We start from the raw sequence: 63,766 nt of genomic DNA, 5'->3' as shown, positions 1-63,766 counted from the left end.
AGTTCAGTAGTCATAATATCTGCTTTGTTTTTATCCTTGCAAACAGTGTTTTGGGACACAATGTATCTTTAGGCCTAGTCCAAAACTAATTTTGCCCTGTTTTAACATTCCAAAGATTTGAGGCATAAGATGTCCAAGGCAGTTCCTCTGGCATGGCAGCTCTGGCTCCATTTTAAAGTGGCTGTGTTTATATTATTTTTAACAACCTATACAATTGCTTAAAGGAGAAGGAACAGAGGAATTAGAATAGGAGGCTACTGCAGAGGGCAGAACTCAGGGATGTAATAAAAGAAATCTTCATTAAAAATATATAATGATAACTCTCAGTAGATAGAATACTCAAGTATTTCTGGAACTTAAAAATATTCTAGCACTTTAAAAAATTCCTAATTTAAAAATTCAGTAGGAGAATTGGACAAGTTAATGGTCACTGTTCAAAACACAAATTCAGCCCCCAAATATATACAAATTTAAACCAGACACTAATCATGTTTCTTTTCCTTGGTTTTGTGCATCTAGGTTAATATACTTTTGAAATACCTCTTTTTCAGACCCCTCCTTCAAAGGCATGACCACCCTCAGGAGAGCACATAATTTTATTAATTATCCTATAATCAAGTCACAGACATTTTACCGCCTTCTTTCTCTCAAGTTCATGTAATCTTCCTTATGTTCCCTCCTTAATTTCAAATGTGAAAATGAAACTGTCACTCTGGGAAGCATTTTTCCCAGTCTATTGAGATCTTTCTTGCTTCCAGGTGTGTTCTCTGTTGGCCTCAAATAACCTCTTGTACTTTTTCCCTACAGGTTTGGATGTTCTTCTGTGTATCTTCCCACCAACAGACTTAGACCTCTCCTGTCCAATCAGAACTGCACAACTTAGATAACTCATTTACATAAATGGGACCTAATTGGGAAACTGGGCGGGAACTGTCACTATAAAACATGGACTCCCCTTTGTCTCGGTGGAACACAATTTAAGTTGCTGCCTGAATCTGTGTCTCCTGAGAGCTGCCAATGCTTTTTATTCTTTATTACAGTCTAACATTAATTTTGTTTTACATTCCCTAGTGCCCTTATACCTTTCTTCTATCTCTCTCCCAGCCAGGCTTCCTCTTCTGAGAAAACTGAAACAATTCAGAGATTTTGTGCAGATTTACTGGACAAAATCTAGCCACTTCTCAGGATCTGCACCCACATGCTCAGGTCTCCTCTGATATTACAAATAGCTCTGATCCTCTCTTGTGCCTTCTCTCTCACTTAAGGATATCACTCGAGCAAGTCTCTCTCTCCATACCTTATCAACTATTCTTTTACCTTCAGTCACTGCTTTTCGTATTCAAATGTATTATTTCTTCCACCTTAAAAACAAATAAACAAAAACAAACTAAACTCCCTCTTAATCTCACTTCCCCTTCCTGTTAACAACCCATTTCTTTGCAGCAAAACTCCTTAGAGATGTCTATCTTTCCTGCCTACAATTCATCTCCTCGTTTTTTCTTTTAAAACCACTCCATTAAGACTCTTGCTTCCTCCATACCGTTGGACCTACTCCTGTCAAGGGACCCACTCTTGTGAAGGCCGCCAATAACTCCACAGAGTAAAAGCAGTCATCAATCTACAGTCCCCACAGCACTTGGCCATCAGCAGAATTATATACAATCCACCTTTTCTTCTCCCTGATATAGTCTCCTCACTTCTGGGACATGACAGTCTGCTGGTTGTCTTCCTATCTCACTAGCAGCTTGTTAAAGATCAAAATCATAGGCCCAAAATGGCATCACTTGTGCTAAAAACCCATGATACCAAACCTAGATTTAATGCCTGATCTATTTGCAATTTCAACCTCTCCCAGAAAAATAATCAACCAGTACGGAATTTTCTCTTCAAGCACCAGTAAGGTAATCCCTCACATAGGCCCTCTCCATCCCTCATAGAGAGAAGAGGCAATCTGCATAATAAAAACCCTTCAACCCTTCCCCCAAAGAAGTCCAAACCCCAAGATAATCTTGCCCCCCTTTTTTTAACCTAATAGCTCCCTTACCTTACCCTTCTTCCTACAAAATCCTTCCATTTCGTACAACCCCTTGCAGCACCCTCTTAGTTGCTAGATGGGATGCTGCCCAATTCATGAATTAATAAAGCCATTTCTATAAATTTACTCACTTGAATTTTGTTTTTTAACAAGCTCCTTCCCCATCTGCTTTTCTGTGCCTCTTCTCCTGACCTGTGTTAATTTGTTCTAAATTAATATTCTTATGCTTTTAAGTGGAGGCTGTTCAACCTCACAGTTAGCCATTCTGAAGGACAATAATTTTTTGTTGATTAAAAGGTATTGAGAAATAGCCTCATAAGCAAATGAAAAAAAGAAAGAAAACAAGAATAAAGTAACTATAAAGTAGCAAAAACTAATAACTTGGTCTGGGAAAAGACCCATTTGCTGGTGACATTGCACTGGTTAAATAAGTCTTCAGTAGGTAGCAGGCACTCTAAAATGTGTTCAAACTCTTTAAAGCAGTAATTCTATTTTGGGAAGACACTCTAAAACAATCCTACAGAGAAAAAAAAATCAGTTGTACAAGTATAAACATAGGTGTTCCATTTATAATGCAAAATATATAAATAAAATGAAATGGGGCAGTGGAAGAGGCCCAGGCAGTGGGACTAGCTGCTGTGGATCGGTTTGAGGGGACCAATCCACAGGTAAATTTTGAAATGTTGTCTAGAGTAAACTCATGAGGTCTATGTAAATATAGAAAATGCCTCAATGGGGGGAGAGGGGGAAGGAGCACAAAATAGTACTTACATACTGACTATATTACTGGACAGAGAGAGTTCCATCACTGTCGCTAGCAGAGCCAAACACTAAACACTGAGAAGTGCCGTGGAGAAAAATTGGCTATTTCATTATGAATGGCGCCACCCAGGAGAACCGAAAGCTAATGCTTAAAAGCCCGGACTCCTGTATGGTTTACAGACAAGGGGTTTTACAGAGCAAAATCACAAGTCATCATGAGTAAGGGTTTTGGGGTCATCGGTCTTGCTGATTGGTCAAGAGTGAGGTAAGAGCAGTAAATCATTTCAGGTGTTGAGGTCAACTTCGGTGTCTTTCAGTCTGGCTTCATGAGGATGTGGCCCCGGGGTCTTTCCGTATTAGGGCTCAAGAGCTGAAACACAACTTAGGCCATGATGATATCTTTAGCTTAACTGAAACCCATACTTTGTGACCCTTAGTCAAGGCATGGCCATTTTTTTCCAGCTGCTTCAGGGGGTTAATGGCTACTAAGCTTATAGAACTGTGGTGAAGAAACTGAAGAGTGCTGGGGCTACATATTAAATCAAAATCCCACATTAAATCAGGACCCTCTGTTTCAACTGCAGCTGTGTAAAAACAATTCAGGCCATAAATATTCATTTGGAAAATACATTATTTACAGCCTTTAATGAACATGGCAACATGCTGGGCACTGACAAACAGGAATAATGCACAATAAAGAAGTCCAAGCTGTGGTGTGGGCTCCATCAAAGTCCCTTGTAAGCCCTGGGTTTGTGCCCCAGTTGGACCAAAGTTGGGGTAGACATCCTGTCTGGGGCCATTGGCGGACCCACAGCCAGGGGGCGCTTCAAGCACGTCTTCACGTCCCTGGGCTCCTGGGGGCCCTGCGCGCTCCCTCAGGAGCCCTCCGCCCTCTTGTTCGCCGCTCCCTCCCCGCCCGCCGCCAGGGGGCGCCGCAGGCCGCTCGGCGCTCTGTCGCCACCAAAGAGCACCAGCGCTGGCGAGCGGCTGGGGTGGGCTTGGCGGCGACCATGGACCGCTTCGTGTGGACCAGCGGCCTCCTGGAGATCAACGAGACCCTAGTGATCCAGCAGCGCGGGGTGCGCATCTACGACGGCGAGGAGAAGGTAGGGCGGTGGCGCGCAGCCCGGCCCCTCCTTGCTCTCCCGGCCCTCGGCGCGCAGTCGGGCCGGCCTTCCGGGCCTCCCCCTCGCCGTGGGCGCCCGCCCAGCGCTGCGCACCGGCTCCAACTTTGGACTGGTTCCCGGCGGGCGCGGACGGTGGCAGCTCCCCTCCGCCCCCCAAATCCTCCTCAGGATGGTGCAGCTGTGGGGGCCACGGCTGCACGCGTTCAGGGCGGCGATAACGACGGCCCACCCCTCGGGGTGGTCTCAGAACCCCCCAGACGCTGATCTTGGCGGAGGCCGGCGCAGGCCAGCCCCGCCTTTGTTAGGAGACTGTCGTGTTCCCTCACCCGGGGGCTTCGGGCTGGGGTCCTCGCGGGAGCCGCAGGGATTGTGGTCTTGGCCAGAGCGGCAGACAGATTGCTTTGAGAGGATTTCTGAAAAGAAGTATCAGTGTCTCGTTGGGACGTCTTTGCTAAAGGCTTTAAAAAAAAATTATTTTAGAAAGGAGTTCTGAGCATTTATTTTATAAAGGGATGTAATAGGCCGTGCCTTGTAATCCTAGCATACACTTTAGGAGATGTGTTTGCAAATTGAGAGGACACATATTAACTGTAAGCATTCTGTGGAGACTTCCATCAAACTATTAAACTATCATCCTGTTCTGGATGAAATGCATAAGCTGGAAATCGAAAAAAATTAAAAACCCATTTATAGTTTCCAGCAGTTTTACTTGCCATTTCTCCTTCCTTGTTCTAATGAAACTTCTTTCTGTGTGTTTGCATACGTTCCTTGCCCCACACGTAGCTTTTCCTGGTCGGTGCTCACTGAAGCTCGAGGCTTCCTTCCGCCTGGAGAATGGGGGCGGGTGCCACGGGATCTAGAGGCACCGCTGACCCCGGTGCTCTCCCTCCCGTCCGCGCATTTTCCGTGTACTGTGTTGTCTCCATTATTGAACCAAGGTCTTTTTCTTAAATAATTTGCTTGGACTTAATACCATTTTACTGCCTCAGCACTTTAACTTGATGTCAAATTGGGTTTGCATCTTTTGATTGGAGTGACAGCTTAATGTTTTTGTTTTTTAAACCCAAATTACACCTTTGGAACTGTTTTAAATGGGAAGCATGATCAACCTCCCCCCCTTCGGCGGGTGTGATGATGCCCCCACTCTCAGAACTGAATGCCTGACAATGGTAGGTTGGTCTTCAGAGACTCCTCCAAAGCCACTCCCTTCTGAAAATCAGAGCACCGCACTCTTGTTCTATGCAGTTTCAGTATGCAAATTAGGAACACCTTGGCTGACACAAACTATAATGTTATATATTTATAACAGAAAAAATTAAAACCATTAGTATCTGTATATGAAAAATGATTAAACCCGCAAATTCTGTTTTTTTCCTTTAAATTTTTTGCTTCTTGTTTTAGTAGACAAGTAGATATAGGTATCAGAAGATTAAGGAAAACTTAGTTGAGACCCTTTGATCTAGTCAAAAATTCTTAACTGTTCTAAACACTTGGAGTGGTGAAGGAGGGGTGTAGGTGTCTTGGAATTGAAACAGCTCTAAGATGGGCCTTTTCACCACTGTGGACCCTGGGCTGGATCTGCTCAGTCACTTGCTGAGCTGCTGCTGTTCCTGGTGTGATTGAGGGTCAGACTGATTCGTGGAGGAAAGTCCTGTGTCGTGGCTTTCTCCATATGCTGGAAGGCTTCCAGACCTTAATTAACATGGTCTGAAGACTCTAGGAAGCTGCACCTCAGGCTCCAGATCTGATCAAGTTCCCTTTGGAAATCTCTCACTGACTCCCTTGATCTAGACACTGCAGTCCAGATTGCTTAGCCTTCATGGCTTTGCATCCCAACTCATTCCCCAGCAGGCGTGCACATGGCAGCCTAATAGGCCAATTGGACACCTAGAGGGCAGGAAGTGTGCCTTATGCATCGGTGTATCTCCTGGCTCATTTTTGGTATGAAATACGTTTTTAAAAACCTGAATAATTAAGAGCACCTATTGTGTGCCAGTAACTATGTATAATCTCATTTACTCCTCTCCATGGGCATGCGGTGAGTATTTTATGAATGAGAAAATAACTCTCAGAAAGTGACTTGCCTAAGATCACAGTTATCTGGAGAGACAGGAGTTAAATCTCTGTTGATGAGACTCCCAAAGCCTGTGCTTTGTTCACTGTGATGCCACACTTCAAAAATACAGCAGTCACCAATGCCAGACTCTTTGTGTAGTGTTTAATATAGGTAATTCTCCCCAAAATGAGGACACCGAAACCCTCAGCTGATAGTTGAGAAAACTGACCTGTCCAAGGTCACACAATTAATAATTGGTGGAGCTGGAGTGGACTATGCTCTTCCCCCTGGCCAAATGCCTCTTGGGAATAAACGCCAGCTTGCTTGTTTATACAGGCATGGTTTTCATGGGCCCATTATGACCGGATAATGTGTTGTTTTCATAAGCAGTGTAGACAGGCCATTTGTTTTAATTCACTGAAGCGTCTATAGCCTTGGCTAATTTAAAAAATAATGTGAGAAGGTTAGTAGCATATAAAGTGGCAAGTTGGTAGCATATGGTAGAAGATTTGGGAAATATTTCTTTTCTTTCATCTAGCTGGTTTCACTTTTGATTTGGGAAATAATCAGAGATGCATAAAAATATAAAAATATAATGAATGAGGATGCTCATCTCAGCATTGTTATATCTGTTATATATTATGTATAAGGAAAAATTGGAAGTATTCTGAATGTCCACCATAGGGTTTGGTTCATTAAATATGACACGCCCTAATCAGCATGAGGAATTGCTAATGATAGGCTGCTGAATGAAAAAAGTAAGTTAGAGTACTAGAAATATCATGACGTCATTTTATTTAAAGATTATACACACACACTATATATATACACACATGTATACTCACATATGTGTATATGTGTGTGTATACACACTGGTATGATTGAGAGATTTCATTTTCTTTTTTAGACTTTTAAAAAATATTTTCCAGATTTTCAACAATATGTTACTTTTTTAAAATTAAATTTATTGGGGTGACAATGGTTAGTAAAATTACATAGATTTCACATCATCTATATATCACATTGTGTGTTCACTACCCAGAGTCAGTTCTATCACCATATATTTCACCTCCTTTATCCTCTTCTACCATCCCCCTCCCCTCTTACCCTCTGAATATATTACTTTTATAACAGAAAAAATACTAAATGAAAAAGAAAACAGGGTAAGAGGTTGTTCATTGAATGCCTAAATTAGATCAACTTTTAAGTAGTTAAAATTATTCTAGCTCTGAGTGGTAGAAGCAAACCAGCCTAAACTTGTCTCAGGTTTAGCTCATAATCCCTTGGAATCCCTGAAGGGAACTGTTACACAATTTCTTGATTTAGAGCAGCAACATTTTACGTTTGCGTTGTTAATTGACATTGCAACAGAACATACTCTGGCTTCAGCTTTAAATTCACATCCTTATGTGTGGATTTCAGTAAGATAAATTGCAGTTTCTTAATCAGAACTATTATTATGCTCTATTGTAGCATCATGTACTCGCAAACTGATGAAATATTTGCTGTTGGAAAAGGGAAATCCTGTTGGCAAAAAAGATTTTTAAAATATCTTAAACTCAATTATTTGGTTTTACATGCATGAGATTACCGAAACATTTGAAGCCAAACTGAATTAAGTGCCAGGAGTATGTATGTTTTACTTCTGATTCAGAGGAAAACATGGAATTTGTAAAGTCTTTTCTCTGAGGTGTTGAATAATCCCTCACAGAGTGTATTTAACCTAGATGGTTCAGTAGGTCTCTTACCATTAAAGTTTATTAACCATATTACTTAATACTTACTAATATTGAGATACCTTACTCTTAGAAACTATGTTTTTTTAAAAATTCATGTCAAACGTGCTGGTTTTTTATTAAAGGACTTTTTTGACAAAAGTGTTTCTGTATATGTTTAACAAAAATAATTTATATACATTTCAGAGTTAACTGAAGTTACATATGGCTGTAGCAAATTTCTTTATCTTTTTTTGTTAGACAGGTAATAAAGTTGTTAAACATGGGTAAGCCAAAAGAAGAAACTTGAAATAATCAGTAATCCTACTAGCAATAAACCATTACTTTTGGCCTCCTCTATGTGTGTGTGGTTGCACGCTTGTGTATGTGCTGTGTGAGTGTGTAATCATACTATGTATACTATTTTGACTCCTACTTTTTTCTATATTAATATGAGTATCGTAATATATTGTATCAACTACATACATCATTAAATTCATGGTTATTTTTACTTATATATAAGTAAAAAAAAGTTATATATAACTTTATTATATATAATAAAGTTTTAATTGGTTATTTACTTGACAAACATTTTAACCACATTATTTTAAACTCAAAAGGATTATTATTTGTAATAAACTGGACACTCACTAAAATGCTTTGAGTTTGTGTTGTAAGACAGCCTTATAAATTGGACCAACCTTGTAACTTTTGAAATAAACAAATTATTCCTCAAAAGGATATAAGCAAGTCCTACCTGAGGGCAATTTCTACTTTCTAGTAATTAGAGTTAATAGACGCTTCCAATATGTCTTGCTTTTAACAGAAATGAAGTGGTTTGATTTATTAATCTCTTGGGTTCCAACTCTAAAATTTGCTTATTTATATTATTTTCAATGCATAGTACCAAATGAGGACTAAAGGTTTGATCCTAAATACCCAGCTGGCTTTTTTATTTTTATTTTTTTGTATTACAGTTTTTTAAAAAACAGTTTTACATTTATATTTTCAGTAGGTGATACAATCCCATGATAAAAATTCAAAACCCACAAAAAGTATAAAGTTAAAAGTCTCCTCCTCTCATTTCTTCGTCACCCAGTTCCCCATTGGAGGCTACCAGTGCATCATTCTAGAGAACTGTGTATACGTAGATATTTGCATAAAATACATTTTTTCCTTTGTAAAATATAAATTTGTAATGTACTTTGCATACAAAGTTCTTATTCTTGTTTTTTTCACTTAATGTGGAGAATTTATCATATTTCATCAATTTTAAATGCACATTTCCCCCCCACAGTTTAACAACTCTGGAATCAGGATGTATCTTAAAATCAATGGCACCTTAGATTTTATCAAATACAATAAGTACATAAAGGGTCTCCTCATTCTTTTTAATGACTGAGTAGTCCCTTCATTGTGTGGATGTACATTTCCCTTTTGGTGGACATTTGAATTGTTTCCTATTTCTTGATTTTAACAAACAGCAGTGAATTACACAGTAGTATATCATTGTGCACACGTGTGAATTCATCTGTGGGTTAAATCCTTAGAAGTGCAATTATTGGATCAAAGGATATGTGTATTTGTATTTTGATAGGTATTAATACACAACCCTCCATAGAAGTTGGCTCTCTAGCAATGTGTACAAATCTTATTTCCCCAACACTTCGCTTGCATAATGTTATCAAACTTTTGGACTTCTGCCAATCTCATGGATGAAAGGGGTATCTTGATGGTCCCTTAATTTGCCTTTTTCTTATTATGGTATCAGTGAGGTTGGGCATCTGTTAATGTGTTTGAGTCACTTGTGGTTCCTTTTCTGTGAACTTTCTAATAGTCTGCCTATTTCCCTAGTGGATTGTAGGATATTTTCTTATTGATTTGTAAGAGTATTTTACATATAAAGGAAATCAGCCCTTTGTGATATGAGTTACAGTTATTTTTCCCAGTCTGCTATCTTTGCTCTTGGTGGTTTTTGCCACAAAGAATTTGTGTGCAAGCATGTATGTGGAGTTGAATTTATTAATCCTTTTCTCTAATGCTAATTAGTTTAACTTTTTTTTAGAAAGACCTTCTCTCTGAAATTATTTTTTAAATTCTCTCATTTTTTTCTAGTGCTTTTACAATTTTTTCTTTTTTTAAACTCAGATATTTGATCCATCTAGAATTTATTTTGGTGCCATGTGTTAGGTATAAATCCAACTTTATGTTTATTGTTTTTTCCTACTGGGCAACCCATTTGTCCCAGTGCCATTGGTTGAATCTCCATTCACACTTATTCTTGTATGTGTTTGTGTCTATTTATGAATTTTCTTACTATATAAAAATTATTTTTAAAAATTATATGAGTGTTATACACGAATTCAGTCTCATGGTAAAAAAATTCAACCAATAGTGAAGTTTTTAAAAAGGGTTCTTTGCTTCTCTTCTTCCTATTCCCTCACGCTTTTTCTGAGATAATTATTGTTAATAGATTACCAAGTATTCCATTTAGAACTCTTTCTATTACTACTACGTGTGTGTGTATACGTATATATATCTCACGTGTAGTTTGGGGGATATGGAGATTCTATATCTATCTATCTATCTATCTATCTATCTATCTATCTATCTATCTATCTGTCATGTGTAATATACTGTAAGTTGCTTTTTTCCCCACTCTATGTCTTAGAATTCCATGATAGTTGGTGTAGCTGTAACTCATTATCCTTTTTACCCTCGATATGGGTTCCATAGTATGAATGTATGATACTTGATTTAACCACTACCTTATTGTTACACATCTAGATTGTTTGCAGTTTCCCCTAATTTTAGCAAGGCTTTATATAAAACTTATGAAGTGTGTAGCGTTGCTTCTCTTTAATTTGTGATAAGCCTAATTCTAAAATGTTTATTTATGATTAGCTTACTATTGTGTAATTTGTGAGGAAGAAAAACTGGACTACATTGAGTGATATGTTATTAATACTTGTGATCTTCTCTTTCTAGATAAAATTTGATGCTGGGACCCTCCTTCTTAGTACACATCGACTAATTTGGAGAGATCAGAAAAATCATGTAAGATACAGTTTTTTATACCTGTCCTAAGTCTTAAATCACTGAAGTTTTTCTTTCTTTTTCCTTTCTGGCCAAGCTATAAATAGATGCCTCAAATTTTTATTTTCAGAATGTTAGCAGAGTATGTCCCATATGATCTCTCTGAATGGAATACAGATAGAGGGGTTGGAGTGTTTTCCCTCATTCAGTTCCAGAAAAGTCTATAGTTTCTGAATAGAGAATCATGGTGACTCCTGTTTTTTAAACACCAGTCAGATCCTGCCCCATACCTGAATGTTCATGTGTAACAGGAATAATTCTCCCATCAGTTGTCAGCGGTCCTTAAAAAAAACCTCATACGTCCTCAAAAGAACCCATTCCGCTGATTATTGTTGAGAATCAGGTGGCTAGGCCTGCTTGGAAGCGCATGCTTTTACCTGCTAAGAACAGCCCCTAAGCCACTGAGCAGGAGGAGAAAAGTCCGTTTCTTCATTTCTCGGAAGAGGAAACGAGTTATGTTTATAGAGCTGTCTTTATTCCAAAGAGCTAACTTGAAAGTGTGTGTATATAAATTTCGGTAAAATAAACAATCTCTTCTACATTATTTTAATGATTGTTGCCCCCCCCCTTTAAATTTTAGTTCCACAGATAAATAATATACTATACTGAGTCTCTTTGAAAGGCCACTAGCCATTGTAAAATCTAAGACTTTTTTTTTTGCTCCTCAGGAACCAATGTTTGCGTCCTTAGTGGTGATATTGCCCTTATTGATAATGCATTGCCTTAGAACTGTTAATGTTGTCCAATTTTTTTAAAAAGAAATACACTGAGGAAAGAAATTGTTTTTGGAGGGATCGCTGTCTTTAAACCATATGTTTATAAATTAATCTTAGTAGAATTTTTTTGATTATCATATAAAGAGGTTAATTTAGAAATCCTTAAGCCATCTATTAAATGCCAGCCATTTATAATAATTTAAAAAATGAAATGTATTAATAAGAGGAAGCTACATTAGTATTTTCTGTTAAAAATTACTTGTGGGCAGGTGAGTGAAGTATAAAAAATTATAAAGAAGAAAAATCAGTAACACACTCCTTAAAGTTGTTTCGATTTACCTGTTCTATTTTTTTTGCTTTCCATATAAGAGTATATTATACGTAAAAGTTTCATATAAATACTACTTTTTAAAAGATGTACCTACTGTAAAAACGAAGGTAGTTATAGCTGCTTTTAAACCTCTTATGTTCTTCCATGCAGTAAAACGCATTATTATCTTTTATTAAGTGCCTTAAAGGTATTTGGCACTCTATTAAATGCTATAAAACAAGGATTTCTGACTAGTCTTATGAATCACGTTTTCTATTGATTTCCTCCCAGGAATGCTGCATGGCCATTCCTCTTTCCCAAATTGTGTTCATTGAAGAACAGTCAGCTGGAATTGGGAAAAGGTAAGGTCTGTATATTACAGTCTTTATTCACTAAAACATTTTCATTCAAGCTGTTATCATTAATTTAGTTGATTTATTGCTGTGCCATGACCATACGTGGAAATGAATCTAATGATTCATAACAATAATTTAAAAAAATACTTTTTTTTAAAATTAAAGTTTATTGGGGTGACATGCAGAGAAAAACTTTAAGTATGTTCTCGGTCATTTGAATTTTCCTCTGCTGTGTCTTCCAAGGAGATCTACACTATAAAAAAAAATATTTAAAATAGTTACCGTCACAATAGTGTCTTATTTTTAAACATCTCCAGTGAGACGGAATTCAGTTATATGCCAGGTTAACTTTTCTCAGGTATTCTCTTTTATTTCCCAGCTCTCCCCGCCACCCCCAACAATTACCATATCTCATTGATTCAAAGATGTATATACATTTTCACCCTTAAACATTGGGGAACAGTGTGTTTTTCCAGGACTCATCAGCTCCAAGTCAAGTCGTTGTGTTTTTCAAATCTAGTTGTGGAGGGCACAGCTCAGCTCCAAGTCAAGTGGTTGTTTTCAATCTAGTTGTGGAGGGCGCAGCTCACTGGCCCATGTGGGAATCGAACTGCAACCTGGGTGTTATGAGCACTGCGCTCTAACCAACTGAGCCAACAGGTCTCCTCCAAGATACTTCTTTGATCTGATAGGTTTTAAACTTGATGAAGTACAATATTGAATGATCCAAGAAGTGAATATGTGAAAAAATTGGCATGGATCTTTTATGCTGACTTTGGGATTTTTAAACTTCATTTTGTGTCGTAATCTCTTAGCTTTTCATTGGGTTTCCTTAGACAAAATCTGATAGCAGGGCTCAGGTTTTTCACTTTTAAAGATTTTTTAATGCTTGCACCCATCCTAATTGTCATAGTTTCTTTGCTCTACTTGGCAGTTCATTTCAAAGAGTCGTGTGATTCTTGCACAGTTTATTTGCTCACCTCACCTAAAGATGTTTACCACAAAGGAATAGATGAAAAGTCCTTACAAATCTGTCCCCAGTTCACTAAACAAAACGTTTGTTACATTGAATAGGCCCCACACATGGTGTTTCAATTTGATGATGATATTTAGGCAACCATATGGGCCTAAATAAAGTAAAATTGAGTAGTAGGTGAATCTGTAATGTGATCATAAAGAAAGCTTTAAGCTAGATATCCAAGATATTTTGGCTAAGATTTTTGGTTTTGCTGATCTTTATAGAAGATTGTTAATTGAGCAGGTTGGGGGGAATAAAGAGGAAAAGAGACATAAAACTGAACAAATATAGTGGTATTTTTGGTAGCATAGAAGATAATGGTAGTCATAAAGATTATGGTAATTTGTGTTCCTAGAGCAGCAGCATTTTGAGAATTGTTTTTGCTATTGGATATCTTTCTAAATCATGCTGTTGATTGAGTGGCATTTTCCAAAAATGACACCGTAGCATGTTAGTTTTGGATGGAGTTTTAATAAAATGTCAGCTGGCCAGTTTTACACAGATAAGTTTTCACATTTTGTTTTCAAATGGGTAAGGTAGTATGCTTTGGCAGAAATTATAGGCTCCTGGTAACCTCTGGGGATGACTCTGTAAATGGAAAACCCTCATCATAAATGAAAATTATAAACCACCCTAAATTTTACAAATTTATTTTGAACTTATTTCCTAAAACCACATTTTGATTTCATCCATAGACCTAGTAACTTGAATTTTTTTGTTCATAGCTTGTAAGTTTTTGGTAGAGATATTTTCAAAAGGTTCATCAATACTGAATTAACACAGACTTTCAAAGGATTCCTTTCAGGATGTTCTTTGTTTCTACCTGAATTTTAAATATGACCTGAAATATATTAAAAGCTATGAAAATAGAATTGATGATTTTAAAAGGCAATTTTATATGTTACATTTGCTTTTTCTTTAGTGCCAAAATAGTGGTTCATCTTCACCCAGCTCCTCCTAACAAAGAGCTCGGTCCATTCCAGAGCTGTAAGAATTCCTACATCAAACTCTCCTTCAAAGAACATGGCCAGATTGAGGTAAGTTTCTGTAAGAATAAAATTGACTAGAAAGGTGTGCTTTATTCTATATGAATAAAATTGGACTAGGAATTTTTGTTGTTTGTTAATATGATGGAAGACAATATTGTTTCCATATTGTTAATATGATAAAGGCAGCATACCAGGTATCACCATATTTTTACAATAAAATTTTTGATATCTTAACCCTTATCAGTGGAGAATATGAAGTGTAGGTTTCAATAGGAACAGGAAGCAGGAGGGTGTGGTCATAAGGAAAGAGTGGACGCTAGAAATATGCCACTAGGAAAGTTTTCAGTGGTATATGTAGTCTGGTTAAAGGGACAGAGTGTAATGCAGTGACATGTTAAACTACCTCAGTATCTGAAAGCTCACCAGCCTTAGATCAGCAGTGTATCTTTACCTTTATTAACTCCATACAAATATAATCACTTACATACTTTTTCTATAATATAATAGTTTAAATGTTCTGATGAATAAGTTGCTGTATATGTATTCTTTAAACATTTATAAGTCTGTGTGTTGATTGCCCCACTGATGTCATAAATGATCTATGTTCTTTTTTTCTACAGCACCTCACCCGGTGCTCTTCACACAGTAGGCACTAAGCAAATATTAGTCACTAACTGAAGTCACTCTCACTGTAGGTGAAAAATACAATTGATTTTTTGTGAACAGAGGCATGTTTTGGCTCTAATTTCTTAAATTAAGGCTCTCTACACATTTTAAGACAAATTATTCTCTGCTTCCTTCATGGATAATGGTTGTATATTTTTCTTGGCACTGTGTCTGCTTCACTATAGATTGAAAACAATCCACATAGGCAGGATTGTTTAAAGTAAGTATATTTATTTCATTGTCACTCATCTCTTTGTTGAGAATAGCTCACTTTATATAGAAGGTCAGTTCCTTCTTTTTTTTTTTCTTTGTTCTTTCTGAAGTTGATCCAAGAAAAGAACTTCCTTTGATTTTCTTTGATGTCTCTGAGAATTCTAGGCTTGTTGCAAATGACTGAACAGACCCTTCAACTAAAGAAATGTTAAGTAATGATTTGTAGGAGGATGCCACAACTTGACTGACTCATTTAAAGTGTATCTGTGTGTATAACAGTTTTACAGGCGTTTATCAGAGGAAATGACACAGAGAAGATGGGAGAACATGCCAGTTTCCCAGTCATTTCAAACAAATAGAGGACCCCAGGTATTTTTAACACTGTTTCTTAATCCAGTGTTTTCAGCTCTGTACTTATCTTCATTAAGAAAAAATATTTCTGTGATTATAGAACTTTCCAGAAGTAAAATAATGATATTTTATTAAAAATTTATTCTCACAGAACCTCATTTAGTGCTCTATAGACAGGAGCCACTTAGTAAAAATAAATGACTACAGAGTAATTTTGGGGATGGTAGAAGTTAGATTCCACTTGCTTCATTCTGTTCTTCATAATCAGTGTGACATCTGAGAGAACAGACAATACCACTGAGTAACATTTTCCAGGCCAGTTTTAAATTAACTACCAACTATGGACAGATACTTAAATGTGTAAAAGTAGTTTGTATAATAACTGTCAAGTACTAAAACTTTTAACTATAATTTTTTGCACATTTGAGACCCTATTAAATATCAGATACATAACAGGTTGCCAAAGAACAAAAATGGATAGGAAATTTAATTTATAGGTAAAATGAAGAGTCAAATATGCCATTTATTGTATGTTGAATGCTTCTTTATGATGATTTGAAGATTGTTATGTATGGCAAGAAACTGACAAATGTTTTGAAAGGAAACTAGATGTAATTGTGTGCTGTTTTTCTTTGTTTTTTTTGTGGGTCCTTTCCCGCCATTGAAAACACAATGTGGTGGGTTACAAAAGATTGTGTCCTTCCTATTTTGTATGTTTTATTTTCTACTTTTGTTTTTCAGCCAGGAAGAATAAGGGCTGTAGGAATTGTAGGCATCGAAAGGAAACTGGAAGAAAAAAGAAAAGAAACTGACAAAAACATTTCTGAGGTAACTCTTACACAAGTTCCGGTCAGCTGTCTTTTTCAGCCATTTGTGGTTATTCTTTTGGATACAGCTGTGACTGATTCCATTCTGTATATTGGAACATATTTAGTTTGTGTGCAGCTACGTAGTATCTTATTCCATTTAACAGCCCTACTTCAGGTTGGCATGGTTTAGCCAAAATGTGTTTTAAAACATTTTTCCAAAAAGGAATAAAAAAATAAAGCTAATTTGTTTTCTGTGATTTTAGAAAATATCTTGGATTGTTGTATATAAATTTAAAAATGTAGATGGAATTTATTGGAGTATACTCCTAATGAATTCAAGGTCTTCTATATAATTACTTTGGACATTTGGTTAACTTAGATAAGGGAAAAATGCTATTCTGTGGCCCTTATCCCTGGTCAGACACCACACAATTTTACACTGATGACCTCTCAGGGACCAGACACAGATACAATAAGAATGGCTCAAACTAACCCATCAGCTAGGAGAACAACCCTAAGCATGTACATTTCAGTGTTTTTGAAACTTCATCATATATGAGGAAATTCAAGCGAAGGGTAAAGAACTCTAGTTAAGAAAACCTGTTATGCATTTTATTCTGCAACTAGTTAATACATCTAAACATATCATTGGTTTTCCCACATTTATATGATAATGGCCATGGATTTTTATGAAATGATTCTATGAAGTAATTGTTTAGTTTTTATAATAATTTGTAAATAAAATTTCATTGAAGAGTGCTGTTCATAGAGTTTCAAAGATGTATATTAATCAAATAAAGTTAAATACAAATAGTTATTGAATACCTGTTGTAGTCAAGGTTCTTCAAAGAAACAGAACCAATAGGAGATATATAGGTATTGACATATAGATATATTGATATCTATGTCTCTGTACATAGAGTTATAGATCTTTTCTATCCATATCTTTTTATATATACACAGTGTATTATTTATACACAGTGGGTTTATTTTATATATACATTGTATATTATATATATACACAGTGGGTTTATTATAAGGAATTGGCTCATGTGATTGTGAGGACTGAGAAGTCCCACAGCCTGAGAAGTCCCAAGCTGGTGACCCAGGAAAGCTGGTGATATAAATTCTACTCTGAATCCAAAGTGCTGATGGTGGTAAGTCCCAGTCCAAGGGCAGAAGACTGATGTCTTTGCTCAGCAGTCAGGCAGAGGAGTTAAGTTCTCGCTTCCTCCAACTTTTTGTTCCTTCACACCCTCAGTGGACTGGATAATGTCTACCCACGCTGAGGAGGGCAGTCTGCTTTACACAGTGTACCATTCAAATGCTAATCTCATGTGGCAACACCCTCACAGACACACATAGAATAATGTTGGATCAAATACCTGGGTATTCCATGATCTAGTCAAATGGACACATCAAATTAATCATATAATAGTACCTATTCTGGGCCTACGAATTGAAAATACAGATCATTGTTGAGGAACCAGGGTATTTGTCCTATTAAGTGCCCATGATATAGGTTTTGTTGATCGCATGTTAATGGTAAAGTTGTACCTGTTCCTCAGCCCTACGAGTTTCCTGCAAATTGGTAGCTAGATCCAGAGGCTTGATCAGACTCCTGTTTGATCCCTTTAGTAAGACTAGAAGTCTGTGTGCTTTCATCAGGAGGTACATGTCTCTTTTTATGACGTTAGTAGCTGTTAATGTTCAGTGCGTAGGTCTGTTGATTCATTTTTGGTTGCAAATGATGATATTTTATGATTTATTTTTCACTTATTGGAATACTTTTTAAAGAGATGTTTGCCTTCATCTACTGTTTGGCTACTCAGTGATAGGGAAGGTAGGAAAAGTGCCTTTTCCTTTATCATCATGATAATAAATTGGTTGCTTATCCTCCAAAGGTGACTAATTAGGTTTTTTTTTTTTACATATTATTATGAATTTATAAATTTGAACATTTTTGATAAGTTTCAATCATTTGCAATTATTATTCTATTTAACGCTCAAATTGTCCCATCTTTGGCCAGTGGGAACCTCTTCAGGTTAGCTATTGATGTGACCTGGTAGATTTGAATAAGCTTCCTTACAGTCTGGTGTGAAAAAAGTTCGAGGACCGTTTTGTACATTTCCTGCCCCATCTTGTACATTTCCCACCCCAGATCTAGAATCAACCATACCTGAGAAACGGGTTTCTTTTAGTGGGAAATAGTATTTCAAAACCACAGTCTACCTCTCAGGAATATTCATCTCTGTCGGATTGATCTTTATTTCTAGGCCTTTTCAGTGGAAAGAGCTACAATTTTTTTTTGTTTTGGAAAAAAGTGCCTCAATAAGGTCATAGTGATAACTTCCTATTCAAATTCAGGAGTATGCTAACAAATAATTACTAAACCTGTTAAAAAGAATTTTTTTGTATGTGTTCTCCCTATTCCTCCCGCATTTTAAAAATAGGCGTGCTGCATCTACACTGTCCAGTCAGCCACTGCATATACTGTTTCCCCTCTAGCTCTCATTTAGTCTCAGTTTTATAAGTAACTATACGTGTAATACCACCAGTCCTTTTGCTGATCTCCCTTTATTCATTTTGGTTGTCTGAAGTTCATCCTCTAGTAGATTTTTCAGAAAGTATTCATGGGAACAGTATCCCTTGAGTTCTGGCATACTTGTATTCCTTATATGTGAAAGTCAGTTGTGGTGGTTTTAAAATCCTTGGCTCACATTTCCTTTTCCTCGAGTACCTTCAATATGTTACTTTCAATTTTTTGTCTGGCATGAAGTGTTGCTGCCGAAGAGTGATGAGAATCTAATTTTTTTCTTCCCTTAAAAGCCACTTGCTGTTTTGCCTAGGTCCCCAAAGGATTTATTTATTTATGTATGTATTTATTTATTTAAATAAAGTCCAATAATTTAACTGGAATGTGTCTGTGTGTTTACTAGAATGTGTTAGTCATTCTGGGTTGTTAATATGCTTTCAGTGTTTGGTTTCAGAAGGTTTTTCCTTTAATGTCGGGGAAGTTTTTCTATATTATAATTTTCAATAATTGTTTTGATTTTTTTATTCTGAGATGTCTGTGAGCTGTATGTTGTAGCTTTACTGCCTGTCTTCACTATTAGTGACTTTCTTTCAAATCCTTTTTATCTCTTTCTTTTTTATTGAGAAAATTTTCCTCTTTTCACTTGTTTCTCTTAAGATATTAACTATTGTGTTTATTCATTCTTGTGTTCTGTCTAGTGTAGTCTTTATTTCAGAAATGATTTTTAAAAAATCTTTTCCTGAATCTTGTCACTTCATTTCTGATTCATGTTGTCCTTTCTCAGCATGTATCATTTTTAAAACATATTTTAGCTCATTTTGAAGTAAAAGGTTATATTTTTATCTGATCTATGAACATGTCTTTCTGGCATGCTTCATTGTGTGTGATGTTATTCTACTGATTTTTAAAAAAAATTTTTCTTGGAGAATGTTGGGGAACTGTGTTTTTCAAGGGCCTATCAACTACAAGTCTTTATCCTTCAATATAGTTGTGGAGAGCACAGCTCAGCTCCAAGTCCAGTCGCCATTTTCAATCTTTAGTTGTAGGGGTCACAGCCCACCATCCCATGCGGGAATTGAACCAGCAACCTTGTTGAGAGCCCGCGCTCTAACCAACTGAGCCATCCGGCTGCCCCTCCAGAAGTTCAGTGGCAGCTCGTTGTCTTCAATCTAGTTGTAGAGGGCGCAGTTCACTGGCCCATGTAGGAATCGAACTGGTAACCCTGTTGTTGAGAGCTTGCACTTTAACCAGCTGAACCATCCGGTCGCCCCTCATTTTTTTCTTATAATAATTTTGAGTGGGATTTGACCTTAATACTTGCTGTTGCTAATTTTCATATGAAATTAGTTTTCCTGAACTTTTAGAGGAAGATGTAGTTCAAGGTAGCTTTTCTTACTGCACAGAGCTCTCTTCTGCTGGTTAAAAAGGTGGTGACTTGCTTTCTGTGATTTCCTACCCCTGTTTCCATCCCATTTTTATCAGAACCTTTTTTCTCTTCCCCTCTGTTATCTCTACCTTGCTCCGTTTTTTATTCCTCTCTCAGTAGTTTCTCCCCAGTGGGGATTCTGTCCTGGAAGAGAAGGCTAAAGGGTCATTTTCATGAGTTCATAGACTACTTCAGCCCTTCCTGAGGACACTTTGTACCCACCCAGTATTGAAGTGGGCAAACCCTCCCAGTTTGAGTTACTGTCCTCAAGTTGGCCCATCTCACTTTTCCAGTAACCACCTATTGGGCTTTTGGGGGTTGTCTTATTCCAGACCTGTAAGTTGCCCTGGTGCCTCCATTTTCTTTCTCCTGCTTGGATGCTAATATTATGCAGATCTTGTGGCTCTTGGGGTTTGTCCACACCTGCTTGTATCTTGTGGTTTTTGTGAATCTTGTCACTTAGTTTTGTAGTGTAAGCTGTCTGTGGGTTTTGGTTTTGAGATCTAGTTGCCCTGTCTGTTTTTATGTTGGGAATTGGAGAGATTTAGAAACTGTGCTGCCATAGCCACCATCTTCCCAGAATCCTTTATTCCCATACAATTCTAGCACTTTAGCATTAGAGGGGTTCTTACTATCCAGAGAAGTGATTGTCTCAGAGCTAGTGACTAGATTTGGAACCGGGATGATGAGAACTCAGGTCTCCTGATTTGCAGCAAGTGTAGTCTAATATATCATGGCTATTCTCTTTGCCACCACCCAGAAGGTGCTATCACGGTCCTCTTTCAGTGACATTTGTTGTCTTCCTTTTTGTGTGACACTTTTGGAGATGGCATCAGACAGTGAACTAATTTTGCATTATTAGTGTTCCTTTTTCTGAATGCTGCCATGCTAATTTAGTGTTCACAGTATTGTTTTTCTGACTTTATGGAATGTTACTCTGTTTCAGTCTAATTTCCCAGAGTTACATGCTCAAAGGGTGCTACACAAGCATTGTGCTCTCTTGTGCAGGTCACAGTCCTTGCTCTCTACTTTGTGGGAGCCCTGTATCATGTTTGAGATGTGGTGATATGCCAGGTAGGCAGGCACATAAGCAAACAGACTTTCTCTGCAGTGTGAGAAACTCCATGTTAGGAGAAAACAGTGGCAGCAACAGGAACAAGGCCTGTTACTTCAGTTGGGGTCAGGGAAGACTTGTTAGCAGAAGGAATTCAAGGCCTGGAAGTTGAGCAGGTGCTAGTAGATGACCAGTAGGGATAAGAGGATCCATGTGGAGGGAATGCAATATGCAAAGGTACAGAATCAAGATTATTGAAACAGAAAATTCAAGAATGTATTAACAGTTATTGAAGCTAATAACCAAAGTAATGACTGAGAGTCAGTAAGAAATAATGCTACAGATCAGCTTAAGACAGTATTCTCTGGTTAATTTTAAGGCAGATGCCACTTTTTTCAAAATCGGAGTGGAAATTTACGGATATGGAAGAGAGAGAAGGTTCTGTAAACTGGCAATTGAAATAATAGAATGGGCATGTGCATCAATTTTGCATTTGTACGTATGTTACTTCAATTTTACTGTAGATAGTTTCTCCACCCATTTTTTGGATAGTTGGCTAATTCCAAATTTTAGAATAATAGAAATAGAAGTGAGGAAGCTTTTGTTTGTGTTTTATAATTACTCAAAATATAGGAAATTCTTCTAAGGCACTAAAATATTTATATTTATTTTTATGAACCATAAGGAATAATGACTAATTTATGTGAACTCTTACTTTTAGCATATTTTTAATGAAAATACAATAAAGTGATTTACCATATAAAATTTAAAAGTATTGTCTTCCTAGTTTTCCTTAAACTTCTTTTTGTCTTTTCAAACTAAAAATCTAAGTGTATAAAGTGTTGTGTGTGTTTCATTTTTGAAAACTAGGTTGTTGGGTGATTTGCCCTCCATTTAAATGGTAGAATTGACTTTGTTTCAGAGCTGGTGCCCAGAGTTTCCCACAAAAGGTTTCCTGCATCTGCTGGCTGTTGCTGATAAGAATCCAGTGTTTAAGCCTTTTGTTTATCTGAGGAAATTCCTGTTAGGTGTGTGCACATTCCCCTTTGTTTTCAGTATTAGCCTTAGTGAGTCGGCCATAAGAATCCTGCACAACACTCTATTCTTTAGCAAAGTCCATTTGCAGGTGGGGGGTACTTTCCTGCATGTAATTAAGATGGGCATGAGCTCCTCAGAACCTATTGATCACAAGTCTGTGTGGACGAAAGGTTTTCAATTAATGATAAATTGCTTAATCGGTTTAAAAAAATGACATCTGTGCACATCAATTAGACAGCAGGTAGTCTGCACAGGAAGTGTATTTTTGGTAATTTGAAACAAATTTATATAAATGTGTCAGATTAAATTGGAAGAGACCTTGGAAGTGGATGTTCATTATAGCAAATTAAACAGTCGATGGGTTTTATTTAGATATGTTTTAGTGGTATTTGAATGTGTTCCTTTTGTCATAGTGACTGTATCCAAAGCCACAGGTGTAATCTGTTCAGTATTGAAGAGGCTGAGACATACGGTTTCAGTTAAATTATACCTGGTATTGAAGCTAACATTGTTGTGTGCAAAGAAGTATTTCTGCAGCTACATGTTGCCATTTTCAACCAGGAAAGCTTTCCAATGCCTTTGATTCTTGACCTCTCATCAGGAAATGATTTGGGGAAAAGCCAGTGACAAATTTTCTTACTTATGTCAAAGAACAGTGAATAATATTTTCTGAACTATTACATATATCACTTTTTGTTTGTTTAATCAATAGTAACTATTTTCTCTTTGAAACTTGTTTTTTGCAGTTTATTTTGGAAAAAGTATGCTTTCTTAGCTAAACTAATTCTTAGAATAAGAATTTAGTAATAGATTTATTACTTGTATAAATATTTGTATAAACTGACATCTGTAAGAAAATTTTGTAAATTTTTGTCGTAGGGAAGAAAACAAGAGTGCTTCATTGTTGTGAAACACTTTAATTCTTTAGACAGATTCCAACAAAAACTCATTTCTCATTTCAGGCCTTTGAAGACCTCAGCAAGCTAATGGTCAAAGTATGTATCATTTACACCTCGTAACGTCATACCGGTTATGATACAGTTTTGAAAATACCTTGTTAGCAGATACTTCGGGGACATTATTTCTTTTCAGTCTTTCACTGTTCTGTTGACAGGCTAAGGAAATGGTGGAGTTATCAAAATCAATTGCTAATAAGATAAAAGACAAGCAAGGTGACATCACAGAAGATGAGGTAAATAGGTTGCTTTTTAAGGCATTAGAAACTACACAGATAATGCATTGATGTATGGGGGATTTACTCGTTTGCTTTCTTAATGTAGTGTTTCCTTTCTTTTAGGATTTGAGGATATATGAAAGTGCTAAAGAAAAAGTTAGCCATAAAAACTTTTTTGATTCTAGTAGGATTAAAGGATATTTCACTAACTTTTCTTGGAATGTAGAAAACAGATATTGAAATATGTAAGGAGTGACTGTCTTATACATATCCCTGTTTGACATCTGTTTCATTAAATTTGTCTACAATCTGGTCACAGCCATGTTTCTGAGTTTTCGGTTGTATCATTGGATTGACATTAAATATAGCATAGTTATCTAAATCTCCTCTCACACCAAACTTGTGAGATAAATGGAGTATGAGATACCAAGATAGAAGGAAGAATAATTAGATTTATGCAGGGAACTGCTAGAAAAAGAGTAGAATTGAATTTATAATGGAAGGATTTCAAATGTCAGGATGGAGAGACTAATTCTGAATTCTCTTTTTGTACATTTTCTCCTCATTGTAGACCATCAGGTTTAAATCCTATTTGCTGAGCATGGGAATAGCTAACCCAGTTACCAGGGAAACCTATGGCTCAGGCACACAGTACCACATGCAGCTGGCCAAACAGCTGGCTGGAATACTGCAGGCACCTTTAGAGGTAAAAATAAAACTTAAATGGTCTTTTTAAATTGTCTTAAATTACTTCCATGCCATCAGAAATCTTAACAAGAGCATAACTCCTTCTGTGATGTGGTTACTATTCAAATGACATGTTATTTTTTCTTTCAGTAATATTAAATTAGTTCAGTGTACTTGTGAATGGAGTCTTTGTCAGTAATCTTCTAAATTGTTTTCAGTTTTCATTTTAGAAATCTGTAACTTTGTAAATCTAAGTGATATGTTTTTCTTATCTCTTATTTTCAAAAGGAAATATATGATCTCTATATTTAGATATATTTCCATATGTCTTAAAATATGTACTATTAATAATTTCATAAGATTCATCTTCAACTCTAACATTAGTTTGGCAATCAAAACTTTCTTTATTAAAGCACTTGTATTAAGAAATATTTCAAACATGACGAAGTAGGATAGCGTAATGAATCCCTATGTGCCCATCATCTAGCTTTTAATGTAGGCCAACCTCCACACAGAATTACTGTAAAGCAAATCCCAGACATCACATCATTTTATCTGTAAATATTTCTGTATGTAATTATAATAATAAAGATGTCTTTAAATGTAATTTATAATCCCATTCTACAACTAAAAAGTTAAAAATAATTTTTTAATATCAAATATCTAGTTAGTGTTTTCATTTTCTCTTACATTTGGTGTGTTCAAATCAAGATCCATTGCAATTGATTGATTTGTCTCTCAAGTTCTTGGGTTTTTGTTTTTTTTTAATTCCATGGGTTTTTCCCTTCTCCCATCTTCCTCCCCACCACACACAATTTATTTATTGCAGAAACTAGTAGTTTATCTGATAGTGTCTCAGACTCTGGATTTTGTTGACTTGTATGTTAACATGCTTCCCTATCCTGTGTATTCCCTGCAAATGGGTAGTTATATCTAGAAGATTCTTTTTTTCTTGACAATATTTCATAGAGGTCTTGTGCATTTTCATCAGGAGGTACTTAATGTCTGATTGTGATGTTAGCAGCATTGACAGTTATTACCTAGATTATTAAATCATTAGGTTTTGCAAAATGGTGATATTCTTAATTAGTTCTGTAATTTAATCTTAATTTCTTAGCTGGAATAACTTAAAACATTTAAATATACTTTTAAAACATGGTAGAGAGCCCCTCCTTTCATTTAGTAAATGGTGAAAGAGTGATAATGACCTTAAAGTCCAAATACTGGATTTGAAATACATTATGGTATCTTAGTTCTCCTGTGTGGTGTGTTTAAAAGTTTCTTAAGAAATTTTATAATTTCTGATTTCACTGTGATTATGATGTCTAAGAAATGCTAACTGGTGCTGGTTATAACAATACTTTTAAAATTTTCATATTTTAACAGGAACGAGGGGGAATAATGTCACTTACGGAGGTGTACTGTTTAGTAAACCGAGCCCGAGGAATGGAAGTAAGCATAGAATATTTAGATATTCTTTTTTTTTTTTAAATTAAATATAGACTTTCTTTATACAAATTCCCCTGCAGTGAATACAATGTGAGGAAGGGTTGTGAATATCAAAACTATTTTGAGAAGAAGTACAGTGCAGGGAAGAGAACACTGCTCTGGGATCCATGAGGTGGGTTCTGATCCTGGCTTTGCCAAGTGACCTTGAATAGCTTACTTAACCTCTCAGACTCAGTTTTCCTACATTTAAAATAAGGGTTTAAACTGACTGATACCTTTCCGTTTGTACAGTCTGTGTTTGTATTGTGATTAATAAGATTGTACATGATGCCCTGTCTCTGTGATAGTGTTTTGACTTAACTGGGTGGGACACAGAGGGCCTGCAAATACTGAGGGAAAGCTGCCCCGCTCCTTTGCTGTGACTCAGCGGCTGTCCTGCAACTCTCATTGCCGCTTCACGCCCAGGTATCCTTAGCCTGCAAGTTTCTGTCCCTGAACTCTTGGTGCCCTCGTAGGCAAACACAGTTTTGTGGTGTCAGCAGTTACCTCCATGCAAATGACTCACACACCAGTGCTCACCCCAGTGCCCCGAGTTGGGCCTGTGCTTGGTGTTTTTATTTGAATAGTCATCATAACTGCCATGGGTGGGCCCTTACTGTCCACCAGGCACTCTGCACGTATTACCTCATCTGTCCTCCTGGTAACTCAGTGAGGCAGCTACTGTTTTTACTCTCCCCATCTGGGGGGAACTGGGATGAGGATATTGAGGCTTAGAAAGAGAAAATAATTTGACCTATGGTGTACCTGCAGACAGTGGTTTGACAGGGACTTGGGCCCAAGCTGGGCTGGCTCCAGAACCATTGTATGTGACTGGAAGCTGTGCTCGTCACCCACCACACCGAATGGATCCTTTAAGGCTGCATGGTCCAGAAGGGGAGGGAGTAACTAGCTACATGTGACAGTTGTCAACTTGGTATGTAGTTGACCCAACTTGATATGTGTTGTAAGTGTAAATTACACACCAGATTTAGAAGACTTAGTACAGAACAAAGAAATGTTAACTATCTCATTAATAGTTTTTCATATCAATAATATGTTGCATTTTTTGATCTATTGGGGGTGTGTGTGTGTGTGTATATATATATATGTATGTATATATATATATACAAATTTCATCTGTTTTAATTTTTTTAATATGGCTACAAGAAAACTTTAAATTACATATATGACTTACATTCTGTTTCTATTGGCTAGCACTGCTTTAATGAATAGAGAAGTCTTTGCTTCTTTGTTAATCTTTCTGCCTTGTAGTGATTAAGCCACCTAAAATCCTTGATAAATGATAATTTTTTAATTTCCTCTTCTGTTTTAGTGATCATTATAATTACATAGCGTCACTCTATTAATTTGCAGTGTAAACTGGATTTTTTTCCCCATTAGTTGCTCTCACCGGAAGATTTAGTGAACGCATGCAAGATGCTGGAAGCTCTGAAATTACCTCTCAGGTAAAAGAACCTATATAGGAAGTTTAAATGTTGTTTTGTGTTAATATTGCCCTCATACCTGGGCATAAAAGAAAGTGAAAAATATTTGTGCCTTCTTAGTGGTTGAAGATCCTATATATTCATGGCATTATTCTCTCATCTACGTTGTTTTAGGCTCCGAGTTTTTGACAGTGGCGTCATGGTAATTGAGCTTCAGTCCCACAAGGAAGAGGAAATGGTGGCCTCAGCCTTGGAGACAGTATGTGAACCGGTTTCCTCCAGTCATTAGGGCTCGCTGAGAGGACCTGAATGCCTAGCAAGTTGAGAAACAGGATTTCCTTTTGAATTTCACTTTACTAAAGAGTAACGTTTGCAGACCCAGTTAAAAATGGTTTATCATTAACAATGAATAAGTGTTAATCAAAATTATACTTTGAAAACTTTTCGAAGCTTGCTAACACTCAAACATCTTAATAAAGAATTAGAATTAGTGAGGTGCTCTCTTTTTGTTTGAAGCTTAGTCTTGAGAATGTGTTTAACTTTGTTAATCAGAATGTTACTGATGATTGAACTTTTCCTTTCAGCAACACTTACATAAAGCAGCCTTACAAAACATCACAAGCTGTTTTATGAAATTGTTGCTTCAGAAAATATGAAAAGTAACGGTAGTCTAGATGGATTTTTATGGCCAAACTGCTGTTACTCATTAGGATACTTGAAATATTACTGCTTTCATAGCTGCTACAATGAGCCTTATAATTTTGAATAACTCACATTTATACTTTTTATTTTCAACTAGATGAAAAACCCAAGACTATAGATATTTCAAACACAGTTTTAAAACTAACCCTATACATAGCAGTCCTTCACTGGAGCATATAATGTGCACTCAGTTAGAATTTGTTATATGTTCCTTTTCAGAATATTGAAGTTTTTTTTGTGTTTTTATTTTTGGAATTAGTACAGTGCCTTTGTTACATTACAGAGGGTTTCATAGTATGTTTTCATCCACTTTATTTGGTCTGGGTCCTTCAGCTTTTAGAGAATTAAACATTAGTGAAGAAGACTTACTTCTATAATGAATATTCTTTGTATTTAAGTAGAAAATTCAGTAAATTATTTCCTGAGTATACCGGTAGACATTCTTTCTAGGTACCTAAGTGGTGTAAATTGTGACATATTTTTCTGCTGTGTGTTTCTGTTAGGTTTCTGAAAAAGGATCCCTGACATCAGAAGAGTTTGCCAAGCTTGTGGGAATGTCTGTCCTCCTGGCTAAAGAAAGGTAAGTACGGTCCTTGCCCTTCACTACAGCTTGTGATTCTGAATGGACAGATGATTGTGGTTTTCTCCCCTTGATTCCTAGGTTGCTTCTTGCAGAGAAGATGGGCCATCTTTGCCGAGACGACTCAGTGGAAGGCTTGCGGTTTTACCCCAATTTATTTATGACACAGAGCTAAGGGTTTTGTATTTAAAATACTTTTTATCCATATACTTGTGTCATGTGGAGATTGTATGACGTTGAGCAAAGAGTAAACCCTGAGAATAAATTGAGAATTTACTGGAACTTCACAGTATAAAACCCTTTTAATTTTTCCCTAAATATTATTGTCCAGGAATTTTATTTAGGATAAAATATTGGAAAATACAGGAAAATGAATACAAATGTGAATTTGAAATCTTGCTACAGTTATCTAGAACCCTCAGAGTTTAACTTGAAATATGGTGTATTTTTAACTTGATCTTTAAAACTGACCATTTTTTGAAGAAAGGAATTTAGTTCCTGGAGGGAAAAAAAGAAGTCGCATGTTTTGACAGGTTAGGTCATTATTTTAATGTGACTAAACTTCACTGAATTACAAATAAGGAACGTTTTTTTCTGTTTCTAATGTGCCCATTTTGGGGATTTTCATGAAACAAGGTCATACCACACAGTGTAGTTTAAGAACCTGAAAACACTGGAACAAAATTTTAAACCGCAGAATGCCATGGGCAGCTCCTCTTAAGGGCTTTTCTTTAGAAGCAGTCATAAGCATGTCTTAAAGACCAAATAAAACGTCTTACAAAAGGAGAGAATTTTATTTGACTTACATACATATTATCTGACTAGTTTCTTTTTCTTTTTTTTTTTTAAGTGATGATTTCATGGCTGGCATTTAAAGAATGCAATTATGTCATTTTGTTTAAAAAATGCTGTGGATTTTGAAACTGAATTAAAAGCTGTATAGACATGCCCAGAGATACGATTACTAATTTGGGAAGTAGATGGCTCAGGAATTCCCTAGGATTGTGTGTGGGTGAGGGGCTGAGAGAACCTTTAACTAGCTTAGGGACCTTGGTGCTTTTTACCTCAAATCCACAGGAACATAGACATGAAAACGTAATACGTCCCCTTTTTCTTCCCCCAAGGAGTTTGAACACTGAACTTTTAAAAATATTTTCTGTCATATTTTAGCAATTTTTTTTCTTTTCCCCACCCATTGTAAGTTGTGTGGAGAAACTTTCCTGCTAAAAATTATTACTGAGGTCACAACAACCAGCTAATACTGAATTTAGATTGATTGATTGTTAAAGTAGGCGCTCTGACTTCACGTGTTCCTGCTGTACAGCATACAGTATGTGGACATTACCTCAAACTCAGGGACCCCACAGGCACAGAGGAGACCCTTGTTCTGAGACTGAATTAGAAGTGGAAGGTAGTGATGGGTTTTGGCCAAGCTTCCGGAAGTGGTAGTATCTGTATTGAGAGAACCGTTGCGATCAGGAGGCGGCCATGCCCAGGTTCACTCTCTGGGGTCCCTAAGGCATTCTCACTGAGAGGTGAGCGCCGCGCCAGAGGCTGCTACAGGGGCCCTTTGGGAAAGGTGCAGGGATCCTCAGCTGCAGACCCAGGGAATCTCTCCAAGTGCAGCCAGAGTCAGTCCCTGATCCCTGTCCGAAAAGTGGCTGGCCCTGCTTTGCATCCTCCAGTGTCCGGGGAATGTGCCTGTGGCATCCTGCCTTAGTCTTCGTTTTCCAAACCTGTCACTGATTCCACGTTGTGATGACAGGTCCCCTAATTCCCTCATTGCTCAGCCCCAGGTTTGTTTGGGGGTAAGCTAGAGTGTCTGGCTGCCGAAGTCTTTTGGGCCATTGTGTAACCTTGTTTATACCGTGTTTCCCCGAAAATAAGACCTAGCCAGACAATCAGCTAATGCGTCTTTTGTTGGAGCAAAAATTAATATAAGACCCAGTATTATATTATATTATATATTATACTATACTATACTGTATTATACTATATTATATAAGACTTGGTCTTATAGTAAAATAAGACCGGGTCTTATATTAATTTTTGCTCCAAAAGACACATTACAGCTGATTGTCTGGCTAGGTCTTTTTTTCAGGGATGTCACTCCTCTCTCTGGGCTGCACTCATTTTCTTTTTCTTTTTTTTTAATTTATTGGGGTGACAATTGTTAGTAAAATTACATAGATTTCAGGTGTACAATTCTGTATTACATCATCTAAATCCCATTGTGTGTTCACCACCCAGAGTCAGTTCTCCTTCCATCACCATATATTTGATCCCCCTTACCCTCATCTCACAGCCCCCACCCCCCTGCACTCATTTTCTCATAGTGCTGTGGCAAACTTGTACATGCATGTGTGCACACACGTGTACTGACACAATATCTCATCTGCCTAAGGTTTTTAAAAATTACAAAAATAAATAATTTGTTTCACCAGTTGGAATGAATTGCAGCTAAGATGGTTTGAGATACTGGGATGTAGCTCTAATGTTTGGATTCATTACAGCAAACTCCCATAAATCAACATATTTATTTATATTAATGTGACAACACATTAACAAAAAAGGAGCAATCTGAATTGTATGACGTGAACTAAAGAAGCAGTAAAGTGACATATGAATATATTTTGCGAACATCACATTAATTAAAAACAAGTATGATTGCTTTTATTGTTTTATTTTTAAAGTGGGCATTCTTCATTGTTTCCAGACCTCTGGATGTATATTTTTTATCTTTTATTTTTTTCTTCTTTTTTTCAAATAAGGTGTTATTTTGGTCCTCTATTGGTAGAGGTTATCTTTAAATACAACCAACCAGGCCATAAGTGCAAAAAAGTTCTGTCTTGGTGCTTATCATTGGTATAATTATTATTTTTGCTTTCCTAACTTTGCTCTTAAGAGCATGAATCTGTTTGTAGCTTTATTAATGGAATATTCCTAGTCACATACTGTCAACAGTTTTTACATTGTACAAGTGAACATTGTTTTCTGGGTTAAATGCTTGGTATTAATGTACATAAAGTTATTGGAAAATTTAAAAATGATTTTTCTTAACTTGGTGTCTTTTTAAATACTCTGGAAAATGACAAACATTTAGTTAGAATAAGTCAGTATGTTACAATTTGTTCTTTTAGATTTTATAATCAAGGTTTGATTATAAATATTTATGACCTCAAGCTCGTAGTATGTTAGTTGTTTTTAAAAGAATGACAAATGGCTCATGAACTGGTTTTTTTTGTGTTTTTTTTTTTTTTTTTTTAATTTTTGATGTGAATTTCACTGTTGATTGACCATGTATATTCACGTGAATGTACTATCTCTTGTTCCCTGTTACCGGACTAATGTAACTAGATGTGGATTCATCATATCAAATACTTAAATGGTTCTCCTTTGCCCAACAATCTCAAAGTCTTCATTTTGATACAGTAGAGTCACAGCTTACAAGGTGGTTAGGTTTTGAAGACTGTGCCTAAGGTTGAAATTGAGCATGCTCAAAATGATGCTTGAAAATCTCTTAAATTGCCAATAAAGTTCTACATATAGTCTTTCAATTAGAATCCCTGTCAAGTGATACATGGGTATGAATATTTTATGAATATAGTAAGTACAATATGTAATAAAAACAACATATCAACAGTAGACTTTTATTGCACCAATAATTAAACTATTTAAATGTGTGTCTTTTTTTTTTCCAACAGATATGGTTGAATTTAAGTAAATTTATTGCTAATCCCATCCCTTATGATAGCTCTAGAGTATAAGCTCTACAAGGGCAGAGAGTTTTATCTAGTTTGTTCATGGATATGTCCTCAGAGCCTAGAACAGGGCCTGGCACACAGGAAGCACTCAATAAACATTTACTGAATAAATGAACTCTGATATATGTATCCCTATTTATAATTTGGCTCAACTTTATCCTGCTTTATTTCACATTCACTTCAGTTTACAAAAAACATTTTTTTGAATACACACCAACTTAGTGTGAAGAACTTTTTGGGCAACTGGTGGGTGGGCATACCAAAGTGAGTAAGACATAGCCCTTGCCCTTAAGAAGGTGGCGTAGTTGGGGAAATGGACATGTGAGCAACCTTAACTGAGGATGGAATGAAGTGTTTGCCATGGAAGGGGTACAAGTACCATGCTGTGGAAGACAGGGAAGAGCCCTTAATTCTGATGGAGGGATCTAGGAAGGCCTGTGGGAGCTGAAGAGCTTAGTAAACTTGGCTCATAAGGACCGTGAGGTCCGCATACATGGCAGAAGGCACTGGGGTCAAAGGGACTGCACGAGGTGCGCTTCCTGGGACACACTTCCCTTATCTGTCCTGACTTCTTTTGTTACTTCCTCCCACTCATTTCCCACCTGCTCTAGAAAAATTTTGTTTTCAGTGCACAACTCGACTCCGTAAGAGTTACTGTCTGCCCAATATACTTGACTATATTTTGTATTCTCCAATTGGTGTCTTGATGCCTTAAGAAAGTGAATAAGTTATGTTTCTTTAAGTTCAAGGACTGTTCATATAACACTTCTTTTGAATTCCCACTGGCCTAGGTCAGTGATTGCACATGGTAGATTCCTAGAAGTATTAACTGAATTGAGTGATTTTTGGATTACAATGTGTTGTGAGTGGACTTGCAAACCTAAATCGGTGTTCTTGACCCTCTTTCCATGAGGCTTCTCAACCAGACTTGTCAGGGCTCAGCCCGTCTGAGATACACTGTCTTATCCAAATTCCATGACATATCCATGATGTGGGAAGCACCCCAGGAAAGTCAGTTAACACACACGTAAGATCTTATTACAGTGTGAAAATTGGGTCATTCATGTTCTTCCTTGTGTTCTGACAATCATGAGTCAATTAAAGCTTTTCTCTCAGAGTATTATTTAGGGAAATAAAAGATCTCACCATTTGTATAAAGGATGTTACTGAGACTGAATACATTTTATACAATTTGTGCAAGATCATTAGAGCAGCTGCTGACTGAGAAAGAATTGAAGATCTTAACAGCCAGCTTGTTATAGTTCAATACTGACAAGACCATACCACTGTTCTTTTGAAAGCTTTTTTTTTTCTTCAGGTCTGTTGCCTTGTTTTAGAAAAGCTTAAACTATTTTACTTGTACAACAAAGACTAATACAGTTTGGCAAGAATTGTAATTAAGGCAAAAATGACCACATTGATTCAGCCATTTGTATCTAGATTTAGGTCTTTCTACAACCCCTCCCAAGAGTGGGTCTCGAAGGGAGCATGTGTGTCTGAAAGATTAATGCAGCGCACGTCGCTTTCTATAAGTTTCAGTCACCAAAAAACTTCAATATAATTAATACTATATGCCTTTTACAGTGGAAGAAAAGAGGGATTGAGTCATTTGCCCAAGGTTACAGAGACAGGACTGGAATTAATCTCAGTTTTATGTAACTAAAGCACACAATTTACATTGAGCTTTTGCTTTCAGAACTGAAAATGCCAGGGACTGTGGCATGTATTTGAAAAGGAATCCCAACTTGAGTTGATGTTTGGATGGATCTTGGAGGTAATTCCACTGGCAGTAAAATTGGATGATGGCCTTAAAGCCTTTTTTAAAACTTTGGATGAATTTAATTTGTACTGCCAGAATTATTTGACAAGATTTGGTACCTCTGACAACCTCTGATAACTGATCATTGAATAATTGTGCTACCTTTTAAAAAATTAAGTGATAGATTCAATATGCTATATTTTAAGGGTTTTAAAAATTGAAGTAAAATTTACAAACAGCGAAATGCACAGATCTTAAATTGGATGAGTTTTGACAAATGCGTAATCCGTGTAACACACCCCAACCAATAAAATTTACCTGTCATCCCCCAAAGTTACCGATACCTCTTTCTAATCACCTGCTCCCCAGAGGCCACCACTGTGCTGTGATTTCTATTACCACACATTAGTTTTGTCTGGTAAATGGCATGTTTTGTGTACTCAAAGTACAGCTGTTAAACTAAGTGGAACTCTATCCTATTCTCATAAAAAGAACTTTTACACCTGCGGGTTATATTTTTTAAAATGTCACTTAATTAACCATTTTGGCTCCTGAGAAACACGAATACACTTTACCTGAACTGTTTTCTTTTGAAGCTCTTCAATAACATTTGGGAAACCATGTTTAACAGCCCACCAGTTATGTCACTTCAATGACTTACTTTGTTTTCCCGCAGAAGAAAGTGACACGAGGGAGAAGTGATCGTATTTGAAATGTCAGGAGACTGCTGGCTCTCCCTTAAAACCCGTGTCCCGCCCGCCGGGTTTCCTGTCCCCAGCCGGCTGGCGGGGCGCGGGCAGGAAAGGATGCGCTGCCCAGAGCGGGTGGGGGCGGGTGGGGGCGGCCCCTGCCCAGAGCGGGTGGGGGCGGCCCCGCCGGCTTGCCCTGCCGACTCACGCAGGTCCCCCGCCCTCCGGGTGCCGCCTACCCCGCGCAGTCGGGGGCGGGCCCGGGTGGGGCTGCGGGAGGCGAGCGCAGCCGGCCCGGGCGCTCTTCCCGGGACGCGGGATGCTCCGCGCGCTACCTCGTAGGCCCTGAGGCCTCTCGCCCGCTGCCCTCCTCGCCACCACTCGCCCCGATCCAGACCGCTGCTCCCGCCGGTCCCGAGAGGTAAGAGGAGCCTTCGTTACCCGGAGGGCGCTCCTGTCCGCGGGGTCCTCGGTGGCTCCGCTGGGGTCGGGCAGTGCCTCCAAGACCCTGCGATTCCCACTCTCCGCAGCCTGAAAGCACAGGTGGACGGTGTCAGTTCCTCGACGCACCCAGTCCCCTTTCCTGGCTCCTTGGTGCTCAGCCTCCGCCCCCAGGGGACAAGCTCTGAACGTGTGCGTCTCCGCCTCTCCCAGTCCCGGCTTTAACCTGAACCCGGCTCTCCCCGGACGCAGGTGTTGCCAAGAGACCAAGGCTGACCTTAGACGGGTTTGTTAAGTCCAAATAGTTGAGACCCTCGAGGAATAGCGTCTTGGAATTCTAAGCGTTCCGGAACAAATTTGCTTATTTTCAAAAAGAAATCCTTTCTGGGATATAGAGTATGAGATATAAGTATTTCAAAATGGTCCACATTTTAAGAGAGCTCTGTGAGATGACAGCGGCAGGGCTACATATCCAAGCATGAACTTGAGTTGGGAGCCTTTGGAAACTGAGCAGATTGGGCGTGCACTCAGCTCTCCAGGGAAGCTGCATCCCACCCGTGAGACCAGGGCAGAGTCGACTGGACTGCGTATAAAAATAAAGCCAGTTTACACGAGCTGCTTTGGAATTAGGGATTTCCTCCTAATAAATATTATTAGATGTGTACACACACAAGCGTGTGCAGGTTTGTCAGAAGGGACAAAATCACTTTGCTTGTTTTTCTTTTCCCTTTTATTTTTTAATATGCCATTGGTCATGGACTTGAGCGTAATGCATTGTCTTTTTCCGCAGCTATGAAGACATTGTAGGGGGTTATCTTAGCTGGTGTCACCAAAAACATGGGATCTGAGCTTGACGTAATGCCATTAGCTACTGAGAATATTCACAACTTCTGCCTACCCTCTAGCTGATACATTTAGAATTTGTAAACCGTTATGACTGTGAATGCTATGTAGAAGTATTTTTAAATGTGTAGAAAATATACCTAGGTTCTTATTTTCTCAAAACGATTCTCAAGTCAAACATTTTAAGTAGCCAGTCCTGTATTGTGAACAACACGTTGGGATAAATTAAGCCAGTAAGGTTACAAATGAAAGCATGCTATCTTCTTCTTTTTTTTTTTTTTTAAATAGTGCTTTTTACCCAGCATTCAATTCCATTCTGAGATGCTCAGTTAAAGTCTTTAAGTTAATGGTTGAGCTAGTAAAAATTCAGTATTTATTTCCAAAGCTTGAGAACATTAAAAAAATCCATATAATGATGTCAGGTATGCTGGTTTATTTTATAATTCCAGTCCCACTCAGTTCAAAATATAGATTATCACATATTCTAGGTTTTACTGGTCTTTTTCTTCAGAAGGAAAATGTGTTATAATCACAAAATCAGTTGCAATGAGGAGCTTCTTTAAAATGTTTATTGCAGGGAAGCAAGCAATTTGGGAGAAGCCAGTTCACCTTTTGGGAGCTAGGGATGGCTGGTTCCTTCTTACTTTGGTTACTGAGTATCAGTGACTTAAAGGACGAGTTTTAATTGCCCTAAGCCCACGCTTGCCTGGGAGATACATGAGGCGTACCTGCTGTCTTTGGCCAAGTTTCCCAGTCCATGTTCAAAGAAAGGATGTAAGTCAAATCTGTGCCTAATTCCAGCAAAACTGAACTTTCTCTTTTTGTTGGGGAGGGAAGGGAGCCCTAATCATCTACATAATTACGCTTCAGATTTCTGCTTCCCTTTGAGGAAGTACAGTATTTCCTTTGTTCAGCCAACTCCTACTGAAAGAAAGCTAATAGTAACACATCGTTTTTCTTTCCATTGAATTTTTTATTGTTTCAGTCAGTCCTTTTAATTCCATTAACTTCTATCTTAATGGATGTAAAGATACATATTTTTGGAATATAATATACTTATTCAAAATTATTAACTGGGTAATGGGAATGTAAACATTAAGAAAATATACTTGGTGATGTTTAGTAGCCCACAGTTTACTAGACTCTAGTATGGAAAAAAAAAAAGGGGCACTTAAATGCCCTCCATCTTATTCTGTGGTTTAACAGCTGTTTGTATCAAAGTGAGTGCCTCCTCCCACAAAGCATTCTGAAGCACAGGCCAACAAGCTCTTTCCTGCCCTCCTAGGTGGTCTGGGAAGATTGCTGCATGAAATCATCTATCTCCTGCAGCAAGTATTAAAAGACTGACAGACAATGATAATTGTGATTTCTCTGTTTTCTCTTTAGAGTACCCTAAATAAGGAAAGTCAGGGCTACCTGGTGTTCACATTTAACTGCAATACCCTGGATATCTTTTTTAAAGGTTTGATAGTTGGGCGATAACTCCTACACATTAAGAAATGAAGCAATCCAGATAACACAACAACTGTGCAAGAAAGACAGTAAGTCCCCTTGTTGGAAGCAAGGCAAGGTCTACACAGCACAATGTACGATGAAAGTTTGGCAAAAATTTAGTAAATTAACTAAAGTTTAGTAAATCAGTGTGAAATGCCAGGCAGATAAATATGTGAAGAGGTGTTACCCAGATTGGCTATTAGTTTTGATGAAATTTGGCAAATAAACTCTCTACTTAAGGATGTGCTATAAAAATGAGCCTAAGTGTTCTGCAAAGATAATCTTGGTGTTGGGCATCCTGAATGTTCTTAACAGGTGAGCTCTAATGGAACAAAAGGGACGTGTACAATTACAGGTCATTTCCCCAGTGAAAATTATTAGGTTGGTGCAAAAGTAATTGCAGTTTTTGCAATTGTTTTTAACCTTTTAAACCGCAATTACTTTTGCACCAACCTAACAGTGTCCTTTCTATTTTCCGTATCACCTAGGAAGTTTGACTTCTTACAATATGTTTTGTCATTTCACGATTACTATTTTAAGAATCACATGGAACAGAGCCATCATTTTTTTGGGGTTCTAATTTCAGGTGTTTTTGGAAAAAAAAATTCACAATTTGGATGTGAGAAAGGACATGAGGAGACCAAAGACTTGGGATTTTGCTGATCAGAATGAAACAAATGTTGAAAGACTTTTCAAATCTATTGTTGGTGGTGCTCTGTGACTATGGTGAGTATTGTAAGTATACTTAATGCTATAGGGATCAATGAAGAAACGTAATTGTGAGGTTTATAAATGCATCAACGCTGGTGAACCTGTATGAAGGAGGCAGGGCAGGGTTTACAGCGCAGTTTCTTTTTAACTGTGATCCTTGCACCCTTCTGAACTATTGATTCAAATTTCACTTTAAATATATTTTTAAGTCTTTAAAAAGATAAAAACAACAACTCATGTTCAGTTTAATTGGAGATAATCATACACACACAAAACAATGTTTTATACATTGGGGTTTAGAGTAACATTTCTTTTGACAGGACAGTTTTGCTATTAGAATATCTTTGGAACCAATCCAGATTTCAGTCCTTGCCAGTTGTATGCCTTAGATAAATTTCTTAATCCCTTTCAACCTTGGCAATCATATTGACTTCACAGGGTTGTTGGGATGCTAAAATAAAATCAAGAACGTGAAACACCTTGAATGTCTGAGCATACAATATGTGTTTAATGTTAGTTTTTTCATTCAGTTAGTTTCTAAAAATTGAGTTCATTTCTCAGGCATGCAACTACTGAACCAATAGATTCAATAATTTAATACTAGTTTTGACAATTTCCAAATATTTCACAAACATCTAAGGCAGTTGATGGTGTGAGCGTGGAAACTGTTTTCATTTTGATGAAAAAGGTACAAACTTTGGCTCCTGTAATATTGGTGGCACGGCCAGTTAAATGGACCAGAGTATTCATTTAGTCCTGTGACTCTCCTTTCTCAGCCATTTCTTTTTAAAGAAGCTTAAACAAGAGACATTCAGTTTATGGAGAACCAATCTGGGATTCATTTCTTTTAAAGTCATTTATCCCTACTTAAAAACCGATTACATGTAACAACCTCATACAAAAAATTATAAAAGTATCCTTGGTTTCATAGTGATAAAGACATCAAAATCTTACATTTAAACAAAGTCTGCGAGGATGTTTGTTGAGCACAAAATACCTTACTGGAATATAAAAATAAAAATTGAATGAGCTTAAAATAGAGGGTAGAGCATAGAAGTTGAGTGCAGAGGCTACTAATGGAAGAGGAGGTATATTCATAGTTGTGGGTTGTTTTTTCCCCTATTCATTTGATATTGATCAAAATATACCGTTACCATTTCGTGTTGTTTTTTTTAAAAGCAGCATGCTTATATTGAGCCACCAGTTCCTTTAAGTATAATAAAGTAATAGGGAGAGAGGAAACAAAAGAATAGAGAATACTGTACTGTCGTAGTCAGGATGGCATCCAACCAAATTGTAGTTTTCTAAATGAGATGGTGCTCTTGTTTGTAAAAACAAGAGTTGTAGAGTAAAGTAGCAAGCTTTCTCTTTAACAGACATGCTGCTGCTGCTGCTCGAATCCATTATATCTTTTTTCTCCATTTCCAGCTGGGTGTGTGTGTCTTTTCATTGATTGGCTGTCCAAATCAGAATCTGATCTGTCTCATTGACAATTCCTGTCATTGACAATAGGCTTTCATTAGTTAACTAAGAAGCTTCTTAATCCAGTGAGCACTGGTGTCTCTTTAGTCACCTGTCCACAAAAAGGTACCAGGTCAGTTCTGAACCAGCACACAAGCTGTGCCAGAATCAGCCACCGTCTTTAACCTTGGAAAGTCTCCATCCAAAAGGAAGTATTCCTCAACTTCTGTTTTAACTAAATAAATATATAAAAAAAGAACTTTATCTTACTAGGTTTTTCAAGCAAATAGTGATCAAGCATTCAGGTCTATCCAAGTTTTATATCTTTGATTTCACCTCATCTTAAGTAAGAAATGGATGCTGAGCTAATTAAAAGAAAACCCCAGAACGTCTATGTGCCAATATATTCATTCATGTGCTGATTCTAACAATCATTGATTGAATACATGTAAGGGTCTATTTAAAAAGTACCAGCCCAAACGACACATTGAGTTCCTTTGGGCATATATATGATATGATATGTACATGTCATATGCATATGAGGTATATGTAATAAGAATAATCAAGTCATACTTACACATGTTGATTTTCAAACCAAAAGGGCACTGCAGTCCTTTAAATCTACAATTGTTTCTTATCCTATCCATGTGCCAGCTGATAGTTGCATTGCCAAATTCTGTCTCCTTTGATACGTATTTGGATAGGGTTCAAAATAGAAACAAGGATTCTGTGTGTCTGTTTTTTCCACTCTTTACTTCAGCTGCTGTGATGGGTCTCTTTTTCAAAAGATATGACTGATTCTAATGGAGTGGTATTTGTGGGCTAGTAGTCATCTATCTGCCAGTAGCAGTTGCTGTGATGTCATTAAAATTGCCAAGGACAAGCCAGCTATTTCATCAGTGTTCACTCTATCTCTTGGATGATCCGTGCAGAATAGAGTGTCAACATTTCTTATTCATATAAATATTTCTGCCTCATACAAACCAAGGGCAATGGTTTCTTTACAGTGAAAATGCCCAAGTACCTGTCTTGAATATCAGAAAAGTAATAATTTTGAAGTATGTATAGGGTCTTACATTTTAAGTAACCTAGAGCAGTTTATTATTATGTCATTTAAACCAAGCTTTCTCTCACTTCACTGTAAATCCATTTCCCCCAAATACCTAAACACCAGAATATGATTAAAATGAGAAAAGTGATGTATTGAATTTTTAATCTTAAGAACTCTCAATTTTTACTCTTGCTTTATAGATTTTCGTTGCAGATATATTACATTGTTGAATGTTGTGAATTCAGAGTATTTATCACTAATTTGTTGTTTTAAACGTAACCATAAAAGATGAAGAAAAAGGAACAAAGCCGCTGTAGGATGGAGACAGTGCGGTGCCCGGCCCCCAGAATCAGTCATTGTACATCATCCTTGGCTCAGTGCGGACTTCTCTTGTGTCCGTAATGAGTTTTTTCTTCCATGTCTCCAGTAGTGCTGCTCAAATTTACCACCTTTGTAAAACCCACTCTGATCATTTCATTTCAGTTCTTGGAGAAGCTGAGTATCTCCTCGTGAGAGAGCCAGGACATGTAGCACTAAGCAACACCACCGTGTCTGTGGATTTCCAGTATTTTGATGGTGCTAATGGGACGCTGAGGAATGTGTCTGTGCTGTTGCTGGAGGCCAACACCAATCAGACCGTGACCACCAAATACCTCCTGACCAACGAGTCCCAGGGGACAGTTGAGTTTGAGTGCTTCTACTTCAAGGAGGCTGGTGACTACTGGTTCACAATGAGTCTGGAAGCCACAGACAGCAGCACTCCAGTCCCCTGGTGGGAGAAAGGTGCGTTGCTGAAGGTGGAATGGCCCATCTTTCATGTTGACCTAAATAGGACATCCGGGACAGCAGAAGGCACCTTCCAGGTGGGCCTTTTCACCAATCAACCACTGTGTCTGTTCCCTGGGGACAAGCCCAGTGTCGTGGTGGATGTCATCTTCACCAAGAGTCTTCCTGAGGCACAAACAAGGCAGGGACAGCCCCTGGAGATAAGAACCAGCAAGAAGACAGAACTCACTCAAGGTCAGTGGGTTGAGTTTGGCTGTGCATCTGTGGGGCCAGAAGCTTATGTCACTGTGGTGCTGAAACTGCTTGGCCGAGACTCAGTCATTACCTCCACAGGACCCATTGACCTGGCCCAGAAATTTGGATACAAATTGGTGATGGTGCCAGAACTCACATGTGAGTCTGAGGTGGAGGTGAGCGTGCTGCCACCGCCATGCATGTTTGTCCAAGGAGTGATTGCCGTCTTCAAGGAGGCCCCCAGACGCGTCGGGGAAAGGACCATCCGGCTGGCTGAAAACAGCCTGACCTTGGGACAGAGGAGAACAGTGTTCAACTGCACTTTGTTTGACATGGGGAGGAATAAATACTGCTTTGACTTTGGCATTTCAAGCAAAAGCCAGTTTTCTGCAAAGGAGCAGGATTGCATGCTAATTCAGAGAAATATAGGTTGGTATTGAGATTTAATTTTTTTAAAAATCAAACTGATGCCTTTATGTAGTCAAAATCATTATTTGGAATTTAGATGAACTTACTTTTCTGTGAACTGTACTGTCATTTTTATGGTTCACTCCTCACAATGTCTCAAATGGCAGTATCCTTATCTGAAAAATTAAGAATGCTGGTAAGTATACATGGCTCACTGCTGACTTAACCTCTCTCTGTCTCAGTTTCTCCGTCAGTAAAGTGAGGATAATAAGAGTATCTACCTCAGAGAGTTGTGAGAACTGAATGAAATAAATGTGTACAGTTCTTAGCATAGTGCCACGCGTATAGGAAGAACCAATAAACATTATTACATCAGATGGCCAGTCCATGGCTGGTATGATCAGAATTTAAAGCTAAATCCCAAGCTGTATTTAGTACTTCTGGATTGCTCTTGCTGAGCACGTCTCTTTCCTTTTATGTCCTTCATTATAAGAATGAAGCCTCTTTAGTGAGATTTCAAAGCCAGATTTCTAAAAACTTTCAAATTCTGAATTCTTTGCTTAGTGCCCTCTCTAATCACAAAGAACTGGGGTTATTATAATTCCATCCATACCTCATGCTCCTCTTTGCATTTCTTTCCCTTTTCTTGGGTGCGAGCCTGGTCTTGGCAAGAGCTTACCCTGGCAGTGATTGTGTGGTTCATCTACATGCTCTGTCTTCATCCCCATCCAGCCCCATGCCCCTTGACAGCCCAAACCTCCAACCATCTTTGTAACTCCAAGTGTTTCTTGCTCCAGATTCATCCTTCATCTCCTTAGAGGAAGTCCGTTTCCTTTGACTGTCTCCCCACTGCCCTGCTTGCACTTGCCTCTCTGTGCAGCCTGGATTCCACAGGTCATCCCATCAGTCTCTCTCCTTCCAACACCCTAAACTCTGCCCTGTTGTCCTTTTGATGCACCTGCTGGGCCACACACCTCTGCATGAGCCCAGCCATGTGCTGGCCACCCACTCCACCCAAACTGCATGAGAAGGTAGCACCCAGGCAGATTGGGGTGGGAAGAAGTGTCATTCCAGATGATGCCTCCGCCCTCACCTGGGCCCACCACGCTACCCAGGGAGGCTCTCTGGCCGGCTCTGCTTTTGTTTTCCACAGCCACTTGTTTCACCTCCTATGCTCGCTTCCCTCAAACCTCCCTTCTGCCCCCTGGTTAAGTCTCAGAGCTGACTTGCCCCCTGCCACACCAAGCAGCTCCCTCACAGTCCCACGAGAATCTCCAAGCCTACAGGCATTCGTCCCATCCTCTTCACCTCCTTTGCTGTCGGGGTGGTGGGAAGAAGTGTCATTCCTCCAGGACAAAATGAACCCTCCACTCCATTGCGGAGCCCAGCCTCTCTGCCCATTTCAGGAACCTTCTCTTAATCATTATCCCCCCTCTCTCTCCTCTGTCTCTAACTGTCCCTTCTTTACTGGCTTATTCCCATCAGCTTTGAAATGTACTTAACTTGCTTATCTAAGAAGAAAACAGAATCAGCCCTCACTGCCTGCTTCTCCCTCAGAAATCACCCTTAATCTCTTCTTCCTTTTATATAGCCCAGGTTCTTGAAAAGGTCACCTATATTTTGGGGTTCATTTCTTCCCCTCACATTCACTTTTCAACCCACTCCAAACCCACACCCCTCCCCTGAAACTGCTCTCACTAAAGCAGCCCGTGGATGACTTTCAGGTCCCAAAATCCTGGGACACTTTTCAGTTCGTATCTTCATTGATCTTGAGTCTGTGACGGCACACCTCCTTGTTTACCTCCGGCCACCTGGCTGTCCCTTTGTGGTCTCCTTTGCGTGCTGCTTCCACCGCCTGTCTCATCTCCTTAAGTGCTGGACTTCTACATCTTGTCCTAGAGTCTGCATTTTTTACTGCATTTTTTACATAGTGAGCACTATGCTGCGTGCTCAGTCTCCTGACTGGCATCTCTCCCCGACCTCTGAGTTGCTGAATAGCTTGTCAGCCCTCAGGTGTCTTCCAGGCACCTTAAAAGCAACACACGTGGAATTGGCCTCATCATCCTGCCCTCTAAACCTGCTCCTCAGTGTAGGACTCCACCGTCTGTCCATTGTTCAAACCCAAAACCCAGGCGTCTTCCTCTTCTTCACCTCCTATAAATAATTCACCAAGTCCTGTGGATTTTGTGTTCTCAGAAAAAATCTCTGAATGTCTGAATCTCTCCATGTGTCCCCAGTTCCATCGACACCACTTGGTTCAAGCCTCCATCATCCCTTACTTGGACTCTTGCAACAGATTCCTAATTGGGTCCCCCCATTCACATCATTTGCTCTCTGTAGCCAGAAGGATTGTTGAAAACTGAGGTCAGCTGAGGCTGTCCCCCTGCTTAAAGCCTGTCAGTCACCTCACTTGATGGGAGGGTGAGAATCCACAGGGTGCTCCATGGCCAGGCTGCCCACCTCACAGTCACTATAGGGGAGACCCTGGAACCCCCTCCCCCCACCTTCACCTGGTTAGCATTAACCTGTCCCCCAAGTCTCCACTTGGGTTACTCTTCCTCAACCCAGACTAGTTAAGTTGCCTTGCTGTCAGCTGGCACAGTTCCTCTTTCATGGCATTTATCACCAAGGGTCATTGCTTGTTCAGTGCCTTTCCTACCCCACCACCCCTCCCCCACCCCACCCCCAGACTGGAGAAGCTCGTTTGGTGGCGAAGCCAATCTGTGCTTCCAGGAAGCTGTTTATGATCTTCATTTGGCTCACGAGTATGCCTGGCACACTGACAGCTGTTCAGGATGTGTTCCTTACAGTGAAAACTGAACTCAGGTGTGGCTAATCTCAGCTAAGTATTGGTAGGAAAACAATTATATTAAACTAATCATTCAAGGTGTGCTTGCCTTTTCCAAAGGAGTTACTTTTGTTAAGAGAAAAAAAATTCTAATTGACTGAATTTAACGAAACAAACCAAGGGGAGTAGAGACGTTTGGACCATTTGACGAGAAGACATTGGAAACAGGAAGTCTACCTTGTTGATTGTCGGCTTTGCCTAGATGCTTGCACTCAATGTCTAAAGACTGGGATTTTCCCCACAGCAGTGGGGGGAAGACACTAGAGAGGGCCGGAACAGGGAGTGGTTCTCTGTGTCCAGGCTCCCTGTGGGGCTGCAGCAACCAGACACTCCTAGCAGCAGGGCTGGAAGCAGTACCGGGAGGGACTCAATGCCCCTGGAGACCCCAGAGTCTGTGTGGCTGCCCAGCAATGACCCTGACCCTGGCTGATCTGTGAAAGTTATGCTACTGATGGGAACCTTGGTGCCTTCCTGCGTTTTTAGTATAAAAAATTTCGACTGAATCAAGTTCTCTTCTTTTAATTTTCCGATAAAATTGACAGCTCTCACCAGTAAAGTCCCTGAATGATGCCATTCACTGAACCCACCATGTCTTGTGTGAGCCACTGACTCCACTGAATTTCTTACTAGTTCCTTTTGAAAATGGAATAATGTGTTTGATATGTTTGTCTCTCTTCCCAAATATGTCTTAGAACCACAAGATAGTATGTAGATAACAATTTACAGCAAACATATAATAGGTGTTACCAAAAATGATTATTTATGATCTTCATTTATCCTACTTAGTCTGAATGTTTATATTTTTCTCTGCATAGATGTTAATGTGTGTGGTTATGGGGAGTATTAGTAATATATGGCACAGGCACTGTAATAACTTACAAAAACTGAAATTGAGAAACCCTATATTCTGAACACACCTGCCCAAGGGTTTCATCCAGGGAGTGTGGTTCCTGTATCTATCTCAAGGCAAAATATATATTTATGTATATTTTGAGGCACAGTTGAGAATTAATGATAGAGGGTATAAATTCATATTCATGTAGTTTTTTTGGGGGGAAGCAAATAAAAATCATGTGCAGTTAACACATACTTTTCTTGATAATTTAAATTTTTTGGTTATCCTCTTGTTTTTCTGGTGAGATGGTCTTGCTTTTCCTTCTTAAAGACTGAACAAGAGCTTTTTACCAGGAATACTGTCACCTCTGTCATTTTGTTCTTATGTGCATGTGCTTGCAATAATAGTATTACATTTAATTCTTTGCCAGAATCTTCTTAAGCCACTTGTCCACCTTGTGAGATAGTTTGCCTAAAACTAGAAAAATACTGCCTCCCATACGTCACCTGTCAATCCACGTATTTAACAATATAAGCTTTTAGATTTATTGTTAGAAAAAAGGTTCTGATATTTTCCTCCTCATCTCATTGGTTCAGCTTGTGCTGCCCACCTCTCTTAAAGGGGACGTAACTCACGTTGGAGTCCACTGGCCCAGGCATAAGCTGATTAGGCCAATACGAGTGAGCCTTGTTCTGTTTACAGAAAGTCTGAACTGCGTATCCAGGTGCCCTTGCTCCTACTGCTGCTTTCAGCTCTTCACTCACGTCTATAGAATTTTCTCATAGCATGCTTTGTTTAGTTGCCTTAGTCTCTTAAGAAAAATCCCTTGCAGATGTGAATGTTTCAGAGGCTGTATTCCTACAGATAGTTTGGGCGGTGGAAACAACTCTCCCTTTCCCTACTCCAGATAAATTTTGCTCACTTAGAATTAATATCCTCTAGAGTGGCTGGAAAGACATTTTTCCTGGCCAAACAGGTTTGTTACGTAGTGTGAGTATGGACATGTATGGACATCTAAACAGGGCAGAACAAAACAACTTTTCATTCAGGAAGTAAGACTATTTGGAATATTGGTCATCTTGCTTTTCATTTCTAATACATGAACTACAGTTATCCAATGAGTTCCCATTTTGCCTTTTGATAAAAGCATGCTTTTATCCAAGGAAGTAGCTTCCTTAAAGTTATTAGCAGAAATCTTTAGGGAATACCTTCTTTCCTTGAAAATAAGCCCTAGCCGGACCATCATCTCTAATGCATCTTTTGGAGCAAAAATTAATCTAAGACCCGGTCTGATATTATATAAGACCTGGTCTTACAGTAAAATAAGACTGGATCTTACATTAATTTTTGCTCCAAAAGATGCATTAGAGATGATGGTCCGGCTAGGGCTTATTTTGGGGGAAACACAGTAGGTCGAGTTACTTAAAGCATTTTTTAAAATTTGCCTGATTAAATTTGTTCATTACTTTACTTGAGTGATTTCCTGTTTCCTGTTTGATTAATTTGGTTTAGAAATAGAAAGAATAATATATAAAACTTAGCTTAAATGTTTAATTTTTATTGTTGATTATCCTGCAAACCATGATTTTACTTTCAAGGGGAAAAGACAAAACGTTTCAAAATGAGATTTTTGACATTAAGATTCATGCTTTTATCAAAATTTTGATTTTTTTCTGCCCCCCCCCAATAAAATTTTTGTTGTCAGTTTGACAAATGACTTTATATATTTAAATAAATTAAATTTATGTAAAGAAGAGTTAAGAAAGAATAACAAAAGGATTCTTAGCTTTTGTATTTCTACCTATTGTGGTCTCAAATATGACCTCAAGAGAAGGATAGCCTATAAATTGACTTAATTGTCAATTTAGATTTCACAGTAATGAAATTGTCAATAGATTTTTCAAAAATAAATCACAACACATTAACTCAGAGAGACTTTAGTATCAGATTCCCAAAGCTTTGCAAGCGCTGGGCGCTTAGTGTCTGAACAGCTCTGAAGCTTTAGGACAAAGCTGGCTCATTGTTCTGACATCTGAAGAGCTGCACTGTGATCCGTGAGGCACAGAACCAATATTGTGTTCAGTTGAACCTCTGGATGGAACATAATTACCACACCTCAGTTGATGTTGGTCCAGGATACTGGTTTGTAATGCTCCCACTCTTGTGTAAATCCCAGAGATTTTAATTGCTCTAAAGAACTCATATTCCATGACTCACTCCAAAGATTACACCACTTGGCTCACCTGAGAATGTATTTGCCTTACACGTTCTCCTTTTTTTGTAGTGCTTTGTGTACCTTAGACTGCGTTGTGAGTTTTTGCTAGTAAAGGATGACGAGAGACCTTTATGCAGAAGATGTTTTGATGCCTAGCGTTGCCATGACTAGTTGGCTAGACCTAGTGTTGGGTCTTGGGGTTGGATGGGTGCTGATAGAGAAGGGGCTTAGGATAATTCTTTATAGGGGACTATTCACTTACTCTGGCAGTGATTGCATATATGCTTGGAAGAGAAGTTTGCATTTTCAGTCACTAAGTGTCCTAGGAGTGTTTTGTATGTATTTTGAAGCTCAGGTGTTAGGTACATCCCCATTTAGGGTTGTTAAGGCTCCTTGCTTGAGTTGACACTCTTTTATTTTGTATATAATTATTTCCTAGAAGGTTGTTTTAACTGTGCCTTACATTTGTTTTTCAATTGCAATTGACATTAAATATTTGTTTCAGGTGTGCATTCAGTTAGACTTATGAAGTGATTTCCCCCCCCCCCCCCATAAGCCTAGTACACACCTGGCACTATACGTAGTTATACACAATGGAATACTATTCGGCAGTAAGAAAAGATGAAATAGGACCATTTGTGACAACATGGATGAATCTTGAGATTATAATGCTAAGCAAAATAAGTCAGACAGAAAAAGCAGAGGACCATATGGTTTCACTGATATGTGGTATTTAAAACTGAAAACAAAAGAACAAGACAAATAAATGAAGTAACAAAAACTCATAGACATAGACAATAGTTTAGGGGTTACCAGAGGCGAAGGGGGGGCTCTAGTAGAGGGTAAATGGGGTCTAATATATGGTGTTGGAAAGAGAACTGACTTTAGGTAGCGAACACACGATGTGAGATATAATGTATTACAGAATTGTACACCTGAAATCTATGTAACTTTACTAACAATTGTCACCCCAATGAACTTAAAAAAAAACACAAAACATTGGCAGTTACAAAATAATCATGGTAATGTAAAGTACAGCATAGGGAATATAGTCATAATATTGTAATAACTATGTATAAAGTTGACTCTTATCATTATGTAATGTCCCTCTTTATCACTGGTAATTTCCTTGCTCTACAATCTACTTTGTCTGATATTAATATAGCCACTCCAGTCTTCTTTTGATTAATGTTTTCAAGGTATAACCTCCTTCCATCTTTTTACTTTTAACCTATTTATATATTTATATTTAAAGTCAGTTTCTTTTAAACAGCATATAATTGGGTCCTGCTTTTTTTATCCAATCTCACATTCTCTATCTTTTAACTGGTGTATTTTGATTTTTTATATTTAGTGTAAACATTAAGTGGTTGGATTAAGATCTCCATCTTGCTAGTTTTATATTTGTTCCATCTGTTCTTGGTTTTTTTCTTCTATTTCTTCTTCTTTTGGATTAATTGAATATTTTTTATGATTTACTTAACCTATTCTATTTTTTATTGTTTATACATTAAGATTTTTTTAGTGATTTTTCTAGAGTTTATAATACACATTAAATTACTCTCAGTCTATCTTCAAATAATATTATTTTGCTTCACGTGTAGTGTAAGGACCTTATAACAATACATTCCCAATTCATTCTTCCCATTCTTTGTGTAATTGTTGTCATACACTTTATATATGCTATAAACACATAATACATTATTACTACTTTGCTTTAGACCATCAATTATATTTAGAGTATATAAAAATAAGAAAAAAATGAATCTTATCTTTACCTTTATAAATGTCATTTCCATCACACTTCATTTCTTTATATAGATGTGAGTTTTTGTCTGGTATTATATACCTTCTGCCAGAAGGATTTTCTTTTAGTATTTCTTGTAGTGAAGGTTTGCTGGTAACAAATTCTATTAGTTTTTGTTTGTCTGAAAAATTCTTTATTTCTACTTTACTTTTGAAAGATATTTTCGCTGGATATGGAATTCTGGGTTGGTCAGTTTTTCTTTTAGTACTTTAGAAATATCACTACATCATGAGAAGTCTGCTGTAATTCTCAGCTTTATTCTTCTAATGTGTGATATATTGCTACCTTTTCCCCTCCCTCTTGTCACAAAGTTTTCTGTTTGTTTTTATTTTTCAGCAGTTTGAAATAGCAGTGTGCCTAAGTTTTTTGTTTATTTGCTCTTTTTAAAAATTCTGCTTGGTGTTTTCTGAGCATCTTGGATATAGTTTGGTGTCTTTAATGAATTTTTCAGAATTCTTGGACATTATTTTCTTTTTATCTTCTGGTATTGTAATTAGATGTGTAAGAGACTATTTGACATTGTCCCATAGCTCTTGAGTATTCTATTTTATTCACTCTGTTTTTCTCTTTGTGTTTCAGTTTGAGTGATTTCTATTGATCTATATTCAGAGTCACTGTTTCTTTCTTCAGCTGTGTTGAATCTACTGATGAGCATCTAGGATGCATTCTTCATCTATTACCAGGCTATTTATTTCTAGCACTCTATTTGACTCTTCAGTTTACAGCTCTCTGATGAAATTTTCCATCTGTTCATGTATCTTGTTCACCTTTTCCACTGAAGTCTTTAACATATGAATCAGAGTTATTTTAACTTCTCTCTCTCTGATAGTTCCAATATCTGGGTCACATCTGAGTTTGGTTCTCTTCATTACTTTGTCTCTTGATACTTAATTGTTTTTTCCCTCTCTGTGTGTTTCATAATTTTTGTTTGAAAGTTGGACATTTTATTTAGAACTGTAGACACCGATAAATCGTATTTGCCTGGAAATGGGCATACTTTGTTTTTGCAAGTCTTTAACATAGTAAGGACTTGAACTGTGTTTGGGTTTTTGTTGTTGCTATGGCTACCTTCAATGCATAACAGAGGTCAGAATTTTCTAATGTTGCTTTTATTTAGGGTAGGATTTGGGTTGCCAGAGGGGTTTTTCCATGCTTCTATTGCACCCTCTGCTTTAAGCTTGAACCTGCACATCAGAGAGGTTTTCACCTGTCATTCTTGACCCTGCCCCAGCAGTAGGCTGTTGTTATTTGATACTTGGTAATTGCTAACATGCTGCAGGGTTGAGGTTGGGCAGTTGGGGTGAGAGAACATACTCTTTGCCAGGTCAGCCTTAGTCTTTGGCGAATGCTGAGCCCTTGAGTCTTGAGGATGGAGCCCTCTTGATGATCCTGCCCCTCCCCAGTGGTAGAAGCTCTCTAACAATCTGGGCCCAGAATATTTTCTGCTCTTCTCCAGGAATGAAGGACTTTCTTCTTTTTTCATTCCCTAGTAGCACTAGATCCCAACTGGTGCTCTTAAAGGGACAGAGTTTTCTGCCTTGTCCCCAGTGGTTGGAGCATTTGTTGATAGGGCAGGTGGGGAGGGAGATCTGGGTTAGGTTTGAATCTTGCCCACAGTGCTTCTTCCCTCCACAGGCCTCCACCAACAGGAAGGCGTTGTTTGGTCTTGTGCCTCCCTTCATCCTTCTTGTAAGCATGTGGTGAGATCTGCAGAAAAGAGCCTGAAAGTGGGTACAAATGCCCCTTGGGTATATGGCTCTTGGTGGTTCTATGTCCTCATGCTAGCTCACACTATACTTCTAGTGGTTCAGTACATTTTTGGATGACCTCTCACAAGCTTGTATGATGCCTGACACCTGCCGCAGGAAGCAATGTTTGCATCGTGTCTGTCCTTGGAGGAGCCTGTCTTTCCTTATATTTAAGGCCATTTGGCTGCCCTGTGACCTTAGTTTTTTGATGGGTTCTAGAAAGGTTAACATTTTGTAGTTTCTACAGCTTTCCTGTTTTAAGGGTAGGAGCAACACTCTTTCTACCTTTCTACATCTTTGGAAATGCTTTTATTTACTGACTTTTCAAGGCCCGAGACTTGAGTTTTCTGCTTCATTTGGGTGCAAATAGATTCTGATTCTCAAATGAACTAGTATTAAAAGCATGGCTAATGTCCTTGCAGAAACTTGGGGACTGTGGCAGCGTTGGAGCCAGTGTAGTGCCACGTGTGGGGACGGTGTCAGAGAGCGTCGCCGTGTGTGCCTGACTTCCTTCTCCTCCAGACCTGGCTGCCCTGGAATGTCCTCGGAGACCTCCCCGTGTTCCCTGGAGGAGTGCGCTGGTAGGTATTCTTCTTTCTTCAGGAGTCTCTCACCAGACAGACTATTGAACCCAGACCCGCCTGAAAATCACCACTCTGAGTTCAGGAGTGGACTCATTAAAACCCTGCTGTTGCCGCTGGCTGTACTAACTCTGTACTCATTAGTGTGTCATTAGCTAGGAGTAGCTTGCCAGTGAGATGCAAGGGGATTTAACACTATAGAAGAGACGGCGTGACAAGGAAATCTATCTAAATTACAGGTTCAGATATATGAAATCATTTTTAAATTTTCAAAAATGAGAGAAATTACATTTCTTCCCAGGCTTTTTTTGTTTTGTTTTCACTTTTGTTTTAGTTCTCCCTCCTTTACTTTTCCCCACCAAAATTATGAGAAAACATTTAAAAATTTGTATTTTCTCCCCATCAGCCCAGAAAAGCTCCATAGACCATTATTTGTCAAAATGAAGCAACACACCCTGTCTTATCTCCTGGATGGCCTTATATTTATTCTTTACCAGCCGTACCCAGGAGGTGAAGGTGGGGAGAGTTCTTGACATCACCTGGAGACTGCTCTTTCCTTCATCCTCAGGTTACAGCTCTAAAGAATCCTTGTTCTTCCCACACACCATCCCACCTTCTGATATACAACCAGTCTTCCATTTAATTGGCTGGCCTTTGCTGTGTTCCTGACCCTTAGATAAAGTCCTTCTGTCAAGTCCTGACTTTTTCTGCTTTCCAATTGCAGGTTAGAAAACCATCCCCACTTCCTTGTCCCATTCTGATCTGGAGGAGTTAGATGTTTTTCTGTGTTTGGATGTTAGAGCACCTTTTAGCCAAAAAACACAGGCACCTGGCCACACCTTGGTCAGCGTCTGTGCCTGTGACCTTAGGAAATCATTCTTGTTCTTGTCGTTCCACCCAGTGCTGCCTAACTCCTTCCCTTTATTCCAGCATCCTAAGGACATTCTTTCCTCTGTGTTTTTCCTATTACAGCTTCAGACTCAAGTCTCTTCTCCTAGCCCTCAGCCTGCCCCTCTTTTTTCATAAGTCCAGGCCATACCCCAAATCTATTCTTTCTCCAGTTATATGTCATACTGTTTTCTAAGGCTCTTTTCTCTGTCTACTCTTTTCTTTATAAGTCTCCTTCACTTTTCATAGGTCCTTCCTCGTGTATAACTTCCTTCAAATACACCTATTCCTCTGGATTCTGAGATTGCATGTTGTGTTGACATATCCCTAATACTCAAATGAATTTAAAATCAACTGCCACTGGCTTTTACTGCACCTTTAGAAGTGTCGGCAATATCAACCATTTATTGACTATTTGCTATTTGCCAGCACTTTAAATACACCATCTCACTTAACACTCACAATAACTCTGCAAGGTAAGGATTGTTATGCTGGGCTCAGGTCTTGAGAGTTTGCTGCCTACAAGGCATTTTCCTAAGTGCCTTGTACATGTGAAGTAGGTACATCATTATCTCCACATACAGATGAGGACTCTGCAGCATGTATGTGGGTACGTGACCTGCCCAAGACCATAAAACGCTAGACAGCAGGGCCCTCAACCTGACCCTATACTAAGCTACCGATCTCAAATACTTTGCCTTTATAGATGGACCAGTCTAGCTTTCTAGAAGCATCAACAACCTGAAATGAGCAATCGTTTTTGAGGATGATTGGTGTTATTTCATGTTCTGGCCTCTTAACTCTTTAATCCTGGGTGGGAGCTAGAAATTCATACATTACAAATGAGCACAAAGGGTAGGTGCTACAGGCACCCCTACTTTTATGGTAAGTGGTCCTCAGATAAATGCTTATGTGGATACATACAATCATTTCTTCCAAGTGTTCTCTTTTTTTCTTCAACCTATTTTCCACTCTTTGGAAATAGGGAGGTCTGTTTGCAGGCTGACTAGCATCAGGAAAGCTCCTTCATTGCATGTGAAAGAGGGAAGACTAGATGAGGCAGAGATGGGCGAGGCTAGCAGCTTAGGGGCTTTTCTCCAGCTATGGTTTTGAAGGGAGCCAGCCAAGGAAGAGGCCCACAATGTGCAACAGAATGCTGCTCCGCCCTGACATCAGCAACCATGCAGATGAAAGAAGTGATAAATCAGGAAACAGTTCTTTCAGCATTCAACTATTTTCACTTGGTTGCGAGTTTAGAGTTTTGTTTGGCCTTGAAAGGACATTTTTATGCCAAGGTCTGGTTGTAGTCCGACGTTAATTTGGTCCATCTTGTTGAATGCGGGAGGGGGAAGATCCAATTGCTGTTGCACCCACGTTCTGTCTGGTGGGATATTGATCGTTGTGCTATTGCTTTGTTAATAATGAATTGATCAATTAATTAATCTACCATTGATTGAGTAACAGCTATGGGCAAGATACTGTGACTGGGATTGGGAATATATAGATAAGACATGTCCCTGTCTGGAAGGGGCTTATGACACAGTTGCTCAGCAGACATATAACCAGGCGTAATATATAGTACAATATAGAGCCTGCACTGCTAAAGGTATCCACAGCTTGCTATGGAAGTTTTCAGGGATGATAATCCATGCTGGGAACACCTCTGTTCTTGGAAGATGTGATATTTGAGCTGAAGTTTGAGAGCTGAGTAGGACTCACCCAGGTGAACTTGGTGAGAAAGGGAATTTTAGCAAAGGGATGGAAGCATGGCAGAAGATGGCACCTCGAGACCCAGAGAACTTAAAATAGTTTAATGTGGCCACAGGATAGTGTGCCAAGAGAGACTGATAAAAACGAGGCTGGATAGACAGGCAGGGGCCAGATCCTGAAAGTTTGGACCTGTGTCTTACAGGGATCGCTCAGCTGTCGTGTGGAGTACAAATCAGGATGGGTAGGAGTGGCAGCAGTGAGCCTGTTAGGAGTTTGTCAGTAACCCAGGTGGAAAATGAAGCACCGGCAGTGGGGATGCAGAGGAGAGAAGGATTCAGAGACTCTGGGTGTGGAAAGAGATGGAGATGGGAGCATCAGGATAAAACCCAGGATGCTAGCACTGGCCACCCCATGGACCGGGTATATCTGAGGAGGCCCAGGTTCTGGGAGGAGGGTGGTGACCTTGGGTATGTGGAGATGTTGGTGGGACATTGATGGGGAGAGCAGAGCCAGTGCAGCCAGGATGGGATCTGAATCCCCTTGGCTCCAAAGCTCATGTCCTTCTCTCCAGATTAGATAGTGAATGTTATTACCAAGAAGAGAAAAAGTCACAGGAAGTATTGCACAGTAGCCAATGCTGCAGAGGTCAAGGAATATCAGGACGGAATGCCTTTGAATTGGCTATTAGGTCATTAATGACCTTGACAGAAGCTATTTCATTGGAATCCTAGGGGCAGGTTGCAGGAGCCAGAGGTGACGATGTGGAAGCAGTAAGTCAGCAAAGGTGGACTCCTCTTTCTGTATGCTTGGCTGGGAAGACAAGGGGTGAGATATGGCTGTGGCAGTCGTGAGAGGGGACTGGAGAGGTTTTTTTAAAGTGAGAAGAGCTAGAGCATGTTTCTGTGCAGCTGCGTAGAGGAGAAGCTGGGGATTAATTTGTACAGAGGGATGATGACCAAGAGGAAGGGTGGCCTAGAGAGCACTGTGTGGACTTGCCTTTATAGGAAGACACTTCTCCCACTAATTCTGTAGAGAAAGAGGTAAATAGAGGTACAGCTGCTGCTAAGTTTATGGAGGAGAGGATGGCAGAAGCAGCTCGGGTGCACTTGCCTGATAGCTTCTATTTGTTGTGAGCTAGCAGACTGCTGAGGAAGAGGATTAGGTGGGGCTTGAGGAAAGTGGTAAAACTTTGGAAGAGTGAGTTGCCTAGGAACCCATGGAAGGATTTGAGCACAGCCGAGGTTGGATGCTATGAGCACACAGAGGCACTGGCCTGCGTGGGTGAGTTATTTTATTCACCAGGGGCAGCCTGGAGCAGCTAAGAATTCACATGTCTGGGTTTACGACTATCTGGTGATGGACTTCTGCTGCAGAGCAGGGAGAAGGGTACAGCTCAGTGTTAGAGGTCAGAGAGTTCAGATTATTGGCAGGAGAATGGTTTTAGTGCTGGATCATGGCTGTAGGGAGAGAAGTGAGGCCAGGAGATGGATGGCAGATTGGGAGAAAATAGAGGGGTTGGAGAATCAGAAGTGTCAGTGAGGTTGGATAACCAGTGTAGCAACAGAGTGCGTGAGAGGGACACAGCCAGAAAGCGCGCTATGACGTTTAAGATTTCAGAAGAGGAGCAGCTGCAGACAATGGGAAGGTATGATATGATATAACACTGAAGTCGCCCAGATGGTCCTACCTATGGGATGGTGAGGAACAGGGACCCAGATGCTAGTGAGTGATGGCTGCCATGGGGCTGGGAGATGGCAGTGCTGAGGGAGGAGTAGGGGAGGCTGGTGGATGGCTTGGACATCACACTTGGTCTTAGCCCAAAGGCCAAGAAGCAATGGCTTGGGCATCCAAAGAGAAGTTTTATATAGAGGTGAAAGATGGTTGAACGTGGCAGTCAGAAATGAGGATACTGGGGACACACCTGCTGTTGGCCCTCTTTGCTTATAAATAGTATATGTGTCAAGCTTGCCCCCCTAAAAAGGTGGGGGAGAAGCTGTGCCCTGCAGGACATCCAGCCCCCAGGGAAGGCGAGGTGGTGAAGGGAGTGTTTTGTGGAAAGGTTCTGGATGTGGAGGAGTTTGGTTGTCAGATGTCCCACAGGGTACGGTAGAAAGGTGAGAGGGGAGCAGTGGAAAGATGGGCCCAGGACGAGTGTCGATAACACGGTGGGGAATGAAAGAGATCAGACAGGTGACCAAGGAGAAAAGAGAGGTGAGGCCTCGTGGCATAAGTTGGTCTCGGGTCCCCAGATATTTCAGTGGCAGTACAGGCTGTGGCCTCAGATAGCGTCTGAGTCTTGGTGAAACATTTTGGTGACTGTGGGATAAACCAGTTTGAGAGAGCAGGGAAGAAGAAGAAGAAAAATCCATGCCACGTGGAAGGTAGGAAGGGGAGTGGATTGCTGAAGATAGAAGAGTGAGAAAGCGGAGGCTTCAAATTTAGGAAAGACAGTTTCTGTATATTGGAGAGAAAAGTGAAGTATATTGTCAAAAGTCTTATTTTCACGTATTAATTTCTCTTGACATGGGCTAATTTAGGTACAGTCTACCTAAATTATTTTGCATTTCGAGTTTTATACTTGTAAAAATTTCCCGACGTGCATCTCAAAGGTACACTTAACTACAGAGATCCCATGTGTACCTTAAGTGAAAACCTTGATTTCACCTTGATGCTTCCCTCATGCAGTGTCTATGTTGAAAATTTGAGGCAAGTGTCACAGGAGCTAGCAAGCCCAAATCACCTTATCATGGCTTATCTGGTCACCTCACTTCCATGGGTCTCTGTTTTTCAGTTTGGCTTAAGTTGCCAGCAGAGATACATATGTAAGACTACAAATCCTACTCCTTGTTTATTTTACTTTCTTTAACGGCTAGATAACCCGAGTAAGCCACTCAGAGACCAAAACCATGCAGAAAAAACAAAACTAGAGAATACATTTTTTTTTTTTTTTTATAGCTTTCCAACCATCCAGTTCGTCTCCTCTTCAGCCCCAGGGTCCAGTGAAGTCCAACAACATTGTGACGGTCACTGGGATATCCCTCTGCTTGTTCATCATCGTCGCCACCGTTCTCATCACGCTGTGGAGGAAGTTCGGCCGCCCGCCGAAATGCACCACCCCTGCCCGGCACAACTCCATCCACTCCCCCAGCTTCCGGAAGAACTCCGACGAGGAGAACATCTGCGAGCTGAGCGAGCAGCGGGGGAGCTTCTCGGATGCAGGCGATGGGCCTGGGGGGAGCCCGGGGGACCCCGGCATCCCGCTGACCTACAGGCGGAGTGTGCCGGTGACCCCGGAGGACGAGGCGTCCGGCAGCGAGAGCTTCCAGTCCAACGCCCAGAAGATCATCCCCCCTCTGTTCAGCTACCGCCTTGCCCAGCAGCAGCTGAAGGAGATGAAGAAGAAAGGCCTGACGGAAACCACCAAAGTGTACCACGTGTCTCAGAGTCCCCTGACCGACACCGCCATCGACGCTGCCACAGCCCCGCCCTTAGACCTGGAAAGCCCCGAAGAAGCTGCGGCAAACAAGTTCCGGATCAAATCCCCATTTCTGGAGCAGCCTGCGGCGGGCGCTGGCGAGAAGCCTCCCTCCCGGCCGGATGGCGCTGCCTCCCAGGCCAGCTGTGCTGTCAGCCCCAGCCAGACCCTGATCCGCAAGTCACAGATGAGGCACGGGGGCAGCCGCGGGGGGCTGTCGGAGAGGAGCCACGCTAGGAGTTCCCATTTCAGGAGGACGGCCAGTTTCCATGAAACCAAGCAGGCCCGGCCGTTCAGGGAGAGAAGCATGTCCACCCTGACCCCTCGGCAGGCGCCGGCTTACAGTGCTAGGGCGCGGCCCTGGGACCAGGCCGAAGACAGATTTAGGCCTCAGAGTCGATGCGCCCTCGTGTTTCCTGAGAAAGTGGACTCTTTTCAAGGGACAGGTGGAACCAGTGGTCTATTAAGCCCTCTCCCGAAGTCCTACACTTTGGGGCAGCCCACAAGGAAATCAGACCTGGGGGATCGCCAGGCGGGATTCATGGCAGGAGGTGAGAGAACAGAGCCTCCCAGAGCTCGGAGGGGACCGTCCCCCAGTCACAGGAATGTCTCAAGGAAGCAGCCTTCACCTACGGCCCCCAAAGATAGCTACCAGAGGGTCAGCCCCCTGAGCCCCTCTCAATGTAGAAAAGACAGGTGTCAGAGCTTCCCAGCCCACCCCGAGTTCGCCTTCTATGACAATACATCATTCCGCCTCACAGAGGCTGAGCAAAGGATGCTGGATCTTCCGGGATATTTTGGGTCAAACGAAGAGGATGAAACCACAAGTACGCTCAGTGTGGAGAAGCTGGTTATCTAGACAGAGATCAGCCTGAGCTGTCACACAACTGGGGACCTTTGCCCAGGTCATGGTATCAGCTGCTCACAGCATCCTGTGGACTGTTTTGTTAAACTATTTGTACAGTGGGACAGAAGTGGGAAGTAACTCACGTTTGTACGCATGCATTTTAATTCATAAGAGATTCTTTATCCTGAACATTTTCCGCTTGTTATCCTATTTCTATTTGTTTATTACTAATAACTACGATAATAAAATGTAAACAAGAGTGAAATAGGGCTTGGTTTCATGTGGATAAGAAAGATGACAAGATGTGACTTGTGAGTATGAAATGCTTTGAACACTTCATTGGCAGTTTCCCACTTGAAATAGATTCAGGAGTCTCAACTCTAATAAGGGCTGGAACAAACTGAAATTGTTAACACAACTCTGAATTGTAATTTATTAAGTTATAAATACTTAAGAATTTGATGCCTACAGGGGCAGTATTGAACAAGTTTCATGTTTGGCTAATTAAGTCAATTAAGACTATTACGTACTAGGCTACCTAGACACGGTGATACCACGAGATATTCCGGAAGAACGTTCAGGCCAGATTGGGTGATATCTTAACTTTTTTATGCAACAAAGAGTCCTGGTGGCTTGACACAAAATTATGTGAGTTAATTCTGCTTTGGAGAAATAACATAAGAAAGCTGATTGTTCAGGTAGTGAGTCAAATGAAGACCTAACCACACATGCATCATTGTTTTGAGCAAAAAGTAAACATTTTGGAAAGGAAAGTGTTGTCTCCTGAGAGAGCATCAGCTGGGACGTAGGCAGTGGGTGGTGGCTGGGCCACTGCCTGGCATAGGATGCTGACTGAGCTCCTGGACCACAATGGCAGCCAAGACCCCAGGGGGTGTCCTTCTGAACCAGGGACGCCTGTGTTTCTGAAGATAACTTTATCATCTTAGAAAGTTCATGAATTAATCTCAGGTATATGGAAAGCAGGAGGACTTTGCTATGATCTTACAGCTTAAGCTTTTTTTATTGGAAGAAAGGGAAAGAGAGAAGATTTTTAGAAATTTAGAATTACTTCTGTTTTCTGATTCAGTCTGCCCACCACATTTTACAAAGGAAGAATTTGAGGCTCAGGGAGGGGAATTAATTCCTGCAGGGTTGGATGGACATGGAGTCATTTCACCATATTCTTTGCATACTGCCATCACAGCCTTTGCAAGACTTCTCTAACAGCAGCAACTTCAGGAGAAAGCTGTCCCTTTGCAGTAAGAAGGCACAGAGTGCTGCCTTTACTAGTTTTTCTCAAAGGAAGCTTCCTGCTGCTTGATGTTAGGACTGGTCTTGCAACTTGCTTTGTTTGGAAGTGAAGGCTACACAAAAGAACCTGAAGGTTTGGCTCTCTCATTGGAAATCTGCCACCAGGTACCATGTGGGCACTCTGCAATCTGGTGTGCTTCCTTTTAGCCCTTGAACCTAAAGCCTTACACTTAAATAGCTGCACTTTCTTTCTCGCTCCCCATGACCTCTCCAGCTGCCACACCCATCCTGCCTTTTCAACTGTTTTCCTTCTTCCCTTTAGAGTTTATCAGGATGTCAGCCTGCTGGTGAGATTTTGGGGACTGTTGGAGAGAGTGGAATTAGATGGAACAAAAAAATCACAAATGCAAATACTGTACTTTTAAAAGTTTTTCATATATTTGTTGCGTTAGCACTTCATTTGTGCCATTATTATTGAAAATTGAAACATACTTCCTTTTGGAAATGCTTCAATAATAACTACCTTTCAGGAACAGGAGGAGTAGATTATTCAGTGGTGTCTGACAACTGGTATGTGCTAATGCAAAGAAGAGAAAACCAGACCTTTTAATCTCCATTTTCTTTGTTTATCATACTAGAAAGCTTTGTTTTCTTTCCAAGTTCACAGGCTTGTGTGCCATCCTTTGAGGACAGAGGGTACATGCTCACTTATTTCAAACTTCACAGTGAATTTCCCTACAATGTCAGACTGAGACCAAAAACAGCCACAGGGAAGGTGAAAATTCAAGAAAAACACTATAAATAGAAGGATTTTCTGTTAAATTATGCTTCCCCAGTATTTATGCATCTAAATGAATATCACAGTCACCTAATACCAGCATATAATACGTTCACCATCTGTCTACTCTGGTTTTTTTGTGGCTCTTACAAAGAATCAATCTCTACATTTCGAAGTTAAGCTGATTTGGCCTCTGCCTCTGTGAAATGGAAAAGTAGATGCTTCAGCATTGTCTTTAGTGGATAAGTGCTAAACTACATTAGAAATAATCTGTCTGCACTGTTGTGTTCCTAGGTCAGAGCCCCAGTGGCTGCCATAGAGTAGTTCAGTAAAGATTTGTTGAATACCTAGCTATTCAAAAGCCCTCAAACTATATTTGTGGTTGAACTAGAACAAATCTAGCACTTTGAATCTTAAACCATTATGAATAGGATGTGTTCCTATGAGCGGTTATGGGGTTTTAATTTCTAGAAGTCTCCAAAAACAAAGAGATCCTCATCGTTTGGAGATATTACCCTGGCGGAAGGGCAAAGTATCTCTTGCATTGCAGTGTCTGCACAGCAATTACTTAGTAAGTATTTAATGTATATGAGACAGTGGCTTGCAAGTGGATGGGGTGCCCTGCCTTCCATTCACCCCACTGCTCTGGAGTCTGCAGCACCTCTTTGGGGCAATTGCTCCCCAGTTGTGACTTCTAAAGTGGATTTGATAGAGCCTAGAATATTCAGTGTGCCAAGCCCTTGTCCCACTACCCTAATGATAAACCAGCCCTTCCATCAATTTTCTTTCCTCATGCTGTGTTCCACCCCAACCTAACCCACAAAATACAAAACTACTGTTTTAAGACTTTGATGATTTCTCATTTTATTCTAGATATGTATTGTGAAAATATCCTGCACAGTTTTCAGTCTGGGCAGTTTGTGAGTCATTTTTACACACAAATGATAGTGCATTTAAAACTCATAGGATTATTTAAGGCCTTGTTTCTTCGGGTCATACCAGCTGAGTCATAGATTGGACAAAAAGAGGTAATTTGGCACAGTTAAAAGCATACAAGTTTAATCCTGGCCCTTTCCTAACTAGCTGTGCTATCTTAGACAAGTCACTTAATCACACGAATCTGTTTTCCAAATGTAAAATGGAATCATAATCCCTCCCCTTGCTACTGGTTTAGGATGGGGACTTGAGCACACATACTTACTTCCTCTCCCTCGTAGGACTCAATTAAAATAAAAGTAAAGAAACAAAAGGTACACGACCTAAAACAGTTTAGAAAACAAAAGAAGTGATTTTAATGACTTTCTGTAAGACAAAGTGCATGGACGGACATTAAGTGAAAGAAGCTGTAACCCAGGATATGTGTGGAGGGTCTTACAGAAGATGAGGTAGCCTCCCTGTGTGGTAGAACCTTGCAGAGGTTGGGGATTCACAGAAGTTGCTAGTGTGACGAGAAGATGGAAGACAGTAAAGATCTATATATGAAAGGGTTATCCTATGTCACTATTCCTCAAGTCCAGTACTAAGAACACTCAGCAACTGGGTTCAACCACAGACAAAAACAAAACCAACCAACCAACCGTCAAATGACCAGAGGGGATTTAAAAGACACTGAAGGATGTTTCTGAGAAAACTTGGGCAGTTGGAGCTGTTGGCACTCCAGCACAAAGCCACCTACATTCTGGTATTTGAGAGGCCTTAACACAATGATCAGATATCTGACTATTCACCCTAAATGGAAGCCTGCCAGTCAACAAGTTCTACTCATGTGCTTAGAATTGCCAGTCAGCCTTTCTCCTGGCTCATTTTGAAGAAAGCCTGACAGCTGAGAATAACCAAAAATTTAAGAAAGCCTACAGTATGACGAAGAAAGAGAAAAACTCCAGAGAAAACAGATGTAACTCAGGAAATACAAGGAGAGTCAAATAAAAACCCTACAAAACTAATTATCACTAAAAAGATATAAAATTATGTTACATTTATTAAACAAGAACATGATGCTATAAAAACGAAGAATCAGAAAGTGGGAATCAACCGTTGGAAATGAAATATTGAATAGAAGGTTGTAAGCTAAATTAGATGAAATCTCCCAAAACCTGGAGTAAAAAAATATAAAATATGAGAGGAGTAAATATGCACGCACACACACACACACACACACACACACACACACACACAAGATCAATCAAAAGGGGATCTAATAGGAGAGTAATAGGAATTCCAGAAAAAGCAGAGAAGACCGAGGGGGAAAAGACACCAAAGAAATAATAGAAAATTTCCAGAACTAAAGATGTGGGCTTTCAATTAAAAAGGGCCTTCTGAGTTTTGTTTAGAGACCATGGAAAAGGTCCCAGACCACTTGGAAGTTTTAGAACAATAAGCAACACAGAGAAAATCCTAGGAGCTTTTCTGGGGTGGGGCAACACCAACTCCTACAAGAAACAAGAACCATGCTGGCATTAGGTTAGCTACACTAGAAGCAGTGGTATAAAAGCTTCAAAATTCAGAGGGGAAATTATTTTTAACCTGGGAAACCTATGCCTACTCAAATTAGTTGTGAGAGCAAAATAAAGACATTGTTAGACATGCAAAGACTCAGCTTACTTGCCACATACCTTTTCTTGAGACGTTATTTGAGCAATTACCCTATCAGTAGAACAATAAAGGAACATGAGGAAGACATAGGATTTAGTAATCAAGAATATCAGCTGTGTGGATGACTTAGCCACCAGTTCACATTCAAATAAGAAGAGGGCTCCAAGAAACAAAGGAATGTCATAGAACATGGAATTAGA

The 63,766-nt window shown here is 39.3% G+C and overlaps 2 protein-coding genes across 3 annotated transcripts; both read left to right on the top strand.

Moving 5' to 3' along the window:
- The first annotated feature begins 3,712 nt into the window (after positions 1 to 3,712).
- VPS36 (vacuolar protein sorting 36 homolog) lies at positions 3,713 to 28,632 on the top strand. The gene is made up of 14 exons (XM_019752172.2): positions 3,713 to 3,903; positions 10,684 to 10,752; positions 12,109 to 12,179; positions 14,114 to 14,228; positions 15,339 to 15,428; positions 16,152 to 16,238; positions 23,237 to 23,269; positions 23,389 to 23,466; positions 24,020 to 24,154; positions 25,522 to 25,587; positions 27,025 to 27,089; positions 27,243 to 27,327; positions 28,274 to 28,350; positions 28,432 to 28,632. Exons 1-14 carry the CDS (start codon positions 3,808 to 3,810, stop codon positions 28,523 to 28,525), a joined length of 1,161 nt encoding a protein of 386 aa, XP_019607731.1. The 5' UTR covers positions 3,713 to 3,807; the 3' UTR covers positions 28,526 to 28,632.
- A 6,213-nt stretch (positions 28,633 to 34,845) lies between these two features.
- On the top strand, positions 34,846 to 59,210 carry THSD1 (thrombospondin type 1 domain containing 1). Of its 2 annotated transcripts, XM_019752176.2 has the most exons (5): positions 34,846 to 34,983; positions 37,927 to 38,066; positions 41,047 to 42,012; positions 51,867 to 52,025; positions 57,579 to 59,210. In XM_019752176.2, the coding sequence occupies exons 2-5, from the start codon at positions 38,009 to 38,011 to the stop codon at positions 58,955 to 58,957; spliced, it is 2,562 nt and encodes an 853-aa protein (XP_019607735.2). In that variant the 5' UTR covers positions 34,846 to 34,983; positions 37,927 to 38,008; the 3' UTR covers positions 58,958 to 59,210. The 2 variants fall into 2 exon arrangements, with proteins under 2 accessions (XP_019607735.2, XP_019607737.2); XM_019752178.2 differs by lacking the exon at positions 51,867 to 52,025.
- The last annotated feature ends 4,556 nt before the right edge of the window (positions 59,211 to 63,766 follow it).

The sequence above is a fragment of the Rhinolophus sinicus genome, linkage group LG04 (assembly GCF_036562045.2).
Source record: "Rhinolophus sinicus isolate RSC01 linkage group LG04, ASM3656204v1, whole genome shotgun sequence".
NCBI lineage: Eukaryota > Metazoa > Chordata > Mammalia > Chiroptera > Rhinolophidae > Rhinolophus > Rhinolophus sinicus.
Note: the sequence above shows the minus strand (reverse complement) of the source record. Positions and strands in the feature narration are given on the sequence as shown.

What these genes read in the sequence shown, in the direction of transcription:
- VPS36 (XM_019752172.2), top strand. Translation starts at nt 3,808, where the DNA reads ATGGACCGCTTCGTGTGGACCAGCGGCCTCCTGGAGATCAACGAGACC. An exon ending in TCTACGACGGCGAGGAGAAG is followed by an intron (nt 3,904 to 10,683) that starts GTAGGGCGGTGG and finishes TTCTCTTTCTAG; the next exon opens with ATAAAATTTGATGCTGGGAC. An exon ending in TACTGCAGGCACCTTTAGAG is followed by an intron (nt 24,155 to 25,521) that starts GTAAAAATAAAA and finishes ATATTTTAACAG; the next exon opens with GAACGAGGGGGAATAATGTC.
- THSD1 (XM_019752176.2), top strand. Translation starts at nt 38,009, where the DNA reads ATGAAACAAATGTTGAAAGACTTTTCAAATCTATTGTTGGTGGTGCTC. An exon ending in GCTAATTCAGAGAAATATAG is followed by an intron (nt 42,013 to 51,866) that starts GTTGGTATTGAG and finishes ATGTCCTTGCAG; the next exon opens with AAACTTGGGGACTGTGGCAG. An exon ending in TTCCCTGGAGGAGTGCGCTG is followed by an intron (nt 52,026 to 57,578) that starts GTAGGTATTCTT and finishes TTTTTTTTATAG; the next exon opens with CTTTCCAACCATCCAGTTCG.